The following is a 71,579-nucleotide window of genomic DNA, read 5'->3' as shown; positions in this document are numbered from 1 at the left end:
ATGAGGCTTGGTATTCAGGCCAAAGAGTTCAATCTTGTTTTCATCAGACCAGAGAATCTTGTTTCTCAGGGTCTGAGGGTCCTTTAGGTGCCGTTTTGCAAACACCAGCAGGCTACCATGTGCCTTTTACTGAGGAATGGCTTGTTTTGGTACCTTTCCCCAGATCTGTGCCTCAACACAACCCTGTATCTGAGCTCTACGGAGAATTCCTTCGACCTCATGGTTTGGTTTTGGCTCTGACATACACTGTCAACTGTGGCACCTTATATTGACAGGTGTGTGCCTTTCCAAATCATGTCCAGTCAATATAATTTACAACAGGTGGACTCCAATTAAGTTGTAGAAACATCTCAAGGATGAGCAATGTAAACAGGATGAATCTGAGCTCAATTTTGAGTCTCATTGCAAAATGATCGGAATACTTATGCAACTAAGGTATTTCTGTTTTATCTCTCATCGTTTTGCAAACATTTCCTACATTGTGACCTCTCCAGGAACCTAACCTCCACAGTCACTGTGACCAGTATATATGTCCTGTATTGTGACTTCTCCAGGAACCTAACCTCTACAGTCAACGTGACCAGTATGTATGGGGCTGGAGGGTTCTTCCCGTACGGTTTCGAAGGGACAATCTCTGGAGCCGCTACCTGTTTCTACGCCTTCGTAGGCTTCGACTGCATCGCCACAACAAGTAGGCCTACCTGCTTTGATCTTTGAACATGCACAGAGACACTAACCTATATACATCAGAAACATTAATAAAGCCAGGCGCTTCTCCAAGCTTTATCCATACAGTATCTTTGGTAATGTCTACTCTACTCAGAATACTTTTTTGGGGTGAATGTTTAGGCATATTGTAACAGTCGATATTCTTCATGATTAAACTTTGCTTGCTTAATTGATCGATATTGGCTGATTGATCGACTGATTGACCATTCTACTGACGTCGCTGATAAGAGGACATTGTCACAGGCTATACAAACATCGCTGATTCACAAATATTATCAACCATTATCAGATGCAGCCTAACAGATCGTAATATCAATCAACCCCAATCGACTTATGGACTGATTGATTGACAGCGCGTCATTCATTCATCCATTCATTGTCTCTCTCCAGGTGAGGAGGTGAAGAACCCTCAGAAGTCCATCCCGCTGGGCATTGTGGCGTCTCTCCTCATTTGTTTCCTGGCCTACTTCGCCGTGTCGGCAGCCCTCACTCTGATGATGCCCTACTACATGCTGAATGTTAACAGCCCGCTGCCCGTGGCCTTCATGTACATCGGCTGGGGGCCCGCCAAGTATGTGGTGGCTGTCGGCTAGCTCTGCGCCCTCTCCACCAGGTAGGTAGGAGAACGCGGGAAGTCCCTGGTCAGGCATCATTTCAGTTAGTATGTCTGTGTGTGTGTGTGTGTCTGTCTGTCTGTCTGTCTGTGTGTCTGTCTGTCTGTCTGTGTGTCTGTCTGTCTGTCTGTCTGTCTGTCTGTCTGTCTGTCTGTCTGTCTGTCTGTCTGTCTGTCTGTCTGTCTGTCTGTCTGTCTGTCTGTCTGTCTGTCTGTCTGTCTGTCTGTCTGTCTGTCTGTCTGTCTGTCTGTCTGTCTGTCTGTCTGTCTGTCTGTCTGTCTGTCTGTCTGTCTGTCTGTCTCCTTTCTAAAACGAGATAAACCATAGTTACCAGGTTGCAAATGATTTGTAAATCTAGCCTCGTGTTCTGTTGTTATAGCTGTTTTTCTGAGATTGTAACGTGGTCCTGTGCTGAGTCTGCATGCCAAATGGCACCCTTATCTCTTTATAGTGCACTACCCTATTGGCCCTGGTCAAAAGTAGTGGTGCCATTTGGGGCATAAACCTGAGACTGTAACATGTCTGATTGCTCTTTGTGTCTGTCTGTCTGTCTCCTGTACAGTCTGTTGGGTTCCATGTTCCCTATGCCCCGCGTACTGTTTGCTATGGCCAGAGACGGCCTCCTCTTCAAGCCCCTCAGTAAGGTCAGCGCCAGACAAAGTCCTGTCATCGCTACCCTCTCCTCCGGGGTTGTAGCAGGTAACACCCCAACCCTCTCTATCTCTCTCTCTCTACCCTCTCCTCCGGGTCGTAGCAGGTATCACCCCAACCCTCTCTATCTCTCTCTCTCTCTACCCTCTCCTCCGGGTTGTAGCAGGTATCACCCCAACCCTCTCTATCTCTCTCTCTCTACCCTCTCCTCCGGGTCGTAGCAGGTATCACCACAACCCTCTCTATCTCTCTCTCTCTACCCTCTCCTCCGGGTCGTAGCAGGTATCACCCCAACCCTCTCTATCTCTCTCTCTCTACCCTCTCCTCCGGGTCGTAGCAGGTATCACCACAACCCTCTCTAATCTCTCTCTCTCTACCCTCTCCTCCGGGTCGTAGCAGGTATCACCCCAACCCTCTCTATCTCTCTCTCTACCCTCTCCTCCGGGTCGTAGCAGGTAACACCACAACCCTCTCGATCTCTCTCTCTACCCTCTCCTCCGGGTCGTAGCAGGTAACACCACAACCCTCTCGATCTCTCTCTCTACCCTCTCCTCCGGGTCGTAGCAGGTAACACCACAACCCTCTCTATCTCTCTCTCTACCCTCTCCTCCGGGTCGTAGCAGGTAACACCACAACCCTCTCTATCTCTCTCTCTACCTTCTTCTCCGGGTCATAGCAGGCAACACCCCATCCCTCTCTATCTCTCTCTCTACCCTCTTCTCCGGGTCATAGCAGGCAACACCCCATCCCTCTCTATCTCTCTCTCTACCCTCTTCTCCGGGTCGTAGCAGGTAACACCACAACCCTCTCTATCTCTCTCTCTACCCTCTCCTCCGGGTCGTAGCAGGTAACACCACAACCCTCTGGATCTCTCTCTCTACCCTCTCCTCCGGGTCGTAGCAGGTAACACCACAACCCTCTCGATCTCTCTCTCTACCCTCTCCTCCGGGTCGTAGCAGGTAACACCACAACCCTCTCTATCTCTCTCTCTCTACCCTCTCCTCCGGGTCGTAGCAGGTATCACCCCAACCCTCTCGATCTCTCTCTCTACCCTCTCCTCCGGGTCATAGCAGGTATCACCCCAACCCTCTCTATCTCTCTCTCTACCCTCTCCTCCGGGTCATAGCAGGTATCACCCCAACCCTCTCTATCTCTCTCTCTACCCTCTCCTCCGGGTCATAGCAGGTATCACCCCAACCCTCTCTATCTCTCTCTCTACCCTCTCCTCCGGGTCGTAGCAGGTATCACCCCAACCCTCTCTATCTCTCTCTCTCTCGTTCTCTTTCTCTCGTAGAGATATGAAGAGTTTGTTGTGTTTGGCTTATGATATATTTTGTGTGATGATTTATCTACGGTAAATACTTGAATGCTTGTTTGTTTTCCTTTCCAGCGATAATGGCCCTGGTGTTTGACCTGAAAGCTTTGGTTGACATGATGTCAATTGGGACACTCTTTGCCTACACACTTGTGGCTATATGCATTCTTATACTTAGGTGAGTATTTCCCAAATATCCAAACTTAGATAAACAGCCATTGTCTATTTAGCTAAATAAAAGGTACTAAGTTGACTTTGTAACATCTAGGTACCAAGAGACCCAATCAGAAGACTCAGATCTACAGATCCTTGAATTAAGCACCAAGTTTGGTTGTCTCAAACCGCCATCATTCCCAACATCGGGCACCTCAAAAACAGTCACAAGTTTGACTGTCTTTTCTGGTAGGCATAACGCTTTGACAAGAAATCTCCAATCAATCTGTCTTTAAAGTTGACGAGTAATATTATTCAAAGATTGTATACATTTTAAAGGTGCTGTAGTATCTGCAGTGGGACATTATGTAGCCTTCCACCCTTTCTTTCAGACATTCTTCCATCGGCCTCCTCTCTCTCTGTTCAGTTGTTCTTCTCTCACCCCTTCCTCTCTATCTGTTCAGTTGTTCTTCTCTCACCCCTTCCTCTCTATCTGTTCAGTTGTTCTTCTCTCACCCCTTCCTCTCTCTCTGTTCAGTTGTTCTTCTCTCACCCCGTTCCTCTCTCTCTGTTCAGTTGTTCTTCTCTCACCCCCTTCCTCTCTCTCTGTTCAGTTGTTCTTCTCTCATCCCCTTCCTCTCTTTCTGTTCAGTTGTTCTTCTCTCACCCCTTCCTCTCTCTCTGTTCAGTTGTTCTTCTCTCACCCCGTTCCTCTCTCTCTGTTCAGTTGTTCTTCTCTCACCCCCTTCTCTCTCTCTCTGTTCAGTTGTTCTTTCTCTCTCTCTCTCTCTCTGTTCAGTTGTTCTTCTCTCACCCCTTCCTCTCTCTCTGTTCAGTTGTTCTTCTCTCACCCCTTCTCTCTCTCTCTGTTCAGTTGTTCTTCTCTCTTCCCCCTTCTCTCTCTCTCTGTTCAGTTGTTCTTCTCTCACCCCCTTTCTCTCTCTCCTGTTCAGTTGTTCTTCTCTCACCCCTTCCTCTCTCTCTCTCTGTTCAGTTGTTCTTCTCTCACCCCTTCTCTCTCTCTCTCTGTTCAGTTGTTCTTCTCTCACCCCCCCTTCTCTGTTCAGTTGTTCTTCTCTCTCTCTCTGTTCAGTTGTTCTTCTCTCACCCCCTTCCTCTCTCTCTGTTCAGTTGTTCTTCTCTCACCCCTTCCTCTCTCTCTGTTCAGTTGTTCTTCTCTCACCCCCTTCCTCTCTCTGTTCAGTTGTTCTTCTCTCACCCCCTTCCTCTCTCTCTGTTCAGTTGTTCTTCTCTCACCCCCTTCCTCTCTCTCTGTTCAGTTGTTCTTCTCTCACCCCTTCCTCTCTCTCTCTGTTCAGTTGTTCTTCTCTCACCCCTTCCTCTCTCTCTGTTCAGTTGTTCTTCTCTCACCCCCTGTTCAGTTGTTCTTCTCTCTCTCTGTTCAGTTGTTCTTCTCTCACCCCTTCCTCTCTCTCTGTTCAGTTGTTCTTCTCTCACCCCTTCCTCTCTCTCTCTGTTCAGTTGTTCTTCTCTCACCCCTTCCTCTCTCTCTCTGTTCAGTTGTTCTTCTCTCACCCCTTTCTCTCTCTCTGTTCAGTTGTTCTTCTCTCACCCCTTCCTCTCTCTCTCTGTTCAGTTGTTCTTCTCTCACCCCTTCCTCTCTCTCTGTTCAGTTGTTCTTCTCTCACCCCTTCCTCTCTCTCTGTTCAGTTGTTCTTCTCTCACCCCTTCCTCTCTCTGTTCAGTTGTTCTTCTCTCACCCCCTTCTCTCTCTCTGTTCAGTTGTTCTTCTCTCACCCCTTCTCTCTCTCTCTGTTCAGTTGTTCTTCTCTCACCCCTTCTCTCTCTCTGTTCAGTTGTTCTTCTCTCACCCCTTCCTCTCTCTCTGTTCAGTTGTTCTTCTCTCACCCCTTTCTCTCTCTCTGTTCAGTTGTTCTTCTCTCACCCCTTCCTCTCTCTGTTCAGTTGTTCTTCTCTCACCCCTTCCCTCTCTCTGTTCAGTTGTTCTTCTCTCACCCCTTCCTCTCTCTGTTCAGTTGTTCTTCTCTCACCCCTTCCTCCTCCTTGTTCTTCTCTCTCTCTCTGTTCAGTTGTTCTTCTCTCACCCCTTCCTCTCTCTCTGTTCAGTTGTTCTTCTCTCACCCCCTTCTCTCTCTCTGTTCAGTTGTTCTTCTCTCACCCCTTCCTCTCTCTCTGTTCAGTTGTTCTTCTCTCACCCCTTCCTCTCTCTCTGTTCAGTTGTTCTTCTCTCACCCCTTCCTCTCTCTGTTCAGTTGTTCTTCTCTCACCCCTTCTCTCTCTCTGTTCAGTTGTTCTTCTCTCACCCCCTTCCTCTCTCTGTTCAGTTGTTCTTCTCTCACCCCCTTCCTCTCTCTGTTCAGTTGTTCTTCTCTCACCCCCCTTCCTCTCTCTGTTCAGTTGTTCTTCTCTCACCCCCTTCCTCTCTCTGTTCAGTTGTTCTTCTCTCACCCCTTCCTCTCTCTGTTCAGTTGTTCTTCTCTCACCCCTTCCCTCTCTCTGTTCAGTTGTTCTTCTCTCACCCCTCTCTCTCTGTTCAGTTGTTCTTCTCTCACCCCTTCCTCTCTCTGTTCCTTCTCACCCCCTCTCTCTGTTCAGTTGTTCTTCTCTCACCCCCTTCCTCTCTCTGTTCAGTTGTTCTTCTCTCACCCCTTCCTCTCTCTCTGTTCAGTTGTTCTTCTCTCACCCCCTTCCTCTCCCTGTTCAGTTGTTCTTCTCTCTCTCTGTTCAGTTGTTCTTCTCTCACCCCTTCCTCTCTCTCTGTTCAGTTGTTCTTCTCTCACCCCCTTCCTCTCTCTGTTCAGTTGCTCTTCTCTCACCCCTTCCTATCTCTCTGTTCAGTTGTTCTTCTCTCACCCCCTTCCTCTCTCTGTTCAGTTGTTCTTCTCTCACCCCCTTCCTCTCTCTGTTCAGTTGTTCTTCTCTCACCCCCTTCCTCTCTCTGTTCAGTTGTTCTTCTCTCACCCCCTTCCTCCTCTGTTCAGTTGTTCTTCTCTCTTCTCTCTCTCTGTTCAGTTGTTCTTCTCTCACACCCTTCCTCTCTCTGTTCAGTTGTTCTTCTCTCACCCCTTCTCTCTCTCTGTTCAGTTGTTCTTCTCTCACCCCTTCCTCTCTCTCTGTTCAGTTGTTCTTCTCTCACTCTCTGTTCAGTTGTTCTTCTCTCTCCCTTCCTCTCTCTCTGTTCAGTTGTTCTTCTCTCACCCCTTCCTCTCTCTCTCTGTTCAGTCTGTTCTTCTCTCACCCCTTCCTCTCTCTCTCTGTTCAGTTGTTCTTCTCTCACCCCTTCCTCTCTCTCTGTTCAGTTGTTCTTCTCTCACCCCTTCCTCTCTCTGTTCAGTTGTTCTTCTCTCACCCCCTTCCTCTCTCTCTGTTCAGTTGTTCTTCTCTCACCCCTTCCCTCTCTCTCTGTTCAGTTGTTCTTCTCTCACCCCTTCTCTCTCTCTGTTCAGTTGTTCTTCTCTCACCCCTTCCTCTCTCTCTGTTCAGTTGTTCTTCTCTCACCCCTTCCTCTCTCTCTGTTCAGTTGTTCTTCTCTCACCCCTTCCTCTCTCTCTGTTCAGTTGTTCTTCTCTCACCCTGTTCTTCTTCTCTCACCCCTTCCTCTCTCTGTTCAGTTGTTCTTCTCTCACCCCTTCCTCTCTCTCTGTTCAGTTGTTCTTCTCTCACCCCCTTCCTCTCTCTCTGTTCAGTTGTTCTTCTCTCACCCCTTCCTCTCTCTCTGTTCAGTTGTTCTTCTCTCACCCCCTTCAGTTGTTCTCTCTCTCTGTTCAGTTGTTCTTCTCTCACCCCCTTTCTCTCTCTCTGTTCAGTTGTTCTTCTCTCACCCCCTTCTCTCTCTCTGTTCAGTTGTTCTTCTCTCACCCCTTCCTCTCTCTCTGTTCAGTTGTTCTTCTCTCACCCCCTTCCTCTCTCTGTTCAGTTGTTCTTCTCTCACCCCTTCCTCTCTCTGTTCAGTTGTTCTTCTCTCACCCCTTCCTCTCTCTCTGTTCAGTTGTTCTTCTCTCACCCCTTCCCTCTCTCTGTTCAGTTGTTCTTCTCTCACCCCTTCCTCTCTCTGTTCAGTTGTTCTTCTCTCACCCCTTCCTCTCTCTGTTCAGTTGTTCTTCTCTCACCCCCTTCCTCTCTCTGTTCAGTTGTTCTTCTCTCACCCCCTTCCTCTCTCCCCTTCCTTCTCTCTCTGTTCAGTTGTTCTTCTCTCACACCCTTCCTCTCTCTGTTCAGTTGTTTTTCTCTCACCCCTCTCTCTCTCTGTTCAGTTGTTCTTCTCTCACCCCCTTCCTCTCTCTGTTCAGTTGTTCTTCTCTCACCCCTTCTCTCTCTGTTCAGTTGTTCTTCTCTCACCCCTTCTCTCTCTCTCTGTTCAGTTGTTCTTCTCTCACCCCTTCCTCTCTCTCTGTTCAGTTGTTCTTCTCTCACCCCTTCCTCTCTCTCTCTGTTCAGTTGTTCTTCTCTCACCCCTTCCTCTCTCTCTGTTCAGTTGTTCTTCTCTCACCCCCTTTCCTCTCTCTCTGTTCAGTTGTTCTTCTCTCACCCCCTTCTCTCTCTCTGTTCAGTTGTTCTTCTCTCACCCCTTTCTCTCTCTCTGTTCAGTTGTTCTTCTCTCACCCCTTCCTCTCTCTGTTCAGTTGTTCTTCTCTCACCCCTTCCCTCTCTCTGTTCAGTTGTTCTTCTCTCACCCCTTCCTCTCTCTGTTCAGTTGTTCTTCTCTCACCCTTCCTTCTCTCTGTTCAGTTGTTCTTCTCTCACCCCTTCTCTCTGTTCAGTTGTTCTTCTCTCACCCCCTTCCTCTCTCTCTGTTCAGTTGTTCTTCTCTCACCCCCTTCCTCTCTCTCTGTTCAGTTGTTCTTCTCTCACCCCCTTCCTCTCTCTCTGTTCAGTTGTTCTTCTCTCACCCCTTCCTCTCTCTCTGTTCAGTTGTTCTTCTCTCACCCCCTTCCTCTCTCTGTTCAGTTGCTCTTCTCTCTTTCTCTCAGTTGTTCTTCTCCCCTTCCTCTCTCTGTTCAGTTGTTCTTCTCTCACCCCTTCCTCTCTCTGTTCAGTTGTTCTTCTCTCACCCCTTCCTCTCTCTCTGTTCAGTTGTTCTTCTCTCACCCCCCCTTCTCTCTCTCTGTTCAGTTGTTCTTCTCTCACCCCTTCCTCTCTCTGTTCAGTTGTTCTTCTCTCACCCCCTTCCTCTCTCTGTTCAGTTGTTCTTCTCTCACCCCTTCCCCCTTCCTCTCTCTGTTCAGTTGTTCTTCTCTCACACCCTTCCTCTCTCTGTTCAGTTGTTCTTCTCTCACCCTCCTCTCTCTCTGTTCAGTTGTTCTTCTCTCACCCCCTTCCTCTCTCTGTTCAGTTGTTCTTATCTCACCCCTTCCTCTCTCTCTCTGTTCAGTTGTTCTTCTCTCACCCCTTCCTCTCTCTCTCTGTTCAGTTGTTCTTCTCTCACCTCCTTCCTCTCTCTCTGTTCAGTTGTTCTTCTCTCACCCCCTTCCTCTCTCTCTGTTCAGTTGTTCTTCTCTCACCCCTTCCTCTCTCTCTCTGTTCAGTTGTTCTTCTCTCACCCCTTCCTCTCTCTCTCTGTTCAGTTGTTCTTCTCTCACCCCTTCCTCTCTCTCTGTTTAGTTGTTCTTCTCTCACCCCCTTCCTCTCTCTGTTCAGTTGCTCTTCTCTCACCCCTTCCTCTCTCTCTGTTCAGTTGGTCTTCTCTCACCCCTTCCTCTCTCTGTTCAGTTGTTCTTCTCTCACCCCTTCCTCTCTCTGTTCAGTTGCTCTTCTCTCACCCCTTCCTCTCTCTCTGTTCAGTTGTTCTTCTCTCACCCCCTTCCTCTCTCTCTGTTCAGTTGTTCTTCTCTCACCCCCTTCCTCTCTCTCTCTCTGTTCAGTTGTTATTCTCTCACCCCCTTCCTCTCTCTCTCTCCGTTCAGTTGTTCTTCTCTCACCCCCTTCCTCTCTCTCTGTTCAGTTGTTCTTCTCTCACCCCCTTCCTCTCTCTGTTCAGTTGCTCTTCTCTCACCCCTTCCTATCTCTCTGTTCAGTTGTTCTTCTCTCACCCCTTCTTATCTCTCTGTTCAGTTGTTCTTCTCTCACCCCCTTCCTCTCTCTGTTCAGTTGTTCTTCTCTCACCCCCTTCCTCTCTCTCTGTTCAGTTGTTCTTCTCTCACCCCCTTCCTGTTCAGTTGTTCTCTCTCTCTCTCTCTGTTCAGTTGTTCTTCTCTCACCCCCTTCCTCTCTCTGTTCAGTTGTTCTTCTCTCACCCCCTTCCTCTCTCTGTTCAGTTGTTCTTCTCTCACACCCTTCCTCTCTCTGTTCAGTTGTTCTTCTCTCACCCTCCTCTCTCCCTGTTCAGTTGTTCTTCTCTCACCCCCTTCCTCTCTCTGTTCAGTTGTTCTTATCTCACCCCTTCCTCTCTCTCTCTGTTCAGTTGTTCTTCTCTCACCCCTTCCTCTCTCTCTCTGTTCAGCTGTTCTTCTCTCACCCCCTTCCTCTCTCTCTGTTCAGTTGTTCTTCTCTCACCCCTTCCTCTCTCTCTGTTCAGTTGTTCTTCTCTCACCCCTTCCTCTCTCTCTCTGTTCAGTTGTTCTTCTCTCACCCCTTCCTCTCTCTCTGTTCAGTTGTTCTTCTCTCACCCCCTTCCTCTCTCTGTTCAGTTGCTCTTCTCTCACCCCTTCCTCTCTCTCTGTTCAGTTGGTCTTCTCTCACCCCTTCCTCTCTCTGTTCAGTTGTTCTTCTCTCACCCCTTCCTCTCTCTGTTCAGTTGCTCTTCTCTAACCCCTTCCTCTCTCTCTGTTCAGTTGTTCTTCTCTCACCCCCTCTCTCTCTCTCTGTTCAGTTGTTATTCTCTCACCCCCTTCCTCTCTCTCTGTTCAGTTGTTCTTCTCTCACCCCCTTCCTCTCTCTCTCTCTGTTCAGTTGTTATTCTCTCACCCCCTTCCTCTCTCTCTCTCTCCGTTCAGTTGTTCTTCTCTCACCCCTTCCTCTCTCTCTGTTCAGTTGTTCTTCTCTCACCCCCTTCCTCTCTCTGTTCAGTTGCTCTTCTCTCACCCCTTCCTATCTCTCTGTTCAGTTGTTCTTCTCTCACCCCTTCTTATCTCTCTGTTCAGTTGTTCTTCTCTCACCCCTTCCTCTCTCTGTTCAGTTGTTCTTCTCTCACCCCTTCCTCTCTCTCTGTTCAGTTGTTCTTCTCTCACCCCTTCCTCTCTCTCTCTCTCTGTTCAGTTGTTCTTCTCTCACCCCCTTCCTCTCTCTGTTCAGTTGTTCTTCTCTCACCCCCTTCCTCTCTCTGTTCAGTTGTTCTTCTCTCACCCCTTCCTCTCTCTGTTCAGTTGTTCTTCTCTCACACCCTTCCTCTCTCTGTTCAATTGTTCTTCTCTCACCCTCCTCTCTCTCTGTTCAGTTGTTCTTCTCTCACCCCCTTACTCTCTCTGTTCAGTTGTTCTTCTCTCACCCCCTTCCTCTCTCTGTTCAGTTGTTCTTCTCTCACCCCCTTCCTCTCTCTGTTCAGTTGTTCTTCTCTCACACCCTTCCTCTCTCTGTTCAGTTGTTCTTCTCTCACCCTCCTCTCTCCCTGTTCAGTTGTTCTTCTCTCACCCCCTTCCTCTCTCTGTTCAGTTGTTCTTATCTCACCCCTTCCTCTCTCTCTCTGTTCAGTTGTTCTTCTCTCACCCCTTCCTCTCTCTCTCTGTTCAGCTGTTCTTCTCTCACCTCCTTCCTCTCTCTCTGTTCAGTTGTTCTTCTCTCACCCCCTTCCTCTCTCTCTGTTCAGTTGTTCTTCTCTCACCCCTTCCTCTCTCTCTCTGTTCAGTTGTTCTTCTCTCACCCCTTCCTCTCTCTCTCTGTTCAGTTGTTCTTCTCTCACCCCTTCCTCTCTCTGTTCAGTTGTTCTTCTCTCACCCCTTCCTCTCTCTGTTCAGTTGCTCTTCTCTCACCCCTTCCTCTCTCTCTGTTCAGTTGTTCTTCTCTCACCCCTTCCTCTCTCTGTTCAGTTGCTCTTCTCTCACCCCTTCCTCTCTCTGTTCAGTTGTTCTTCTCTCACCCCCTTCCTCTCTCTCTCTCTGTTCAGTTGTTCTTCTCTCACCCCCTTCCTCTCTCTCTCTCTCTGTTCAGTTGTTCTTCTCTCACCCCCTTCCTCTCTCTCTGTTCAGTTGTTCTTCTCTCACCCCCTTCCTCTCTCTGTTCAGTTGCTCTTTCTCACCCCTCATCCCCAGTTGTTTCCTCTCTCTCTGTTCAGTTGTTCTTCTCTCACCCCTTCCTCTCTCTGTTCAGTTGTTCTTCTCTCACCCCTTCTCTCTCTGTTCAGTTGTTCTTCTCTCACCCCCCCTTCTCTCTCTCTGTTCAGTTGTTCTTCTCTCACCCCCTTTCCTCTCTCTGTTCAGTTGTTCTTCTCTCACCCCCTTCCTCTCTCTGTTCAGTTGTTCTTCTCTCACCCCTTCCTCTCTCTGTTCAGTTGTTCTTCTCTCACCCCTTCCTCTCTCTGTTCAGTTGTTCTTCTCTCACCCTTCCTCTCTCTGTTCAGTTGTTCTTCTCTCACCCCTTACTCTCTCTGTTCAGTTGTTCTTCTCTCACCCCTTCCTCTCTCTGTTCAGTTGTTCTTCTCTCACCCCTTCCTCTCTCTGTTCAGTTGTTCTTCTCTCACCCCCCCTCTCTGTTCAGTTGTTCTTCTCTCACACCCTTCTCTCTCTCTGTTCAGTTGTTCTTCTCTCACCCCTCCCTGTTCAGTTGTTCTTCTCTCACCCCTTCCTCTGTCTGTTCAGTTGTTCTTATCTCACCCCTTCCTCTCTCTCTCTGTTCAGTTGTTCTTCTCTCACCCCTTCTCTCTCTCTCTGTTCAGTTGTTCTTCTCTCACCTCCTTCCTCTCTCTCTGTTCAGTTGTTCTTCTCTCACCCCCTTCCTCTCTCTCTGTTCAGTTGTTCTTCTCTCACCCCCCTTCCTCTCTCTCTGTTCAGTTGTTCTTCTCTCACCCCTTCCTCTCTCTCTGTTCAGTTGTTCTTCTCTCACCCCTTCCTCTCTCTGTTCAGTTGTTCTTCTCTCACCCCCTTCCTCCCCAGTTGCTCTTCCTCTCTCTGTTCAGTTGTTCTTCTCTCTCTCCAGTTGTTCTTCTCACCCCTTCCTCTCTCTGTTCAGTTGTTCTTCTCTCACCCCTTCCTCTCTCTCTGTTCAGTTGTTCTTCTCTCACCCCCTTCTCTCTCTCTGTTCAGTTGTTCTTCTCTCACCCCTTCCTCTCTCTCTCTCTGTTCAGTTGTTCTTCTCTCACCCCTTCTTCTCTCTCTGTTCAGTTGTTCTTCTCTCTGTTCTCACCCCCTTCCCTCTCTCTGTTCAGTTGTTCTTCTCTCACCCCCTTCCTCTCTCTCTGTTCAGTTGTTCTTCTCTCACCCCCTTCCTCTCTCTCTCTCTCTGTTCAGTTGTTCTTCTCTCACCCCCTTCCTCTCTCTGTTCAGTTGTTCTTCTCTCACCCCCTTCCTCTCTCTGTTCAGTTGTTCTTCTCTCACACCCTTCCTCTCTCTGTTCAGTTGTTCTTCTCTCACCCTCCTCTCTCTCTGTTCAGTTGTTCTTCTCTCACCCCCTTCCTCTCTCTGTTCAGTTGTTCTTCTCTCACCCCTTCCTCTCTCTCTGTTCAGTTGTTCTTCTCTCACCCCTTCCTCTCTCTCTCTGTTCAGTTGTTCTTCTCTCACCCCCTTTCTCTCTCTCTGTTCAGTTGTTCTTCTCTCACCCCCTTCCTCTCTCTCTGTTCAGTTGTTCTTCTCTCACCCCTTCCTCTCTCTCTCTGTTCAGTTGTTCTTCTCTCACCCCTTCCTCTCTCTCTGTTCAGTTGTTCTTCTCTCACCCCTTCCTCTCTCTGTTCAGTTGTTCTTCTCTCACCCCTTCTCTCTCTGTTCAGTTGTTCTTCTCTCACCCCTTCCTCTCTCTGTTCAGTTGTTCTTCTCTCACCCCTTCCTCTCTCTGTTCAGTTGCTCTTCTCTCACCCCTTCCTCTCTCTCTGTTCAGTTGTTCTTCTCTCACCCCCCTCTCTCTCTCTCTGTTCAGTTGTTATTCTCTCACCCCTTCCTCTCTCTCTGTTCAGTTGTTCTTCTCTCACCCCTTCCTCTCTCTCTCTCTGTTCAGTTGTTATTCTCTCACCCCTTCCTCTCTCTCTCTCTGTTCAGTTGTTCTTCTCTCACCCCCTTCCTCTCTCTCTGTTCAGTTGTTCTTCTCTCACCCCCTTCCTCTCTCTGTTCAGTTGCTCTTCTCTCACCCCTTCCTATCTCTCTGTTCAGTTGTTCTTCTCTCACCCCTTCTTATCTCTCTGTTCAGTTGTTCTTCTCTCACCCCCTTCCTCTCTCTGTTCAGTTGTTCTTCTCTCACCCCTTCCTCTCTCTCTGTTCAGTTGTTCTTCTCTCACCCCCTTCCCCTCTCTCTCTCTCTGTTCAGTTGTTCTTCTCTCACCCCCTTACTCTCTCTGTTCAGTTGTTCTTCTCTCACCCCTTCCTCTCTCTGTTCAGTTGTTCTTCTCTCACACCCTTCCTCTCTCTGTTCAATTGTTCTTCTCTCACCCTCCTCTCTCTCTGTTCAGTTGTTCTTCTCTCACCCCCTTCCTCTCTCTCTGTTCAGTTGTTCTTCTCTCACCCCCTTCCTCTCTCTCTCTCTCTCTCTCTCTCTCTCTCTCTCTCTCTCTCTCTCTCTCTCTCTCTCTCTCTCTCTCCAGTGGTGTGTGTATGTGGTTTGTGCGTCCTGCTGTCCCAAGCGATAGACGCTATACAGCGGCAGGAGATCTGGAGCATGGTGTGTGTGTCCATCGTAGCCTTCATCCTCCTGGTCCTCGTCATCGTCATCTGGAGGCATCCACAGAACCAAGCCAAGGCTGCTTTCATGGTGAGAAGCACTGTCGGAAGATGGACACCTGCATATAAAGAACGTTAATCACAAGCTGTCCAAACATCGCTGATTAGAGGACATTATCACAGGCTATTGAAACATCGCTGACTAGAGGACATTATCACAGGCTATTGAAACATCGCTGACTAGAGGACATTATCACAGGCTATTCAAACATTGCTGATTATAGGACATTATCACAGGCTATTGAAACATAGCTGATTCGAGGACATTATCACAGGCTGTCCAAACATCGCTGATTAGAGGACATTATCACAGGCTATTGAAACATTGCTGACTAGAGGACATTATCACAGGCTTTTGAAACATCGCTGACTAGAGGACATTATCACAGGCTATTGAAACATTGCTGATTAGAGGACATTATCACAGGCTATACAAACATCGCTGATTAGAGGACATTATCACAGGCTATTGAAACATCGCTGATTAGAGGACATTATCACAGGCTGTCCAAACATCGCTGATTAGAGGACATTATCACAGGCTATACAAACATCGCTGATTAGAGGACATTATCACAGGCTGTCCAAACATCGCTGATTAGAGGACATTATCACAGGTTATACAAACATCGCTGATTAGAGGACATTATCACAGGCTATACAAACATCGCTGATTAGAGGACATTATCACAGGCTGTCCAAACATCGCTGATTAGAGGACATTATCACAGGCTGTCCAAACATCGCTGATTAGAGGACATTATCACAGGCTATACAAACATCGCTGATTCACAAATATTATCAAGATTGATCAGATGCAGCCTAACAGATCGTAATATCAATCATGTTTGAACTCCAGAACGTTTACCTTTGGGCCCGGGACCCTGTGTGGTACATTGTTTGTGTCTTTATGTTGACATTACAGTAGAGTTCTCTTACCCCCTGCCGTCTGCTCTCAGGTGCCCTTCCTGCCCGTGCTGCCGGTAGTTAGTGTGTTCGTCAACGTCTACCTGATGGTGCAGTTAGGACGAGACACCTGGATGAGATACGCCATCTGGATGGCCGTAGGTAAGTTCTCTACCCAACACTTCTCTACCCAATTATACATGCCACAAGCACTAAACTGGGAGGCTGGTGGGGATGGATGAGTCATTTTCTATCTATCTGACCTGATATCAATAGGAGTGTGGGTTGTTTAAAGTTGGTTGGAGGCTATACAGGATGTCAGAGGGTTGAGGCGGGGTTCTCTCGGATCTCTCTCTCTGATCTCTCTCTCTGATCTCTCTCTGATCTCTCTCTCTGATCTCTCTCTCTGATCTCTCTCTCTGTCTCTGTATGTCTGTCTGTAGGGTTCCTCATCTACTTTGGTTATGGGATCCGTAACAGTGTTCAGAAGCAGAGGAACCAGACCCGCCAGGTGGAGATTGAGACCATCAGCGGTGTGATGAAGAAGGAGGCCTTCAAAGAAGACAGATTCTGAGGCTGAGTGGAAAGGACAACACAGGAGTGGAGAGAAGAGGAGAGGAGAAGAGAGGACATAGGAGCGAGAGACAGGACAAGACTGGAGCTGACAGGACAGGACAAGACAGGGACTGCAGCTGACAGGACAGGACGGGAGCTGACAAGACAGAGGAGGTCTGGAGAGAGAGATATTTACTGTCACTTTTTATTGTTTATTTCACTTTTGTTTATCTATTTCACTTGCTTTGGCAATGTAAACATACTGTATGTTTCCCATGCCAATAAAGCCCCTTGAATTGAATCGAGAGATTTAGAGAGAGAGATATTCTGATGTTACATTGTGTATTTAAGAGAATTCCTGTCTATTGTAAAACGAAAGGCTGGTTTATACTGTCTGTACACTAGAATTCAACAAGTGTTGACATTTTTCAGAATAGTCCTGCTCTTCAACTGTTTATGCTAGTCATCAAAAGCAGCAAGGGACCTTCATCAAAAAAAGTTCTTCAACTTTTTACCTTTATTTATTTAACCAGGCAAGTGAGTTAAGAACTAATTCTTATTTTCAATGACAGCCTAGGAACAGTGGGTTAACTGCCTGTTCATGGGCAGAATGACAGATTTGTACCTTGTCAGCTCAGGGCTTTGAACTTGCAACCTTCCGGTCCAACACTATAACCACTTGGCTACCCTGCCGCCCCGCTGTTTTTAACTTATTCTACTACCATAAAAATTAATAGTGGACAGCTGAAGCAAACACCACAATGTTTTCTTCAGGAAAATTGCCCTACTACGTTTATATAGAGTATGTTGGAGTCCATTCAACCAGTTGGAGTTGGAGTTCATTAAACCAGTTGGAGTCCATTCAACCAGTTCGAGTTGGAGTTCATTAAACCAGTTGGAGTTCATTAAACCAGTTGGAGTTCATTAAACCAGTTGGAGTTGGAGTCCATTCAACCAGTTGGAGTTGGAGTCCATTCAACCAGTTGGAGTTGGAGTCCATTCAACCAGTTGGAGTTGGAGTTCATTCAACCAGTTGGAGTCCATTCAACCAGTTGGAGTTGGAGTTCATTCAACCAGTTGGAGTCCATTCAACCAGTTGGAGTTGGAGTCCATTCAACCAGTTGGAGTTGGAGTCCATTCAACCAGTTGGAGTTGGAGTTCATTCAACCAGTTGGACTTCATTAAACCAGTTGGAGTTGGAGTCCATTCAACCAGTTGGAGTCCATTCAACCAGTTGGAGTTGGAGTCCATTCAACCAGTTGGAGTTGGAGTCCATTCAACCAGTTGGAGTTCATTAAACCAGTTGGACTTCATTAAACCAGTTGGAGTTCATTAAACCAGTTGGAGTTGGAGTCCATTCAACCAGTTGGACTTGGAGTCCATTAAACCAGTTGGAGTTGGAGTCCATTCAACCAGTTGGAGTTCATTAAACCAGTTGGAGTTCATTCAACCAGTTGGAGTTGGAGTCCATTCAACCAGTTGGAGTTGGAGTCCATTCAACCAGTTGGAGTTGGAGTCCATTAAACCAGTTGGAGTTGGAGTCCATTCAACCAGTTGGAGTTCATTAAACCAGTTGGAGTTCATTAAACCAGTTGGAGTTCATTAAACCAGTTGGAGTTCATTCAACCAGTTGGAGTTCATTAAACCAGTTGGAGTTCATTAAACCAGTTGGAGTTGGAGTTCAATAAACCAGTTAGAGTTCATTAAACCAGTTGGAGTTCATTGAACCAGTTGGAGTTCATTCAACCAGTTGGAGTTCATTAAACCAGTTGGAGTTCATTAAACCAGTTGGAGTTCATTAAACCAGTTGGAGTTCATTAAACCAGTTGGAGTTCATTAAACCAGTTGGAGTTGGAGTTCATTAAACCAGTTGGACTTCATTAAACCAGTTGGAGTTCATTAAACCAGTTGGAGTTCATTAAACCAGTTGGACTTCATTAAACCAGTTGGACTTCATTAAACCAGTTGGAGTTGGAGTTCATTAAACCAGTTGGACTTCATTAAACCAGTTGGAGTCCATTCAACCAGTTGGAGTTGGAGTTCATTAAACCAGTTGGAGTTGGAGTCCATTCAACCAGTTGGAGTTCATTCAACCAGTTGGAGTTGGAGTCCATTCAACCAGTTGGAGTTGGAGTTCATTCAACCAGTTGGAGTTGGAGTTCATTCAATCAGTTGGAGTTCATTCAACCAGTTGGAGTTCATTCAACCAGTTGGAGTTCATTCAACCAGTTGGAGTTGGAGTTCATTCAACTAGTTGGAGTTCATTAAACCAGTTGGAGTTCATTCAACCAGTTGGAGTTCATTCAACCAGTTGGAGTTGGAGTCCATTCAACCAGTTGGAGTTGGAGTCCATTCAACCAGTTGGAGTTGGAGACCATTCAACCAGTTGGAGTTCATTAAACCAGTTGAACTTCATTAAACCAGTTGGAGTTCATTAAACCAGTTGGAGTCCATTCAACCAGTTGGAGTCCATTCAACCAGTTGGAGTCCATTCAACCAGTTGGAGTTGGAGTCCATTCAACCAGTTGGAGTTGGAGTCCATTCAACCAGTTGGAGTTGGAGTCCATTCAACCAGTTGGAGTCCATTCAACCAGTTGGAGTTGGAGTCCATTCAACCAGTTGGAGTTGGAGTCCATTCAACCAGTTGGAGTTCATTAAACCAGTTGGACTTCATTAAACCAGTTGGAGTTCATTAAACCAGTTGGAGTTGGAGTCCATTCAACCAGTTGGACTTGGAGTCCATTAAACCAGTTGGAGTTGGAGTCCATTCAACCAGTTGGAGTTCATTAAACCAGTTGGAGTTCATTCAACCAGTTGGAGTTGGAGTCCATTCAACCAGTTGGAGTTGGAGTCCATTCAACCAGTTGGAGTTGGAGTCCATTAAACCAGTTGGAGTTGGAGTCCATTCAACCAGTTGGAGTTGGAGTCCATTAAACCAGTTGGAGTTGGAGTCCATTCAACCAGTTGGAGTTCATTAAACCAGTTGGAGTTCATTAAACCAGTTGGAGTTCATTAAACCAGTTGGAGTTCATTCAACCAGTTGGAGTTCATTAAACCAGTTGGAGTTCATTAAACCAGTTGGAGTTGGAGTTCAATAAACCAGTTAGAGTTCATTAAACCAGTTGGAGTTCATTGAACCAGTTGGAGTTCATTCAACCAGTTGGAGTTCATTAAACCAGTTGGAGTTCATTAAACCAGTTGGAGTTCATTAAACCAGTTGGAGTTCATTAAACCAGTTGGAGTTCATTAAACCAGTTGGAGTTGGAGTTCATTAAACCAGTTGGACTTCATTAAACCAGTTGGAGTTCATTAAACCAGTTGGAGTTCATTAAACCAGTTGGAGTTCATTAAACCAGTTGGAGTTCATTAAACCAGTTGGACTTCATTAAACCAGTTGGAGTTGGAGTTCATTAAACCAGTTGGACTTCATTAAACCAGTTGGAGTTCATTCAACCAGTTGGAGTTTGAGTTCATTAAACCAGTTGGACTTCATTAAACCAGTTGGACTTCATTAAACCAGTTGGAGTTCATTCAACCAGTTGGAGTTGGAGTCCATTCAACCAGTTGGAGTTGGAGTCCATTCAACCAGTTGGAGTTGGAGTCCATTCAACCAGTTGGAGTTGGAGTCCATTCAACCAGTTGGAGTTGGAGTTCATTCAACCAGTTGGAGTCCATTCAACCAGTTGGAGTTGGAGTTCATTCAACCAGTTGAGTCCATTCAACCAGTTGGAGTTCATTCAACCAGTTGGAGTTGGAGTCCATTCAACCAGTTGGAGTTGGAGTTCATTCAACCAGTTGGAGTTGGAGTTCATTCAATCAGTTGGAGTTCATTCAACCAGTTGGAGTTCATTCAACCAGTTGGAGTTCATTCAACCAGTTGGAGTTGGAGTTCATTCAACCAGTTGGAGTTCATTAAACCAGTTGGAGTTCATTAAACCAGTTGGAGTTCATTCAACCAGTTGGAGTTCATTCAACCAGTTGGAGTTCATTCAACCAGTTGGAGTTGGAGTCCATTCAACCAGTTGGAGTTGGAGTCCATTCAACCAGTTGGAGTTGGAGACCATTCAACCAGTTGGAGTTCATTAAACCAGTTGAACTTCATTAAACCAGTTGGAGTTCATTAAACCAGTTGGAGTTCATTCAACCAGTTGGAGTTCATTAAACCAGTTGGAGTTCATTAAACCAGTTGGACTTCATTAAACCAGTTGGAGTTGGAGTCCATTCAACCAGTTGGAGTACATTCAACCAGTTGGAGTCCATTCAACCAGTTGGAGTCCATTCAACCAGTTGGAGTTGGAGTCCATTCAACCAGTTGGAGTTGGAGTCCATTCAACCAGTTGGAGTTGGAGTCCATTCAACCAGTTGGAGTCCATTCAACCAGTTGGAGTTGGAGTCCATTCAACCAGTTGGAGTTCATTAAACCAGTTGGACTTCATTAAACCAGTTGGAGTTCATTAAACCAGTTGGAGTTCATTCAACCAGTTGGAGTTGGAGTCCATTCAACCAGTTGGAGTTGGAGTCCATTCAACCAGTTGGAGTTGGAGTTCATTCAACCAGTTGGAGTCCATTCAACCAGTTGGAGTTGGAGTTCATTCAACCAGTTGGAGTCCATTCAACTAGTTGGAGTTCATTCAACCAGTTGGAGTTGGAGTCCATTCAACCAGTTGGAGTTGGAGTTCATTCAACCAGTTGGAGTTGGAGTTCATTCAATCAGTTGGAGTTCATTCAACCAGTTGGAGTTCATTCAACCAGTTGGAGTTCATTCAACCAGTTGGAGTTGGAGTTCATTCAACCAGTTGGAGTTCATTAAACCAGTTGGAGTTCATTCAACCAGTTGGAGTTCATTCAACCAGTTGGAGTTCATTCAACCAGTTGGAGTTGGAGTCCATTCAACCAGTTGGAGTTGGAGTCCATTCAACCAGTTGGAGTTGGAGACCATTCAACCAGTTGGAGTTCATTAAACCAGTTGAACTTCATTAAACCAGTTGGAGTTCATTAAACCAGTTGGAGTTCATTAAACCAGTTGGAGTACATTCAACCAGTTGGAGTTCATTAAACCAGTTGGAGTCCATTCAACCAGTTGGAGTTGGAGTCCATTCAACCAGTTGGAGTTGGAGTCCATTCAACCAGTTGGAGTTGGAGTCCAAACCAGTTGGAGTTGGAGTCCATTAAACCAGTTGGAGTTCATTCAACCAGTTGGAGTTGAACTTCATTAAACCAGTTGGAGTTCATTAAACCAGTTGGAGTTCATTAAACCAGTTGGAGTACATTCAACCAGTTGGAGTTCATTAAACATTTACATTTACATTTAAGTCATTTAGCTAAACCAGTTGGAGTCCATTCAACCAGTTGGAGTTGGAGTCCATTCAACCAGTTGGAGTCCATTCAGTTGGAGTTGGAGTCCATTCAACCAGTTGGAGTCCATTCAACCAGTTGGAGTTGGAGTTCAACCAGTTAAACCAGTTGGACTTCATTAAACCAGTTGGAGTCCATTCAACCAGTTGGATTGGAGACCATTCAACCAGTTGGAGTTCATTAAACCAGTTGGAGTTCATTAAACCAGTTGGACTTCATTAAACCAGTTGGAGTTGGAGTCATTAAACCAGTTGGACTTCATTCAGTTGGAGTCCATTCAACCAGTTGGAGTTGGAGTCCATTCAACCAGTTGGAGTTCATTCAACCAGTTGGAGTTGGAGTTCATTCAACCAGTTGGAGTTCATTCAGTTCAAACCAGTTGGAGTTCATTCAACCAGTTGGAGTTGGAGTTCATTCAACCAGTTGGAGTTCATTAAACCAGTTGGAGTTCATTAAACCATTGGACTTCATTCAACCAGTTGGAGTTCATTCAACCAGTTGGAGTTGGAGCCCATTCAACCAGTTGGAGTTGGAGTCCATTCAACCAGTTGGAGTTGGAGACCATTCAGAGTCCATTCAACCAGTTGGAGTTCATTAAACAAGTTGAACTTCATTAAACCAGTTGAGTTCATTAAACCAGTTGGAGTTCATTCAACCAGTTGGAGTTCATTCAACCAGTTGGAGTTCATTCAACCAGTTGGAGTTCATTAAACCAGTTGGAGTTCATTAAACCAGTTGGAGTTGGAGTTCCATTCAACCAGTTGGAGTCCATTCAACCAGTTGGAGTCCATTCAACCAGTTGGAGTTGGAGTCCATTCAACAGTTGGAGTTGGAGTCCATTGGAGTTGGAGTCCATTCAACCAGTTGGAGTTGGAGTTCATTCAACCAGTTGGAGTTGGAGTCCATTCAACCAGTTGGAGTCCATTCAACCAGTTGAGTTGGAGTTCATTCAACCAGTTGGAGTTGGAGTCCATTCAACCAGTTGGAGTTCATTAAACCAGTTGGACTTCATTAAACCAGTTGAGTTCATTAAGTTGGAGTTCATTCCAGTTGGAGTTGGAGTCCATTCAACCAGTTGGAGTCCATTCAACCAGTTGGAGTTCATTGGAGTTCATTCAACCAGTTGGAGTTCATTAAACCAGTTGGAGTTCATTCAACCAGTTGAGTTCATTAAACCAGTTGGAGTTCATTCAACCAGTTGGAGTTGGAGTCCATTCAACCAGTTGGAGTTCATTCAACCAGTTGGAGTTGGAGTCCATTCAACCAGTTGGATTCCATTCAACCAGTTGGAGTCCATTCAACCAGTTGGAGTTGGAGTCCATTCAACCAGTTGGAGTTCATTCAACCAGTTGGAGTTGTCCATTCAACCAGTTCATTCATTAAACCAGTTGGAGTTGGAGTTCATTCAACCAGTTGGAGTTCATTAAACCAGTTGGAGTTCATTAAACCAGTTGGAGTTGGAGTTCATTCAACCAGTTGGAGTCCATTCAACCAGTTGGAGTTGGATTCATTCAACCAGTTGGAGTTGGAGTCCAGTTGGAGTTCATCCATTCAACCAGTTGGAGTTCATTAAACCAGTTGGAGTTCATCAGTTGGAGTTCATTCAGTTGGAATTCAACCAGTTGGAGTTTCATTCAACCAGTTGGAGTTGGAGGGTTGGAGTTCATTCAACCAGTTGGAGTTCAGTTTCCATTCAACCAGTTGGAGTTCATTCAACCAGTTGGAGTTCATTCAACCAGTTGGAGTTGGAGTCCATTCAACCAGTTGGAGTTGGAGTCCATTCAACCAGTTGGAGTTGAGACCATTCAACCAGTTGGAGTTCATTAAACCAGTTGAATTCATTAAACCAGTTGAGTTCATTAAACCAGTTGGAGTTCATTAAACCAGTTGGAGTTCATTAAACCATTCAACCAGTTGGAGTTCATTAAACCAGTTGGAGTCCATTCAGTTGGAGTCCAAACCAGTTGGAGTTTCATTCAACCAGTTGGAGTTGGAGTCCATTCAACCAGTTGGAGTCCATTCAACCAGTTGGAGTTGGAGTCCATTCAACCAGTTGGAGTTGGAGTTCATTCAACCAGTTGGACTTCATTAAACCAGTTGGAGTTGGAGTCCATTCAACCAGTTGGAGTTGGAGACCATTCAACCAGTTGGAGTTCATTAAACCAGTTGGAGTTCATTAAACCAGTTGGACTTCATTAAACCAGTTGGAGTTGGAGTCCATTCAACCAGTTGGACTTCATTCAACCAGTTGGAGTTGGAGTCCATTCAACCAGTTGGAGTTGGAGTTCATTCAACCAGTTGGAGTTGGAGTTCATTCAATCAGTTGGAGTTCATTCAACCAGTTGGAGTTCATTCAACCAGTTGGAGTTCATTCAACCAGTTGGAGTTGGAGTTCATTCAACCAGTTGGAGTTCATTAAACCAGTTGGAGTTCATTAAACCAGTTGGAGTTCATTCAACCAGTTGGAGTTCATTCAACCAGTTGGAGTTGGAGTCCATTCAACCAGTTGGAGTTGGAGTCCATTCAACCAGTTGGAGTTGGAGACCATTCAACCAGTTGGAGTTCATTAAACCAGTTGAACTTAATTAAACCAGTTGGAGTTCATTAAACCAGTTGGAGTTCATTAAACCAGTTGGAGTTCATTAAACCAGTTGGAGTTCATTAAACCAGTTGGAGTTCATTAAACCAGTTGGACTTCATTAAACCAGTTTTGGAGTCCATTCAACCAGTTGGCATTAAACCAGTTGGAGTCCATTCAACCAGTTGAGTCCATTGAGTTGGAGTCCATTCAACCAGTTGGAGTTGGAGTCCATTCAACCAGTTGGAGTTGGAGTCCATTCAACCAGTTGGAGTCCATTCAACCAGTTGGAGTTGGAGTCCATTCAACCAGTTGGAGTTGGAGTTCATTCAACCAGTTGGACTTCATTAAACCAGTTGGAGTTGCAGTCCATTCAACCAGTTGGAGTTGGAGACCATTCAACCAGTTGGAGTTCATTAAACCAGTTGGAGTTCATTAAACCAGTTGGACTTCATTAAACCAGTTGGAGTTGGAGTCCATTCAACCAGTTGGACTTCATTCAACCAGTTCAACCAGGAGTCCATTCAACCAGTTGGAGTTGGAGTCCATTCAACCAGTTGGTCCATTCAACCAGTTGGAGTTGGAGTCCAGTTGGAGTTCATTCAACCAGTTGGAGTTGGAGTTCATTCAATCAGTTGGAGTTCATTCAATCAGTTGGAGTTCATTCAACCAGTTGGAGTTCATTCAACCAGTTGGAGTTCATTCAACCAGTTGGAGTTGGAGTTCATTCAACCAGTTGGAGTTCATTAAACCAGTTGGAGTTCATTAAACCAGTTGGACTTCATTCAACCAGTTGGAGTTCATTCAACCAGTTGGAGTTGGAGTCCATTCAACCAGTTGGAGTTGGAGTCCATTCAACCAGTTGGAGTTGGAGACCATTCAACCAGTTGGAGTTCATTAAACAAGTTGAACTTCATTAAACCAGTTGGAGTTCATTAAACCAGTTGGAGTTCATTCAACCAGTTGGAGTTCATTAAACCAGTTGGAGTTCATTAAACCAGTTGGAGTTCATTAAACCAGTTGGACTTCATTAAACCAGTTGGAGTTGGAGTCCATTCAACCAGTTGGAGTCCATTCAACCAGTTGGAGTCCATTCAACCAGTTGGAGTCCATTCAACCAGTTGGAGTTGGAGTCCATTCAACCAGTTGGAGTTGGAGTCCATTCAACCAGTTGGAGTTGGAGTCCATTCAACCAGTTGGAGTCCATTCAACCAGTTGGAGTTGGAGTCCATTCAACCAGTTGGAGTTGGAGTCCATTCAACCAGTTGGAGTTCATTAAACCAGTTGGACTTCATTAAACCAGTTGGAGTTCATTAAACCAGTTGGAGTTGGAGTCCATTCAACCAGTTGGACTTGGAGTCCATTAAACCAGTTGGAGTTGGAGTCCATTCAACCAGTTGGAGTTCATTAAACCAGTTGGACTTCATTAAACCAGTTGGAGTTGGAGTCCATTCAACCAGTTGGAGTTCATTCAACCAGTTGGAGTTCATTCAACCAGTTGGAGTTGGAGTCCATTCAACCAGTTGGAGTTGGAGTCCATTCAACCAGTTGGAGTCCATTCAACCAGTTGGAGTTGGAGTCCATTCAACCAGTTGGAGTTGGAGTCCATTCAACCAGTTGGAGTTCATTAAACCAGTTGGACTTCATTAAACCAGTTGGAGTTCATTAAACCAGTTGGAGTTGGAGTCCATTCAACCAGTTGGACTTGGAGTCCATTAAACCAGTTGGAGTTGGAGTCCATTCAACCAGTTGGAGTTCATTAAACAAGTTGGACTTCATTAAACCAGTTGGAGTTGGAGTCCATTCAACCAGTTGGAGTTCATTCAACCAGTTGGAGTTCATTCAACCAGTTGGAGTTGGAGTTTATTCAACCAGTTGGAGTTGGAGTCCATTCAACCAGTTGGAGTTGGAGTCCATTAAACCAGTTGGAGTTGGAGTCCATTCAACCAGTTGGAGTTGGAGTCCATTAAACCAGTTGGAGTTGGAGTCCATTCAACCAGTTGGAGTTCATTAAACCAGTTGGAGTTGGAGTCCATTCAACCAGTTGGAGTTGGAGTCCATTCAACCAGTTGGAGTTGGAGTCCATTCAACCAGTTGGAGTTCATTAAACCAGTTGGAGTTCATTCAACCAGTTGGAGTTCATTAAACCAGTTGGAGTTCATTCAACCAGTTGGAGTTGGAGTTCATTCAACCAGTTGGAGTTGGAGTCCATTCAACCAGTTGGAGTCCATTAAACCAGTTGGAGTTGGAGTCCATTCAACCAGTTGGAGTTCATTAAACCAGTTGGAGTTCATTCAACCAGTTGGAGTTCATTCAACCAGTTGGAGTTCATTCAACCAGTTGGATTCCATTCAACCAGTTGGAGTTCATTAAACCAGTTGGAGTTGGAGTCCATTCAACCAGTTGGAGTTGGAGTCCATTCAACCAGTTGGAGTTCATTAAACCAGTTGGAGTTGGAGTCCATTCAACCAGTTGGAGTTGGAGTCCATTCAACCAGTTGGAGTTGGAGACCATTCAACCAGTTGGAGTTGAGCTTTCTGTTTTTTCTAACATGTGACTGATGGTGTGACTGTGACTGACATTGTGTTAAAGTTCACATACTCACTGCTTTTCCCTAATTGTCATGGTCCTGCCAATAATAGATGAAGCAAGTGAGTTTTGAATCAGAGAAAGATGTCTTTCTCCATTTCTTAGGATGCAGTTTTTATACATGTATTATAACGTTAACACGTGTACATATAGAATGTCCATATGATGAAGAATCGTATGTTGAATTAAAATAAATGTCTAGTACATAGCTTATTTTAAGATTTTAACAAGATATTTTAATGTTTCATAATGTAAATAGAAGAATGTATACAATGACATAATGCAAATGTCTCCAAAATAAACTTTCAAAGTCTCCTCAATGGTCAACTTCTTCTCATTGGTCATAGTCTTCTCATTGGTCAAAGTCTTCTCATTGGTCAAAGTCTTCTCATTGGTCAAAGTCTTCTCATTGGTCAATTTCTTCTCATTGGTCATAGTCTTCTCACTGGTCAAACCCTTCTCACTGGTCAGAGCCTTCTCATTGGTCAAACACTTCTTATTGGTCAAAGCCTTCTCATTGGTCAAACCCTTCTCACTGGTCAGACCCTTCTCATTGGTCAAACCCTTCTCACTGGTCAGAGCCTTCTCATTGGTCAAACCCTTCTCATTGGTCAAAGCCTTCTCATTGGTCAAACCCTTCTCACTGGCCAGAGCCTTCTCATTGGTCAAACACTTCTCACTGGTCAGAGCCTTCTCATTGGTCAAACACTTCTCACTGGTCAAAGCCTTCTCATTGGTCAAACCCTTCTCACTGGTCAGAGCCTTCTCATTGGTCAAACCCTTCTCACTGGTCAGAGCCTACTCATTGGTCAAACACTTCTCACTGGTCAGAGCCTTCTCATTGGTCAAACACTTCTCACTGGTCAAAGCCTTCTCACTGGTCAGATCCTTCTCACGGGTCAGAGCCTTCTCATTGGTCAGAGCCTTCTCATTGGTCTAGGCCTTCTCATTGGTCAGAGCCTTCTCATTGGTCAAAGCCTTTTCACTGGTCAAAGCCTTCTCACTGGTCAGATCCTTCTCACTGGTCAGATCCTTCTCATTGGTCAAAGCCTTCTCACAAGGGTCATTAATAAACTGTAACACACATTTTTTCCATTGACCAAGCCGGTGATGAAGGCAGTGCTAAGCTGGGATAAAGAGCTTGTATACTTGCATCCCAAATTGTACCCTATTCCCTATATAGTGCACTACTTTTGACTGGGGCCTATAGGGCTCTGGTCAAAAGTAGTGCACTATATAGGGAATAGGGTGCAGTTTGGGACATGATCATAGCGTGCCACTTACCACTCTGTGTTCATGGGGAACAATAGAACCATTGACATGTTGTTACCTAGGCCATGCCATAATCATGGCTGAGCAAGTCATTCCTTAAGCAAGGTTTAGCGCACTCACACAGCACACAGACCTCTAGACCTGAGGTACAGTAGAGTTAATTAAGCACCATATAAGATACAGTACATTCCAATACTCTACTCTTTAACTACACCATACAGGATACGTTTGTTACGCCACCTGGCCATAGAGAGGCTTTTATTCTCTATTTTGGTTAGGCCAGGGTGTGACTAGGGTGGGCATTCTAGTTTCTTTATTTCTATATTTTCTATTTCTTTGGTTTTGGCTGAGTGTGGTTCCCAATCAGAGGCAGCTGTCTATCATTGTGTCTGATTGGGAATCATACTTAGGCAGCCTTTTCCCCACCTGTGTTTGGCGGCTAGTAGTTTTCCGTATAGTTTGTTTGCATTACAGAACAGTTTTTTTTCTTCTTTTCACTTTGTTAATTTGTTCGAGTAATAAAGAATCATGAACACTTTCCACGCTGCTTTTGGTCCGTGCCTTCCGACGAGAGACGTAACAACGTTCCAATGCTCTACTGTTTAATTACACCAGGATACATTCAAATGTCCTACTCTTTAATTTACATATTTGATTAAATGTCAGCAATTGTGAGAAACTGAGTTTAAATGTATTTGACTAAAGTATATGTAAACTTCCCGACATCAACTGTATGTGCTTTCATAAACAGACATAAACATGGGGGGTCAGATGTTTCATTAAGCCTTCCATACAGTACCATTCATAAAAACGCATGTTAAACATGTGTTGGGGAGTAGTTATATACATGTAGTTGATCTAGTAATTTAACTACATTTTGCAGTAGCTTGGTGGTAGTTGAACTACAGTCAGATCTTGGTAGTGTAGTGTTGCCATGTAGCGGTGTAGCTAACTACTGGAACTACACACTACTGTTTTACCATGTAGCGGTGTAGCTAACTACTGGAACTACACACTACTGTTTTACCATGTAGCGGTGTAGCTAACTACTGGAACTACACACTACTGTTTAACCATGTAGCGGTGTAGCTAACTACTGGAATTACACACTACTGTTTTACCATGTAGCGGTGTAGCTAACTACTGGAACTACACACTACTGTTTTACCATGTAGCGGTGTAGCTAACTACTGGAATTACACACGACTTCTTTTGCAAAAATATGGGTGAAGTAGGCAATCATTTCCTTTCTTTTTCAGAATCAGACTTGCTTAATTTGTGTTTAATAGGATTTCAATTTGTAGTCTATGACATTTCAGATTTAGATATGATAATTTTTCACAAAGTCGTTTTTTAAAGTAACTTCAGTAAACTATACTTTTCTTAAGGGTAGCTTTAGTGTAGCTTAACTACTGCTAGTGTAAATAATTGGTAGCTTGGTAAACAATCTTTTCACAGTAGCTGCAGTAGTTTGCAGCACGGTAGTTCTGAGGGCCATGCTCCTCGCCCTCTATTCCATTTCTCCAGCTAAACAAACTAAATCTAATGAAAAGAGTAGTATTAGAAATGACCCTGTTGTTAACTTTTAAAAGATATCGCTTTTGTACTTCAGAGGGCCACTGCCAACCTGCCATGCCCCTCTTTCTTGACTGCTCCAGCTAAACAAATAGTCTCAGCCTCCCTCAAACTTCTGTCCCTTTGAAGGTAGTACCTAACTAAAACACGCCAACGTCAACACTAGGGCATTGTTGTTATTTACGTCTTCAAGGTAGTTCAGAGGGCCACTGCTCTCTCTCTCACTCTACTACCTAAATAAACAGTCTCAGCAGTCCCAGAAGTAGTTGGGCGGAGGGGCCTCCATTCCCGGCTGCTGATTGGACCACAGGCCCCTGAATGTCTCCATTGAGAATTGTTGATCTCTCGCAGAAACCTTCACTCTTGCGCCGATATTTAGAAACGAAACATGACAATTTAAAAAATAAGCCACAGGAGCTTTTTGAGCGAGAATAAAGACAACATTCGATATTTCTGTAGCTCAGAAACATGACAAGTGGGTTTTAAAAATAATGCACACATGACTGGAGCTTTTGAGCGAGAATAAAGATATATTATTATTATTAGTAAGACGTGTATAAAAGCAACAGATACCATTAATAAGAAGGGGTTAGAAGCGTCTTATATGGTGAGCTACCGAGTGGCTAGGACAGGCAAGCCCCATACTATAGTGGAGGACTTCATTAATTCCTCCTCCTGCCGTGGATGTGGCTGGGACAATGCTGGGGGGAAAAGGCCCCCAAAAAACTATACAGACAATCAAACAACACTGTTTCACGTCGCATCAGTGACATGGCAGGAGATGTTTTGAAACAGTTTAAAGTTTTCTTTACTGACCATAATTTTCACTTGTCTGACCGCTTGCATACATTTTTTTGAGCAAATGAACTCAAGATTACAGACAATGTCAAATGTGATATAGTGAAGCTCCTGAGTGAGTTGGGTGCGCAATTACGAAGGTACTTTCCCGAAACGGATGACAGAATGATTGATTATTATTATTATATTATTATTTGTGTCCTGGTCCTATAAAAGCTCTTTGTCACTTCCCACGAGCCGGTTGTGACAAAAACTCACTCTCCTTCTTCTGTTTAATAAATGTATCGTATAGTGTGTGTGTGTGGCAGGCTTACAATGATGGTCAAAAAACAACATTTGAGAGTGCGCTGACCCTGGTGCTAGAGGGGGTACAGCTGACCCTGGTGCTAGAGGGGGTACAGCTGACCCTGGTGATAGAGGGGGTACAGCTGACCCTGGTGCTAGAGGGGGTACAGCTGACCCTGGTGCTAGAGGGGTTACAGCTGACCCTGGTGATAGAGGGGGTACAGCTGACCCTGGTGCTAGAGGGGGTACAGCTGACCCTGGTGCTAGAGGGGGTACAGCTGACCCTGGTGCTAGAGGGGGTACAGCTGACCCTGGTGCTAGAGGGGGTACTCAGTTGGAGGTTGAATGTTTGAAGGGGTACGGGACTATAAAATGTTTGGGAACAACTGAACTAGATAATAAACAAAAGTGAAATAAACAATTTAAAAAATAACAGTAAACATTACACTCACAAAAGTTTCAAAAGAATAAAGACAGTTTAAATGTCATATTATGTGCAAATAGTTAAAGTACAAAAGGAAAAATAAATCAACATAAATATGGGTTGTAATTACAATGGTGTTTGTTCTTCACTGGTTGACCTTTTCTTGTGGCAACAGGTCACACGGTGGCATTTCACCCAATTGTTTTCTAATTCTTTGTAGGTCTGTGTGTCTCTCTCCCAATATATATTTATCTTTGCCTCTCTCTCTACCACCACTCTCTCTGCCTCTCTCTCTACCCCCTCTCTCTCTGCCTTTCTCTCTCTCCCTCTCTCTTTCTACCCCTCTCTCTCTACCCCCTCTCTCTGCCTCTCTGCCCTCTCTCTGCTCTCTCTCTCTCCCGTCCTCTCCCCTCTCTCTCCTTCTCTCTCCCTCCCTCTCAATTTCTCCAACCTCTCCTCCCTCTCTCAACCTCTCCCTCTCTCCTTCTCTCTCCCTCCCACTCCCTCTCTCCTTGTCTCTCCCTCCCTCTCCCTCTCTCCTTGTCTCTCCCTCCCCTCTCAACCTCTCCCCCCCCCCCCTCTCCCAACCTCTCCTTCTCTCTCTACCCCCTTCTTTCTCTCCTTGTTGCGTTCCCTGTGGTTCTGCGGTTGTGAACCTTGTGAACTGTTAATCCTGTGGTCAGTCAGTCGGTGGGTTCATTGGTCTGTACAATCACAGGATCCATGGTGGCAGTAAACGGCTCAGGGGAGAAGTGGAGGCTGGTGTTATTGGGGGCTTTCCTCATCTGTGGGTTAATCCTGGAGTTTGGTAAGTGACTTTATTTCCACTCTGTGTGGCTGTGGATAGTGTGCATTCCTGAACGTACACTAGGCTAGTGAGGTGCAGGAAGAGATTAGTAGATGACTTACTGTGAACTTTGATGGCATTTCTTGTGTTAGTTACATTACTTTTCACCTCATGCTGTCTGTCTGTATTGTAAATTCCATGCAGGACATTCCTGTTATTGCCAAAGTATGTTTACCAATAGCAAATCAACATTAGACTCTTCGTGTTTCATTGACCTGGAACATACTGTGCTTGTGACTATGGTTATGTGTATTTCAAAGAATACAAATTCACTATTTGATACTTGCTCTGCAAGACAGTGCCAGCAGGATGAGTAGGAGGGATGGACCAGCCCACCAGGCCGTAAGCCTAAACCCAGTAAGGGTAAACCAGTGAGGGGAGCAGGAGGGACTGACCAGCCCACCAGGCCGTAAGCCTAAACCCAGTAAGGGTAAACCAGTGAGGGGAGCAGGAGGGACCGACCAGCCCACCAGGCCATAAGCCTAAACCCAGTAAGGGTAAGCCAATGAGGGGAGCAGGAGGGACGGACCAGCCCACCAGGCCGTAAGCCTAATCCCAGTAAGGGTAAACCAATGAGGGGAGCAGGTCAACCCAAAGCTAAAGCAACACCGGCCCTGTTCCTCTGACACAGGTAGGGTTCAAAACATTTCAAATGATCAAATTATTCATAAAAGTAAGCCTTGTTTTGCATTTTCATAATCGGGAGGCTGCCATGACAGATTGGGATCTTCGTCTATTCTGTACATATAAGTAGTATGCATTGAAGGTAAACATTATGTGCGCAAATTTAAAAAAAGCACTCACACGTCTCACACGGCGATACCATGAAGCTGATGTAGAAAGGAAACCCCTGATGCGTGAGGCGTTCCTGCTTACCTAGAGGAGGACAACGAGGTGGGACTCCGGTCCTGACGATGTGATGGGACAGGGTGCCATGGAAACAGGCCTCCACGGCAAGAAGGGCTCACTAGAAAAAGTGACCTCAGTCTCAATGTTGTTTTCTGTGTATAGAACTTAAATATAAAAAAAGACTCACTTAATTACTCATCTCTCTGTTTGTACAGAGATGCTGTAGGACTCTGGTCAGATAGATCCTATTCCCTATAGGACTCTGGTCAGATAGATCCTATTCCCTATAGGACTCTGGTCAGATAGATCCTATTCCTTATAGGACTCTGGTCAGATAGATCCTATTCCTTATAGGACTCTGGTCAGAGGGAATCTATTCCCTATGGGACTCTGGTCAGATAGATCCTATTCCCTATAGGTCTCTGGTCAGATAGATCCTATTCCTTATAGGACTCTGGTCAGAGGGAATCTATTCCCTATGGGACTCTGGTCAGATAGATCCTATTCCCTATGGGACTCTGGTCAGATAGATCCTATTCCCTATAGGACTCTGGTCAGATAGATCCTATTCCCTATAGGCCTCTGGTCAGAGGGAATCTATTCCCTATGGGACTCTGGTCAGATAGATCCTATTCCTTATAGGACTCTGGTCAGAGGGAATCTATTCCCTATGGGACTCTGGTCAGATAGATCCTATTCCCTATGGGACTCTGGTCAGATAGATCCTATTCCCTATAGGCCTCTGGTCAGAGGGATCCTATTCCCTATAGGACTCTGGTCAGATAGATCCTATTCCCTATAGGCCTCTGGTCAGAGGGAATCTATTCCCTATGGGACTCTGGTCAGATAGATCCTATTCCCTATAGGACTCTGGTCAGATAGATCCTATTCCCTATAGGACTCTGGTCAGAGGGATCCTATTCCCTATAGGACTCTGGTCAGAGGAATCTATTCCCTCTAGGACTCTGGTCAGATGGATCCTATTCCCTATAGGACTCTGGTCAGAGGGATCCTATTCCCTATAGGACTCTGGTCAGAGGGAATCTATTCCCTATAGGACTCTGGTCAGAGGGATCCTATTCCCTATAGGACTCTGGTCAGAGGGATCTATTCCCTATAGGACTCTGGTCAGAGGGATCCTATTCCCTATAGGACTCTGGTCAGACTCTGGGAGGATCCTATTCCCTATAGGACTCTGGTCAGAGGGATCCTATTCCCTATAGGACTCTGGTCAGAGGGATCCTATTCCCTATAGGACTCTGGTCAGAGGGATCCTATTCCCTATAGGACTCTGGTCAGAGGGATCCTATTCCCTATAGGACTCTGGTCAGAGGGATCCTATTCCCTATAGGACTCTGGTCAGAGGTAGTGTACTTCATAGGCAGGGTTGGGTAGGGGGGCCATTTGATGAATTGTTCAGCAGTCTTATGGCTTGGGGGAAGGAGCTGTTAAGGAGCCCTTTGTTCGTCCCAAAATATGTTGCATGTCAGCAATCAAAATCAAGTTTTCAAGACTTTTTCAATGGTGGACATTGAAAAACACCTGAAACCCCACCTCTTTAAGGAATACCTAGGATAGGATAAGTAATCCCTCTCACCCTCACCCCCCCTTTAAGATTTAGATGCACTATTGTAAAGTGACTGTTCCACTGGATGTCATAAGGTGAATGTACCAATTTGTAAGTCACTCTGGATAAGAGCGTCTGCTAAATGACTTAAATGTAAATGTAATGTAATGTCATAATGGTGATAATGGTGACCCTGGTGATAATGGTGACATAGCGATAATGGTGACATAGCGATAATGGTGGACATGGTCACAATGGTGATAATGGTGACCGTGGTGATAATGGTAACCATGGTGATAATGGTGACTATGGGGATAATGGTGACCGTGGTGATAATGGTGACTATGGTGATTATGGTGATACTTTTAGAAGTTGGGAACACAATGTAACGTAACAGGCTTAATAATTCACAATAGAATCCTGCTATTAAATATCCTGCATATTAGATTTGAATCTTAGCCTACCTCTTTTACTTCTGCCCAGAGGCAGACCTAGTAAATACAAGTAAATACAGAAGTGTTTCTGCCATGAAGACAGAACAATGAGGCAGCAACAAGGACAGACAGAAACTAATTCAAGCCAGGGCAACAGAGTGTTTTCAACATTTTATTTGTAAAAGTTATCAAACTATGGTATGTTGATAGTACAGACTAGGAAATGATGCACATTCACATTTGATAACAAAAAAATAGTCGGGTCAAATTTACACAAAGTTCAAATGTCTAATAAAATTTACTTTGGTAAAAAGATAATTTTAGCCTTTCAAACCAAAGACACCAGTTAGACTGGTACCTGGATAACGACCATTTTTCAAATACTTCACAATCTGTACGTGCCACAAGATCATCTCCGACTAGATGATGTCTAGTAAGCACCTCTAGTTGATCTGGTAGCAGTGGAGCTGGGACCAGGCACTGAACCCTCCCTCCTGAAGGGATACTTCTCTCTCTCTCTCTCTCTCTCTCTCTCTCTCTCTCTCTCTCTCTCTCTCTCTCTCTCTCTCTCTCTCTCTCTCTCTCTCTCTCTCTCTCTCTCTCTCTCTCTCTCTCTCTCCATCTCTCTCAGTTCCTTGTTGCATGGAATAGACCCCAGCGTTGGTCCCCAGTGTTGCAGCGTTTTAGTTTGTCTCTCCAGCCGTTCACTATGGCCAGGTAGTCTTCCTCTGAGAACTCCTGGGAAAGACCCAAGATACAGGATAACATGGGTTTAACAGTCCAACGAAGTATCAAAATCAAATCAAATTGTATTTGTCACCTGCGCCGAATACAACAGGTGTAGTAGACCTGGGAGAAGACTAACTACCAATTGGATATCACGAAATTGGGGAGAGAAAAGGGGTAAAAAGTCAACAATAGCGAGGCAATATACAGGGGGTACCGGTACAGAGTCAATGTGGAGGCTATATACAGGGGGTACCGGTACAGAGTCAATGTGGAGGCTATATACAGGGTGTACCGGTACTGAGTCAATGTGGACACTATATACAGGGGGTACCAGTACAGAGTCAATGTGGAGGCTATATACAGGGGGTACCGGTACAGAGTCAATGTGGAGGCTATATACAGGGTGTACCGGTACTGAGTCAATGTGGACACTATATACAGGGAGAACCGGTACAGAGTCAATGTGGAGACTATATACAGGGGGTACCGGTACAGAGTCAATGTGGAGGCTATATACAAGGGGGACAGGTACAAAGTCAATGTGGAGGCTATATACAGGGGGTACCGGTACAGAGTCAATGTGGAGGCTATATACAGGGGGTACCGGTACAGAGTCAATGTGGAGGCTATATACAGCGGGTACCGGTACAGAGTCAATGTGGAGGCTATATACAGGGGGTACCAGTACAGAGTCAATGTGGAGGCTATATACAGGGGGTACCGGTACAGAGTCAATGTGGAGGCTATATACAGGGGGTACCGGTACAGAGGCAATGTGGAGGCTTTATACAGGGGGTACCAGTACAGAGTCAATGTGGAGGCTATATACAGGGTGTACCGGTACTGAGTCAATGTGGACACTATATACAGGGTGTACCGGTTCAGAGTCAATGTGGAGGCTATATACAGGGGGTACCAGTACATAGTCAATGTGGTGGCTATATACAGGGTGTTACGACACTATATACAGGGTGTACCGGTTCAGAGTCAATGTGGTGGCTATATAGTCAAGTGGTGTTACAGGGTGGTACAGAGTCAATGTGGAGGCTATATACAGGGGGTACGGTACAGAGTCAATGTGGAGGCTATATACAGGGTGTTACGGTACAGAGTCAATGTGGAGGCTATATATAGGGGGTACCGGTACAGAGTCAATGTGGAGGCTATATACAGGGGGTACTAGAGAGGCAGAGGCAGTAGGGATTTTCACACCTACAGTAGCCGGGCTATTAAACAACCATTTTGTAAATAAATGGAGGTATGAAGAGTCTATTGTCCTGCTAATAGTCCATCATGGAAACATTGTCTGCAGAGTTCACGACCTGCTACACCTGTGGAAAAACATGTTTTCAAAATGCCTCCAGCTGTCATCATTAACATCATCATTACATCGTCACCACTGTAAATAAAACAGCATCTAAAGTGGTACAAATATATGTGTACTACTCAATGCCATCGGAATAGTCCCAGAACATATTCCAGTCTGTGCAATCAAAACAGTCCTGTAGCTTAGCATCTGCGTTATCTGACCACTCCCATATTGATCGAGTCTACTGGTACTTGCTTGTAAGCAGGAATCAGGAGGATAGAGTTATGGTCAGTTTTGCCAAATGGAGGGTTGAGGGAGAGCTTTGTACGCATCTCTGTGTGTGGAGTAAAGGGGGTCCAGAGTTTTTTTCCCCCTCTGGTTGCACATGTGACATGCTGGTAGAAAAAAACAGATTTAAGTTTCCCTGCATTAAAGTCCCCGGCCACTAGGAGCGCTGCCTCTGGATGAGCATGTTCCTGTTTGCTTATGTCCCTATACAGCTTGTTGATTGCGGTCTTAGTGCCAGCATCGGCTTGTGGTGGGAAATAGACAACTACGAAAAATATATATGAAAACTCTGTTGGTAAATAGTGTGGTCTACAGCTTATCATGAGACACTCTACCTCAGGTGTGCGAAACCTCAAGACTTCCTTAATATTTGATTTTGTGCACCAGCTGACAAATAGACACAGACCACCACCCTTTGTCTTACCAGACGTAGCTATTCTGTCTAGCCGATGCATGGAAGCCATCCAGCTTTATATTATTCATGTCCTCGTTCAGCCACGACTAGGTGAAACACAAGATATTACTGTTTTGAATGTCCCGTTGGTAGGATAGTCTTGATCGGAGCTCATCCCGTTTCTTATCCAATGATTGCACGTTGGCTAATAGTACGGAAGGTAGAGGCGGGTTACTCACTCGCCGTTGGATTCTTACAAGGTACCCTGACCTACGACCCCGATATGTCCGTCTCTTCTTCATGAGAATTAACGGGGGATTTGTTCCTTGTCCGGTATCTGAAGTGAATCCTTTGCGTTCGACGCGTTAAAGAATTCCTATACTATTACAACGGTTTGTGTGAGAGAGGGAGAGAGAGGGAGGGAGGGAGGGAGGGAGGGAGGGAGGGAGAGAGAATGAAAGAGAGTATACGATTTACCTTAATGAACTCGTCTTTCATGGCTGCTGCTCTCTCCAGCTCAGTCTGGATCACCTGCGTGAACTGAGCTGTCCTGTCCTCAGCACGTACGTTAGAGAAACCTGCCTGCTGGAGGAACTGCAGACAGACAGTACATGGAGTTAGACAGGATAATTCTAAGATATTATAACGTATGTGGTAAAAGTCAGGTCAGGGTGATATTATCAGGGTATTATCAGGTTTATGATTGGGCCCTACCTTGCCGTAGTCTGGTGGGGTGTAGAGAATGTAACCTCTCTGTTTGACATACTCCTGGAACTGAGGAGTCCAGGGCTTCTCTCCACAGCAGTAGTCAGTGATCAGAACCTGGCCAGTGGGCTTCAACCACGACTGAAGATGAAGATACACAGCGTTTTGGATTGGTAAAAACAGACAGCAAAATATAATACAGTCTGGAATTGATGTTAAGGTGTGTGTGGTTGTGCGGTTGTGTGTGTGTGTGTATACACACACACACTCACATGGAAGCGTTTTAACAGTGCCAGTTTGTCGTCGATGTGCAGGATGGTGTCTCGACTGTAGACCACATCAAACGACCCTTCTGGGAACTCTCTCTTAGTGGCGTCGGCCACCTCGAAATGGACCTGCAGGAATAGGCAGGCAGAACCTGTTACTAAAACACCTTGAACTAAGACTGCTAATGCATTTCAATATATTTCAATTAACTTGACCATATAAAAAGACACTTAGAACGTAACATTTTCACGACAACAGAAACCTAGTATGTTTCTCATTGTAAACCCAGTAACTCTATAACCTAGTATGTTTCTCATTGTAGACCCAGTAACTCTATAACCTAGTATGTTTCTCATTGTAAACCCAGTAACTCTATAACCTAGTATGTTTCTCATTGTTGACCCAGTAACTCTATAACCTAGTATGTTTCTCATTGTTGACCCAGTAACTCTATAACCTAGTATGTTTCTCATTGTAGACCCAGTAACTCTATAACCTAGTATGTTTCTCATTGTTGACCCAGTAACCCTATAACCTAGTATGTTTCTCATTGTTGACCTAGTAACTCTATAACCTAGTATGTTTCTCATTGTAGACCCAGTAACTCTATAACCTAGTATGTTTCTCATTGTTGACCCAGTAACTCTATAACCTAGTATGTTTCTCATTGTAGACCCAGTAACTCTATAACCTAGTATGTTTCTCATTGTTGACCCAGTAACTCTATAACCTAGTATGTTTCTCATTGTTGACCCAGTAACTCTATAACCTAGTATGTTTCTCATTGTTGACCCAGTAACTCTATAACCTAGTATGTTTCTCATTGTTGACCCAGTAACTCTATAACCTAGTATGTTTCTCATTGTAGACCCAGTAACTCTATAACCTAGTATGTTTCTCATTGTTGACCCAGTAACTCTATAACCTAGTATGTTTCTCATTGTAGACCCAGTAACTCTATAACCTAGTATGTTTCTCATTGTTGACCCAGTAACTCTATAACCTAGTATGTTTCTCATTGTTGACCCAGTAACTCTATAACCTAGTATGTTTCTCATTGTTGACCCAGTAACTCTATAACCTAGTATGTTTCTCATTGTTGACCTAGTAGCTCTATAACCTAGTATGTTTCTCATTGTAAACCCAGTAACTCTATAACCTAGTATGTTTCTCATTGTTGACCCAGTAACTCTATAACCTAGTATGTTTCTCATTGTTGACCCAGTAACTCTATAACCTAGTATGTTTCTCATTGTTGACCTAGTAGCTCTATAACCTAGTATGTTTCTCATTGTAAACCCAGTAACTCTATAACCTAGTATGTTTCTCATTGTTGACCCAGTACCTCTATAACCTAGTATGTTTCTCATTGTTGACCCAGTACCTCTATAACCTAGTATGTTTCTCATTGTTGACCCAGTAACTCTATAACCTAGTATGTTTCTCATTGTTGACCCAGTACCTCTATAACCTAGTATGTTTCTCATTGTTGACCCAGTAACTCTATAACCTAGTATGTTTCTCATTGTTGACCCAGTAACTCTATAACCTAGTATGTTTCTCATTGTTGACCCAGTAACTCTATAACCTAGTATGTTTCTCATTGTTGACCCAGTACCTCTATAACCTAGTATGCTTCTCATTGTTGACCCAGTACCTCTATAACCTAGTATGTTTCTCATTGTTGACCCAGTAACTCTATAACCTAGTATGTTTCTCATTGTAAACCCAGTAACTCTATAACCTAGTATGTTTCTCATTGTAAACCCAGTAACTCTATAACCTAGTATGTTTCTCATTGTTGACCTATCAACTCTAACCTAGTATGTTTCTCATTGTTGACCCAGTAACTCTATAACCTAGTATGTTTCTCATTGTTGACCCAGTAACTCTATAACCTAGTATGTTTCTCATTGTTGACCCAGTAACTCTATAACCTAGTATGTTTCTCATTATAAACCCAGTAACTCTTTTACCTTAGGTTCGAGTTCCAGATGAGAGCAACAACATGACCTCATTCATCTGACGACCAATCAGACTCACCGATGGAAGCTTCTCCTCCATGGCCCTCTCCATGGCGATATCCACCATGTTGGCTGACAGGTCCAGGCCCAGCACCTCCACGCCGAAGTCCTGCAGAACATCATCGTCATCATCATAATCATCATTGGGATATATGACCTAACCCGATCCTATTGTTTCTAAATGTGAATGTGTTTATAGTGTACTGGACCATTTCTCCTATATACTAAAAGTCACTGGGGGCTGACCTTTGCCATGTAGAAGTTTCCACCACCAATGCCACACCCCACATCCAGCACCTTCATCCCAGGCTTCAAGTTCAGCAGGTCAACAAACTCCTTTTTTAACCACAAAGATTTTAAAAAACAAAACAGAAAGTGTCAAGTCCAACTGGGGTTAAATAACACGTTTGGTATTTGGATATAGAGAAGGCTAAAAGAGCACAGTACCGTGGCAGTCTATGTTTCAGCAGTCTGTGTAAACCCAGTCTAAACAGTAACTATGTTTCAGTAGTCTGTGTAAACCCAGTCTAAACAGTAACTATGTTTCAGCAGTCTGTGTAAACCCAGTCTAAACAGTAACTATGTTTCAGCAGTCTGTGTAAACCCAGTCTAAACAGTAACTATGTTTCAGCAGTCTGTGTAAACCCAGTCTAAACAGTAACTATGTTTCAGCAGTCTGTGTAAACCCGGTCTAAACAGTAACTATGTTTCAGCAGTCTGTGTAAACCCAGTCTAAACAGTAACTATGTTTCAGCAGTCTGTGTAAACCCAGTCTAAACAGTAACTATGTTTCAGCAGTCTGTGTAAACCCAGTCTAAACAGTAACTATGTTTCAGCAGTCTGTGTAAACCCAGTCTAAACAGTAACTATGTTTAGGCAGTCTGTGTAAACCCAGTCTAAACAGTAACTATGTTTCAGCAGTCTGTGTAAACCCAGTCTAAACAGTAACTATGTTTCAGCAGTCTGTGTAAACCCAGTCTAAACAGTAACTATGTTTCAGCAGTCTGTGTAAACCCAGTCTAAACAGTAACTACACAACCTCTCCAGTGTGTTGTCTTTTCATGGTTCAGTGATTTTTATTCAACTTTGTCGTGGTTCACATATCCGTCTGTCCATAGGAAAAACACAAACCTTTCTACTCTGGGTCTTGATGTCCCAAACCTATGTTGGCTATGTGTGTGTGTGCATGCGTGAGTGTGTGTATGCCCGTGTGAGTGTGTGCAGGACTCCCTACCTTGGTAGTGCTGTGTCCCCCAGTGCTGACGTATCCTGCCCCAAACATCTTCTCGTATCGCAGGATGCCTTTGCGTGTGTACTGCTGGTTGTCCAGGAACTGCTGGAAGGTTCTGAAGCCTTCTTGACAGGCGGTGTCCCGACCCACCTTCTCCAACAGCCAACACACCTGGTTCTGGTTGTTCTTCATCTGAAGAGGGGAAGATATGAGGAGAGTAATATCGCATGCACGCACGCACGCACGCACGCACGCACGCACGCACGCACGCACGCACACACACACACACACACACACACACACACACACACACACACACACACACACACACACACACACACACACACACACACACACACACAGAGAGAGAGAGAGAGAGAGAGAGAGAGAGAGAGAGAGAGAGAGAGAGAGAGAGAGAGAGACAGCAGGCTACAGCAAACAGCCTGACATTACATTAGTTGAGACACAACACAATCAGTAGCAATAGAGCAACCTACCTTGATGTATGTCTGCACGATTTTACTGAGCACGATGTCAAAGCCAAACACCTGCTTCTCCGCCCCCTCTGACTCCTCCCGCAGTGTTGTTGTCATCAAGTGACTGTAGTGGGCCGATGATCTGTAGTGGGTGGGGTTAAAGGTCCTCTTATAGTCACCTGGAGAGAGAGACAGAGAGAGAGACAGAGAGAGAGACAGAGAGAGAGAGAGAGAGAGAGACAGAGAGAGAGACAGAGAGAGAGAGAGAGAGAGAGAGAGAGAGAGAGAGAGAGAGAGAGAGAGAGAGAGAGAGAGAGAGAGAGAGAGACAGAGAGAGAGAGAGACAGAGAGAGAAAGAGAGAGAGAGAGAGACAGAGAGAGAGACAGAGAGAGAGAGAGAGAGACAGAGAGAGAGAGAGAGAGAGAGAGAGAGAGAGAGAGAGAGAGAGAGAGAGAGAGAAAGAGAGAGAGAGAGAGAGATAAAGGAGATGGACCCACTGGTTGCCCTCTAGGTTACAGAGAGCTGGTTGTCCCATCCACCAAACTACCAGCTGTAAAGGGGGTATGCTTATTTGGTATAGAGCAGACATAACCCGCTTTATTAAATAAGTCAAAACTGGAACATTTTACATCTGGCTAGAAATGAATAAGGAAATTATATCAACAGAGAAACATGTCCTCATGTGTGCTACCTATATCCCCCTAATAGAATCCCCATACTTTAACGAAGACAGCTTCTCCATCCTAGAGGGGGAGATCAACAATTTCCAGGCCCACGGACATGTACTAGGTCTGTGGCGACCTAAATGACAGAACCTGACAGCCTCAGCACACAGGGGGACAAACACCTGCCTGGAGGTGACAGCGTTCCCTCCCCCATATTCCCCCCCAGACACAACTACAACAACATAACCAACAGAAACGGGTCACAACTCCTGCAGCTCTGTTGCATGCTGGATATGTACAGCTCTGTCGTGTTGTTAGACGCTGGGTGTGTATATAGCCAATGGTAGGTGTCGAGGGGACTCCAATGTTATTCCTGGACAAAATGTTTCACTGTAATAGTGAAGGTGTAAACTTGACAGTAGAAAACCTAAACACTATATCTGACCTCTCTGCTTCCCCATCAAATCAACAAATGTCAAGCAGACAACCTAAGAAAATGAACAACAATGACAAATGGTTTGATGAAGAATGCAAAAACCTAAGAAAGAAATTGAGAAACCTGAACAACCAAAAACATAGAGACCCGGAAAACCTGAGCCGACGCCTTCACTATGGTGAATCACTAAAACAATACAGAAATACACTACGGAAAACCTGAGCCGACGCCTTCACTATGGTGAATCACTAAAACAATACAGAAATACACTACGGAAAACCTGAGTCTACGCCTTCACTATGGTGAATCACTAAAACAATACAGAAATACACTACGGAAAACCTGAGTCTACGCCTTCACTATGGTGAATCACTAAAACAATACAGAAATACACTACGGAAAACCTGAGCCGACGCCTTCACTATGGTGAATCACTAAACCAATACAGAAATACACTACGGAAAACCTGAGTCTACGCCTTCACTATGGTGAATCACTAAACCAATACAGAAATACACTACGGAAAACCTGAGCCGACGCCTTCACTATGGTGAATCACTAAACCAATACAGAAATACCCTACGGAAAACCTGAGCCGACGCCTTCACTATGGTGAATCACTAAACCAATACAGAAATACACTACGGAAAACCTGAGTCTACGCCTTCACTATGGTGAATCACTAAACCAATACAGAAATACACTACGGAAAACCTGAGCCGACGCCTTCACTATGGTAAATCACTAAACCAATACACCTTCACTATGGTGAATCACTAAACCAATACACCTTCACTATGGTGAATCACTAAACCAATACACCTTCACTATGGTGAATCACTAAACCAATACACCTTCACTATGGTGAATCACTAAAACAATACACCTTCACTATGGTGAATCACTAAAACAATACACCTTCACTATGGTGAATCACTAAAACAATACACCTTCACTATGGTGAATCACTAAAACAATACACCTTCACTATGGTGAATCACTAAAACAATACACCTTCACTATGGTGAATCACTCGATGATTTCCTCCGTTCGGGATTCCTCCTCGAGTGCGTCGGTGAAAACAATACACCTTCACTATGGTGAATCACTAAAACAATACACCTTCACTATGGTGAATCACTAAAACAATACACCTTCACTATGGTGAATCACTAAAACAATACACCTTCACTATGGTGAATCACTAAAACAATACACCTTCACTATGGTGAATCACTAAAACAATACACCTTCACTATGGTGAATCACTAAAACAAAAATAAACTAAAACAATACAGAAATACACTACGGAGAAACAAGGAACAGCACATCAGAAATCTGCTCAATGTAATTGAAGAATCCATAGACTTCTGGGAAAATTGGAAAACACTAAACCAACAACAACACGAAGTTATCGATCCAAAACGGAGATGTATGGATAAACCACTTCTCCAATCATTTAGTCTCTATAACAAAGAACAAACAACAAACAATAAACACATATACATGATCAAATACACATCTTAGAATCAACTATTAAAGTCTACCAGAACCCACTGGAATCTCCAATTACATTGAATGAACTACAGGACAATATACAAACCCTCCAACCCAAAAAGGCCTGTGGTGTTGATGGTATCCTCAATGAAATGATCAAATATACAGACAACAAATTCCAATTGGCTATACTAAAACTCTTTAACATCATCCTCAGCTCTGGCATATTTCCCAATACTTGGAACCAAGGACTGATCAGCCCAATGATCAGTCCTTGGGCAAATTTGACCCCAATAACTACAGCGGGATATGCGTCAACACCAACGTTGGTAAAGTCCTCTGCAAAGTCATCTCATGCTTTATTGATTTAAAAAAAGCTTTAGACTCAATTTGGCATGAGGGTCTGCTATACAAACTGATGGAAAGTGGTGTTGGGGGAAAAACATACAACATTATAAAATCCATATACACAAACAACAAGTGTGCGGTTAAAATTGGCAAAAAAACACATTTATTTCCACAGGGCAGTGGGGTGGGACAGGGATACAGCTTAAGCCCCACCCTCTTCAACATATATATCAACGAATTGGCGCGGGCACTAGAATAGTCTGCAGCACCCGGCCTCACCCGACTAGAATCTGAAGTCAAATGTCTACTGTTTGCTGATGATCTGGTGCTTCTGTCACCAACCAAGTAGGGCCTAGATATTCTCCACAGATTCTGACAGACCTGGACCCTGACAGTAGATCACAGTAAGACAAAAAATAAAGAAAGGTCGCCGTTGTCAGACCTGGCTCTCAAGAGAAGACAGGCTATGTGCAAACTTCCCACATAACCTCATGCCAAACGTATGACCGTATTAGAGACACATATTTTCCTCAGATTACACAGACCTACAAATACTTCGAAAAACAAATCCAATTTTGATAAACTCCCATATCTATTGAGTGAAATAACCCGTGGTAGAAAAGTAACCAATTGTCAAACTTGAGTAAAAGTATAGATACCTTAATAGAAAGTTACTCAAGTAAAAGTGGAAGTCACCCAGTACAATCCTACTTGAGTAAATGTCTAAAAGTATTTGGTTTTAAATATACTTAATTATCAAAAGTAAAGTATAAATAATTAAAAATTCCTTATACTAAGCAAAGCAGACGGCACCATTTTCTTGCTATTAAAGGGGCTCCAACACTCAGACATTATCTACACAACATGCATTTGTGTTTAGTGAGTCCGCCAGCCCAGAGGCAGTAGGGATGATTACATGTTCTCTGTTTAGTGAGTCCTCCAGGCCAGAGGCAGTAGGGATGACTACTTGTTCTCTGTTTAGTGAGTCCGCCAGCCCAGAGGCAGTAGGGATGATTACATGTTCTCTGTTTAGTGAGTCCTCCATGCCAGAGGCAGTAGGGATGACTACTTGTTCTCTGTTTAGTGAGTCCTCCATGCCAGAGGCAGTAGGAAGGACTACTTGTTCTCTGTTTAGTGAGTCCTCCAGGCCAGAGGCAGTAGGGATGACTACTTGTTCTCTGTTTAGTGAGTCCTCCATGCCAGAGGCAGTAGGAAGGACTACTTGTTCTCTGTTTAGTGAGTCCTCCAGGCCAGAGGCAGTAGGGATGACTACTTGTTCTCTGTTTAGTGAGTCCTCCAGGCCAGAGGCAGTAGGGATGACTACTTGTTCTCTGTTTAGTGAGTCCTCCATGCCAGAGGCAGTAGGAAGGACTACTTGTTCTCTGTTTAGTGAGTCCTCCAGGCCAGAGGCAGTAGGGATGACTACTTGTTCTCTGTTTAGTGAGTCCTCAAGTCCAGAGGCAGTAGGGATGACTTCTTGTTCTCTGTTTAGTGAGTCCTCCAGGCCAGAGGCAGTAGGGATGACTACTTGTTCTCTGTTTAGTGAGTCCTCCAGGCCAGAGGCAGTAGGGATGACTACTTGTTCTCTGTTTAGTGAGTCCTCCAGGCCAGAGGCAGTAGGGATGACTACTTGTTCTCTGTTTAGTGAGTCCTCCAGACCAGAGGCAGTAGGGATGACTACTTGTTCTCTGTTTAGTGAGTCCTCCATGCCAGAGGCAGTAGGGATGACTACTTGATCTCTGTTTAGTGAGTCCTCCAGGCCAGAGGCAGTAGGGATGACTACTTGTTCTCTGTTTAGTGAGTCCTCCAGGCCAGAGGCAGTAGGGATGACTACTTGTTCTCTGTTTAGTGACTCCTCCAGGCCAGAGGCAGTAGGGATGACTACTTGTTCTCTGTTTAGTGTCCTCCAGGCCAGAGGCAGTAGGGATGACTACTTGTTCTCTGTTTAGTGAGTCCTCCAGGCCAGAGGCAGTAGGGATGACTACTTGTTCTCTGTTTAGTGAGTCCTCCAGGCCAGAGGCAGTAGGGATGACTACTTGTTCTCTGTTTAGTGAGTCCTCCAGGCCAGAGGCAGTAGGGATGATTGATTACATGTTCTCTGTTTAGTGAGTCCGCCAGGCCAGAGGCAGTAGGGATGACTACTTGTTTTCTGTTTAGTGAGTCCTCCATGCCAGAGGCAGTAGGAAGGACTACTTGTTCTCACTTTAGTGTGTCCTCCAGGCCAGAGGCAGTAGGGATGACTACTTGTTCTCTGTTTAGTGTCCTCCAGGCCAGAGGCAGTAGGGATGACTACTTGTTCTCTGTTTAGTGAGTCCTCCAGGCCAGAGGCAGTAGGGATGACTAATTGTTCTCTGTTTAGTGAGTCCTCCAGGCCAGAGGCAGTAGGGATGACTACTTGTTCTCTGTTTAGTGAGTCCTCCAGGCCAGAGGCAGTAGGGATGATTGATTACATGTTCTATGTTTAGTGAGTCCTCCAGGCCAGAGGCAGTAGGGATGACTACTTGTTCTCTGTTTAGTGAGTCCTCCATGCCAGAGGCAGTAGGGATGACTACTTGTTCTCTGTTTAGTGAGTCCTCCAGGCCAGAGGCAGTAGGGATGACTACTTGTTCTCTGTTTAGTGAGTCCTCCAGGCCAGAGGCAGTAGGAAGGACTACTTGTTCTCTGTTTAGTGAGTCCTCCATGCCAGAGGCAGTAGGAAGGACTACTTGTTCTCTGTTTAGTGAGTCGTCCAGGCCAGAGGCAGTAGGGATGACTACTTGTTCTCTGTTTAGTGAGTCCTCCAGGCCAGAGGCAGTAGGGATGACTACTTGTTCTCTGTTTAGTGAGTCCTCCAGACCAGAGGCAGTAGGGATGACTACTTGTTCTCTGTTTAGTGAGTCCTCCATGCCAGAGGCAGTAGGGATGACTACTTGATCTCTGTTTAGTGAGTCCTCCAGGCCAGAGGCAGTAGGGATGACTACTTGTTCTCTGTTTAGTGAGTCCTCCAGGCCAGAGGCAGTAGGGATGACTACTTGTTCTCTGTTTAGTGAGTCCGCCAGGCCAGAGGCAGTAGGGATGACTACTTGTTCTCTGTTTAGTGTGTCCTCCAGGCCAGAGGCAGTAGGGATGACTACTTGTCCTCTGTTTAGTGAGTCCGCCAGGCCAGAGGCAGTAGGGATGACTACTTGATCTCTGTTTAGTGAGTCCTCCAGGCCAGAGGCAGTAGGGGTGACTACTTGTTCTCTGTTTAGTGAGTCCTCCAGGCCAGATGCAGTAGGGATGACTACTTGTTCTCTGTTTAGTGTGTCCTCTAGGCCAGAGGCAGTAGGGATGACTACTTGTTCTCTGTTTAGTGAGTCCCCCAGGCCAGAGGCAGTAGGGATGACTACTTGTTCTCTGTTTAGTGAGTCCTCCAGGCCAGAGGCAGTAGGGATGACTACTTGTTTTCTGTTTAGTGACTCCTCCAGGCCAGAGGCAGTAGGGATGACTACTTGTTCTCTGTTTAGTGTCCTCCAGGCCAGAGGCAGTAGGGATGACTACTTGTTCTCTGTTTAGTGAGTCCTCCAGGCCAGAGGCAGTAGGGATGACTACTTGTTCTCTTGATAAGTGCTTGAATTGAACAATTTTCCTGCCCTGCTAAGCATTCAAAATGTAGCAAGTACTTTTGGTTGTCAAGGAAAATGTAAGTAAACAGTACAGATACCCCACCTATGTATGGAGGTATGACAATACCTCCACCTCTACCTACTCTGTCTGCTCTGTAGACAATATACCCAGCTAACAGAACATCTGAGTCTTCCTCTACCTACTCTGTCATTATACCCAGCTAACAGAACATCTGAGTCTACCCCTACCCACTCTGTCTGCTCTGTGGACAATATACCCAGCTAACAGAACATCTGAGTCTTCCTCTACCTACTCTGTCATTATACCCAGCTAACAGAACATCTGAGTCTTCCTCTACCCACTCTGTCTGCTCTGTAGACATTAGACCCAGCTAACAGAACATCTGAGTCTTCCTCTACCTACTCTGTCTGCTCTGTAGACAATATACCCAGCTAACAGAACATCTGAGTCTTCCTCTACCTACTCTGTCTGGTCTGTAGACAATATACCCAGCTAACAGAACATCTGAGTCTTCCTCTACCTACTCTGTCTGGTTTGTAGACAATATACCCAGCTAACAGAACATCTGAGTCTTCCTCTACCTACTCTGTCTGCTCTGTAGACAATATACCCAGCTAACAGAACATCTGAGTCTTCCTCTACCTACTCTGTCTGCTCTGTAGACAATATACCCAGCTAACAGAACATCTGAGTCTACCCCTACCCACTCTGTCTGGTCTGTAGACATTAGACCCAGCTAACAGAACATCTGAGTCTTCCTCTACCTACTCTGTCTGGTCTGTAGACATTAGACCCAGCTAACAGAACATCTGAGTCTTCCTCTACCCACTCTGTCTGGTCTGTAGACATTAGACCCAGCTAACAGAACATCTGAGTCTTCCTCTACCCACTCTGTCTGGTCTGTAGACATTAGACCCAGCTAACAGAACATCTGAGTCTACCTCTACCTACTCTGTCTGGTCTGTAGACATTAGACCCAGCTAACAGAACATCTGAGTCTTCCTCTACCTACTCTGTCATTATACCCAGCTAACAGAACATCTGAGTCTACCTCTACCTACTCTGTCTGCTCTGTAGACATTATACCCAGCTAACAGAACATCAGAGTCTTCCTCTACCTACTCTGTCTGCTCTGTAGACAATATACCCAGCTAACAGAACATCTGAGTCTACCTCTACCTACTCTGTCATTATACCCAGCTAACAGAACATCTGAGTCTACCTCTACCTACTCTGTCTGCTCTGTAGACATTATACCCAGCTAACAGAACATCAGAGTCTTCCTCTACCTACTCTGTCTGCTCTGTAGACAATATACCCAGCTAACAGAACATCTGAGTCTTCCTCTACCCACTCTGTCTGCTCTGTAGACAATATACCCAGCTAACAGAACATCTGAGTCTTCCTCTACCTACTCTGTCTGCTCTGTAGACAATATACCCAGCTAACAGAACATCTGAGTCTTCCTCTACCCACTCTGTCTGGTCTGTAGACAATATACCCAGCTAACAGAACATCTGAGTCTGGAACAGAGACACACAGACAGGATTCAGATGTAATCATGTCAGCATGTGATTGTGTGACCAGTATTTCAAACAAATCTAACTTTTGGATCAAGCTTCTAGCATTCAAATGAATAAATCCAAGGCCACTAATTTCGAGAGCTCATATCAGAAGGAGCATTCAAGGTAATATCAGATGATCGACGCTTCCTCGTGTAGCTACTGACAGGCCTGAGATGGATGGAGATGAGATTACTTCAATCAAAAGTTTCATCCATGTTAGCAGCACCTGTAGAGCTATTTAAAGCTGTGGGGGGAGCAGTCAGTATAGTCTGATGGGGAAACGACCAATTCCAAGTATCAACCCCCATGGCTATATATTGTCAATTGTCACATGCCCTGTATGAGGCTATAGTGAGAGCCAGGTTTGAGGCGAGGATGCTCGTACCTATTCAGATGTAATACATCCCGGAGAAATACATTTGGTCGATGTAGAAAAGCTGTAAAAAACAAACTTTAAGCCAGATATGTAGCTGGCGTATACGACTGAAATGATTATCAGTAGAGCGTGGAGACGGGAGTGGACCTGAAACAATGCATTGTTTACCTCATTTAAGTAGACTATGAATCAGGGATTTAAAGTCATTTTTAAGTTACTCAGTTTCCTGTTGTTGAATATCATTTGTAAGTCGCTCTGGATAAGAGCGTCTGCTAAATTACTTAAATGTAAATGTAAATGATACCTGAAGCAGTCGGTTCTTCACTAATGAGTATCGGGATCATACAGTCAATGTCCTGGATCTGGGCACCTGGGTAACAGATGGTCTCTGAAGCAGTCGGTTGTTCACTAATGAGTATCGGGATCATACAGTCAATGTCCTGGATCTGGGCAACTGGGTAACAGACGATCTCTGAAGCAGTCGGTTGTTTACTAATGAGTATCGGGATCATACAGTCAATGTCCTGGATCTGGGCACCTGGGTAACAGATTGTCTCTGAAGCAGTCGGTTCTTCACTAATGAGTATCGGGATCATACAGTCAATGTCCTGGATCTGGGCACCTGGGTAACAGATGGTCTCTGAAGCAGTCGGTTCTTCACTAATGAGTATCGGGATCATACAGTCAATGTCCTGGATCTGGGCACCTGGGTAACAGACGGTCTCTGCTTTCCTAATAACATGTTGGATCATAGATGAGCCCACAATAAGGACTGCTTGGTCAATTTTTTAAGTTGTGTCTCTCTTGAGTTATCTTCCTCCTATAAAGTTGTTTGGGGCTAATTGTAGAGCTGTTTCATGGGTAAATGGTTTAAATGATCACTTAATGTATCACTTGCTTCCGGACAAAGTTGTTTGTTCTTTTGTGGCCAGAGCCAGAAATCTCAGACTCTTCCGATACCCGGTATCTGTTTCCCAAATCCAAGGCATCACTTTGCCTTGGCGTTTTCCTGCCAAGGTTTTTTGGTTTCCGTACAGTGATCCATGGCTCCTGAGGTGGAGCAGAGGGAGTGGAGCAGACCGGGTGCTTGAGTGTAACTCCCGGTAATGACCAGGGCTCTTCTAGCGGGATCAAAGCACGTCTCACAGCTGAAGACTCCTCCGAGGCCGAGGCCGCGGTGACAAGCCATGGGCAAGTGGCTTCGTTCTCCACATTTTTGGCAGACTCAAGAAAAGAGTCGATCAGCTGTTCATCTCTTTTAATCTGATGAAGAATAGACACTCTACCCTCCAATTCAGCGATTTTATGGGTCAGTTGTTAGCTAGCAACGCTAACTAGCTTTGTTGTGGTGGTAGGCCCAAATTGAGCTAATACGCTTCCGTGAATCCAAAAAGATTTTCATTGCAAATAGTCTGTTAGTAACTCCACTCACTACTCATATAGTCTGTTCGTAACTCCACTCACTACTCATATAGTCTGTTAGTAACTCCACTCACTACTCATATAGTCTGTTAGTAACTCCACTCACTACTCATATAGTCTGTTAGTAACTCCACTCACTACTCATATAGTCTGTTAGTAACTCCACTCACTACTCATATAGTCTGTTAGTAACTCCACTCACTACTCATATAGTCTGTTAGTAACTCCACTCACTACTCATATAGTCTGTTAGTAACTCCACTCACTACTCATATAGTCTGTTAGTAACTCCACTCACTACTCATATAGTCTGTTAGTAACTCCACTCACTACTCATATAGTCTGTTAGTAACTCCACTCACTACTCATATAGTCTGTTCGTAACTCCACTCACTACTCATATAGTCTGTTCGTAACTCCACTCACTACTCATATAGTCTGTTAGTAACTCCACTCACTACTCATATAGTCTGTTAGTAACTCCACTCACTACTCATATAGTCTGTTCGTAACTCCACTCACTACTCATATAGTCTGTTCGTAACTACACTCACTACTCATATAGTCTGTTTGTAACTCCACTCACTACTCATATAGTCTGTTCGTAATCATAAAAGTGACCATGTAAGAAACTACCACGATTCCAATACGATTTTCTTTGCAATTTTCTATGAATGTGTGTGATGTGAATGACTGAGTGCACACGCTCTCTAGTAGGCTTAATTTCACGGCAGATAGTCTGACCTGAATTTATGTAACTCATGAAGGTGAAAGTGGACTGAATAGGGATCTGTTTAGTAAGGTATTAAATTATGAGAGGACGACAGGATGAGAGGAGTATCTGGGTAGATACACTGCTCAAAAAAATAAAGGGAACACTTAAACAACACAATGTAACTCCAAGTCAATCACACTTCTGTGAAATCAAACTGTCCACTTAGGAAGCAACACTGATTGACAATTCATTCCACATGCTGTTGTGCAAATGGTAAAGACAACAGGTGGAAATTATAGGCAATTAGCAAGACACCCCCAATAAATGAGTGGTTCTGCAGGGGGTGACCACAGACCACTTCTCAGTTCCTATGCTTCCTGGCTGATGTTTTGGTCACTTTTGAATGCTGGCGGTGCTTTCACTCTAGTGGTAGCATGAGACGGAGTCTACAACCCACACAAGTGGCTCAGGTTTTGCAGCTCATCCAGGATGGGACATCAATGCGAGCTGTGGAAAGAAGGTTTGCTGTGTCTGTCAGCGTAGTGTCCAGAGCATGGAGCCGGTACCAGGAGACAGGCCAGTACATCAGGAGACGGGGAGGAGGCCGTAGGAGGGCAACAACCCAGCAGCAGGACCGCTACCTCCGCCTTTGTGCAAGGAGGAGCAGGAGGAGCACTGCCAGAACCCTGCAAAATGACCTCCAGCAGGCCACAAATGTGCATGTGTCTGCTCAAACGGTCAGAAACAGACTCCATGAGGGTGGTATGAGGGCCCGACGTGCTTACAGCCCAACACCGTGCAGGACATTTGGCATTTGCCAGAGAACACCAAGATTGGCAAATTCGCCACTGGCACCCTGTACTCTTCACAGATGAAAGCAGGTTCACATTGAGCACATGTGACAGACGTGGCAGAGTCTGGAGATGCTGTGGAGAATGTTCTGCTGCCTGCAACATCCTCCAGCATGACCGGTTTGGCGGTGGGTCAGTCATGGTGTGGGGTGGCATTTCTTTGGGGGGCCGCACAGCCCTCCATGTGCTCGCCAGAGGTAGCCTGACTGCCATTAGGTACTGAGATGAGATCCTCAGACCCCTTGTGAGACCATATGCTGGTTCCTCCTAATGCAAGACAATGCTGGACCTCATGTGTCTGGAGTGAGTCAGCAGTTCCTGCAAGACGAAGGCATTGATGCTATGGACTGGCCCGCCCGTTCCCCAGACCTGAATCCAATTGAGCACATCTGGGACATCATGTCTCGCTCCATCCACCAACGCCACATTGCACCACAGACTGTCCAGGAGTTGGCGGATGCTTTAGTCCAGGTCTGGGAGGAGGTCCCTCAGGAGACCATCCGCCACCTCATCAGGATCATGCCCAGGTGTTGTAGGGAGGTCATACAGGCACGTGGAAGCCACACACACTACTGAGCCTCATTTTAACTTGTTTTAAGGACATTACATCAAAGTTGAATCAGCCTGTAGTGTGGTTTTCCACTTTAATTTTGAGTGTGACTCCAAATCCAGATCTCTATGGGTTGATAAATTTGATTTCCATTGATAATTTTTGTGTGATTTTGTTGTCAGCACATTCAACTATGTAAAGGAAAAATGATTTAATAAGAATATTTCATTCATTCAGATCTAGGATGTGTTATTTTAGTGTTCCCTTTATTTTTTTGAGCAGTGTATATTACCATGTTGCTTCCACCTATCAACCTCTCAGCTCTACAGGAGGGTCTAGGGATTCATTAGACAGTAACCTCTCAGCTCTACAGGAGGGTCTAGGGATTCATTAGACAGTAACCTCTCAGCTCTACAGGAGGGTCTAGGGATTCATTAGATAGTAACCTCTCAGCTCTACAGGAGGGTCTAGGGATTCATTAGACAATAACCTCTCAGCTCTACAGGAGGGTCTAGGGATTCATTAGACAGTAACCTCTCAGCACTACAGGAAGGTCTAGGGATTCATTAGACAATAACCTCTCAGCTCTACAGGAGGGTCTAGGGATTCATTAGACAGTAACCTCTCAGCACTATAGGAAGGTCTAGGGATTCATCAGACAGTAACCTCTCAGCTCTTACAGGAGGGTCTAGGGATTCATTAGACAGTAACCTCTCAGCACTACAGGAAGGTCTAGGGATTCATCAGACAGTAACCTCTCAGCTCTTACAGGAGGGTCTAGGGATTCATTAGACAGTAACCTCTCAGCTCTACAGGAGGGTCTAGGGATTCATTAGACAGTAACCTCTCAGCTCTACAGGAGGGTCATTACTGTAAGACTCACAATAGAAATTCAGGTGATATTAAAGCTCGTACCTGATTGGTGGTTGCAGGACTCCCTGAAAAACAGGTATCCTCCGAGGCGGAGCCATCCCAGCATCCTCTCTGTTAGTGACCTCAGCTCCTCGTCACTCAGATACATCAGTAGCCAGTTGGAGAAGATGATGTCAAAACTGATGGGGAGGTACACATCAGAATAACACAACTGATGGGGGTGGGGTACACATCAGAATAACACAACTGATGGGGGTGGGGTACACATCAGAATAACACAACTGATGGGGGTGGGGTACACATCAGAATAACACAACTGATGGGGTGGGGTACACATCAGAATAACACAACTGATGGGGGTGGGGTACACATCAGAATAACACAACTGATGGGGGTGGGGTACACATCAGAATAACACAACTGATGGGGGTGGGGTACACATCAGAATAACACAACTGATGGGGGTGGGGTACACATCAGAATAACACAACTGATGGGGGTGGGGTACACATCAGAATAACACAACTGATGGGGTGGGGTACACATCAGAATAACACAACTGATGGGGGTGGGGTACACATCAGAATAACACAACTGATGGGGATGGGGTACACATCAGAATAACACAACTGATGGGGGATGGGGTACACATCAGAATAACACAACTGATGGGGGTGGGGGAATAACACAACTGATGGGGGGTACACATCAGAATAACACAACTGATGGGGGTGGGGTACACATCAGAATAACACAACTGATGGGGGTGGGGTACACATCAGAATAACACAACACACATCAGAATAACACAACTGATGGGGGTGGGGTACACATCAGAATAACACAACTGATGGGGTGGGGTACACATCAGAATAACACAACTGATGGGGGTGGGGTACACATCAGAATAACACAACTGATGGGGGTGGGGTACACATCAGAATAACACAACTGATGGGGGTGGGGTACACATCAGAATAACACAACTGATGGGGGTGGGGTACACATCAGAATAACACAACTGATGGGGTACACATCAGAATAACACAACTGGGTGGGGTACACATCAGAATAACACAACTGATGGGGGTGGGGTACACATCAGAATAACACAACTGATGGGGGTGGGGTACACATCAGAATAACACAACTGATGGGGGTGGGGTACACATCAGAATAACACAACTGATGGGGGTGGGGTACACATCAGAATAACACAACTGATGGGGGTGGGGTACACATCAGAATAACACAACTGATGGGGGTGGGGTACACATCAGAATAACACAACTGATGGGGTGGGGTACACATCAGAATAACACAACTGATGGGGGTGGGGTACACATCAGAATAACACAACTGATGGGGGTGGGGTACACATCAGAATAACACAACTGATGGGGGTGGGGTACACATCAGAATAACACAACTGATGGGGGTGGGGTACACATCAGAATAACACAACTGATGGGGGTGGGGTACACATCAGAATAACACAACTGATGGGGGGTGGGGTACACATCAGAATAACACAACTGATGGGGGTGGGGTACACATCAGAATAACACAACTGATGGGGGTGGGGTACACATCAGAATAACACAACTGATGGGGGTGGGGTACACATCAGAATAACACAACTGATGGGGGTGGGGTACACATCAGAATAACACAACTGATGGGGGTGGGGTACACATCAGAATAACACAACTGATGGGGGTGGGGTACACATCAGAATAACACAACTGATGGGGGTGGGGTACACATCAGAATAACACAACTGATGGGGGTGGGGTACACATCAGAATAACACAACTGATGGGGGTGGGGTACACATCAGAATAACACAACTGATGGGGGTGGGGTACACATCAGAATAACACAACTGATGGGGGTGGGGTACACATCAGAATAACACAACTGATGGGGGTGGGGTACACATCAGAATAACACAACTGATGGGGGTGGGGTACACATCAGAATAACACAACTGATGGGGGTGGGGTACACATCAGAATAACACAACTGATGGGGGTGGGGTACACATCAGAATAACACCAAAACAATAACCTTAGTTTAATCAATCCAAAGTCACAATGTCACAATGGCAACAGATTTATGTATTTTCTTATTTAACCTTTATTTAACAAGGCAAGTCAGTTCCTATTCTTATTTACATTTACATTTACATTTAAGTCATTTAGCAGACGCTCTTATCCAGAGCGACTTACACGGTCAAACCCTGATGACGCTGGGCCAATTGTGCACCGCCCTACGGGACTCCGAATCACGGCCAGATGTGATACAGCCTGGATTCAAACCAGGTCGTATAGTGACACCTTTTGTACTGAGATGCAGTGCCTTAGACCGCTGCGTCACTCAGGAGCCAACAAAACAGACAAAAATCCCAACAGATAATTTAAACTGAGACGCAGACCTAGAGGTGCAAAGAGAGGAAAGTTTACCAGTAACTTTCGACGTTTACCAATAAACTGACAGAATTTTAGTATCTTTCGATAAATAAATGGAATCTTAGAAGATTAAATCTAGTGTCCTTTTTGGGTGCTACAGATTATCACAGGTGTCTGTAATGATCTCAGGTCCTCTGTGTGGCCTTATCACATGGAAATATATAAAATGATTTAAAAATAATCAATAGTTTGGCAAAGCTGTAAAACATTATCTAAAATATATATACCATCAACTTAGCGAATACAATTTTTGTTTAATATGAGGGTTTCAGCATGAAATATCCTTGACATATTTTTTTCACACTCTTGTATTTATTTTACTATGTCACTATGTATATTTTACTATGTCACTATGTATATTTTACTATGTCACTATGCCACTATGTATATTTTACTATGTCACTATGTATATTTTACTATGTCACTATGCCACTATGTATATTTTACTATGTCACTATGTATATTTTACTATGTCACTATGTCACTATGTATATTTTACTATGTCACTATGTATATTTTACTATGTCACTATGCCACTATGTATATTTTACTATGTCACTATGTATATTTTACTATGTCACTATGTATATTTTACTATGTCACTATGTATATTTTACTATGTCACTATGTATATTTTACTATGTCACTATGTATATTTTACTATGTCACTATGTATATTTTACTACGTCACTATGTATATTTTACTATGTCACTATGTATATTTTACTATGTCACTATGTATATTTTACTATGTCACTATGTCACTATGTATATTTTACTATGTCACTATGTATATTTTACTATGCCACTATGTCACTATGTATATTTTACTATGTCACTATGTATATTTTACTATGTCACTATGTATATTTTACTATGTCACTATGTATATTTTACTATGTCACTATGTATATTTTACTATGTCACTATGTCACTATGTATATTTTACTATGCCACTATGTATATTTTACTATGTCACTACATATATTTTACTATGTCACTATGTATATTTTACTATGTCACTATGTATATTTTACTATGTCACTATGTATATTTTACTATGCCACTATGTATATTTTACTATGTCACTATGTCACTATGTATATTTTACTAGGTCACTATCTATATTTTACTATGTCACTATGTATATTTTACTATGTCACTATGTATATTTTACTATGTCACTATGTATATTTTACTATGTCATTATGTATATTTTACTATGTCACTATGTATATATTTTACTATGTCACTATGTATATTTTACTATGTCACTATGTATATTTTACTATGTCACTATGTATATTTTACTATGTCACTATGTGTTTGTTGTCGATGTTTTGGGGGTCAAACTGGTGGCAGAAACAGGTCAACAGTAGGAAGAGTTGCAGAGTTGTTTCATTATCTTCTCTTGAACCATTTGGTCTATCCACTAGAAACGCATTCACAATATGGCCACAGATTATATATATATTAATAATTTTTTTCCAAATTGCCATAGATTTACCTGTTAATTACCAAAATTGCAGAAGATTTTGGTAACTGTGGTAAACTATGTACACCACTTTTATAATATATTGTTATAATAGTATTATATCATACACATCCTATCAAACAGCAGACCTGTTTTTGGGGAAGTCCAGTTTGGTGACGTCTGCCTGGAGGAAGGAGGCGTTGCCATGGTGACTGTTGTCCTGTCTGTTCTTCTCCACGAAGCTCTCCATGAAGTCGACCGCTGTCACGTGACTGGCCTGGGTCAACAGGTGGCTGGTGTACCTACTGGAAGAGACCAAACACACAAACACAAAGGGTCAAACACCTCCACATCAGACAGCGAGGGTCAAACTGCCAACAAGAGTCAATGTCACCTGACCAGGAAAAACACAGGTCCCCATCATAACCCAGGGCCAGGGAGTTTTACCTATCAGGTCACATGGTCAGTTAAACCTCATGTCTCTACAGAGATCATGACACAGTATATGCTTGTTGTTATTAACGGTCTATCGGGTCACATGGTCAGTTAAACCTCATGTCTCTACAGAGATCATGACACAGTACATGCTTGTTGTTATTAACGGTCTATCGGGTCAGTTGTTTTATAGATACAGTTGAATAGACCCACTGACCCGATGCCGGCGCCCAGCTCCAGGACCCTCTGGCCGGAAAGGCTGGGCAGCAGTGAGAGGATCTCAGGCAGTTCTTGCTGGGTCAGCTCCTGGGCATGAGAGTCCAACATCATTTCCTCAACCGTGGCCTGGCGGCTGTGCTCCTTCCAGAACTCTGTCATCGTACTCCTCTTTACTCAGAGTGGAGAGAAGAACTAAAGCAAACTGCTTGACAAGTACACAATAACAATAACACCAACAACAACATACTGTATTTGTATATTTGTTTTATGTACAAAGTCTGTGTGTTATTGCCATTCTATTCTATGTTATGTTATTCTATGCTATTCTATTCTGTCATTCTATGATACATTTTTCTATTCAATGCTATTCTATTATATTCAATGCTATAATATTATATGCTATGTTATTCTATTCTATTCCATGTCATTCTATGCTATGTTATTCTATGCTATTCTATGTTATGTTTTCCATGCTATGATATTCTATGCTATGTTATTATGTTCTATGCTATTCTATGTTATTCTATGCTATGTGATTCTATTCTATGCATTCTATGCTATATTATTCTATGCTATGTCATTCTATTTTATGCTATACTTTGCTATTCTATTCTATGTTATTCTATTCTATGATATGTAATTATTTTCTATGCTATGTTATTCTATGATATGTTATTCTATTATATTCTATGCTATTCTTTGCTATTCTATTCTATGCTATGTTATTCTATTCTATGTTATTCTATGGTATGTTATTACATTCTATGATATGTAATTATTTTCTATGCTATGTTATTCTATGCTATGTTATTGTATTATATTATATGCTATGCTATTCTATGTTATTATATGCTATGTTATTATACTCTATACTATTCTATTTTATTCTTTTATATTCTATTCTATTCTATTATATTCCATGTTATTATATGTTATTATATTATATTCTATTCTTGTATATTCTATTCTATTCTATTCTATTATATTCTATTCTATTCTATTCTATTCCATGTTATTATATGTTATTATATTCTATTCTATGCCATCTTATATTATATTATATGTTATTATATGCAATGTTATTATATTCTATGCTATTCTATTCTATGCTATGTTATTATATGCTCTGCTATGTTATTCTATGCTATTCTATTTTAAAGCTATTGTAGACTACAGGGTGTGGTAAAGTGAGTTTGATACTGTAGAGTTACTATAGAATGAGAGCAGCAACAAGAGGTACTTTTCTCCAGAACTCAATCAAAAACTATTGTAGAAATCAACCGCTGTTTTGTAAAGAATGCCAACTCAATGAAAATGTTTGTCACGTCAACTACTGTCATATACTTCCACCACAACCTCAAAGACCTAAAAGCAATAGGAACCTGACATAACAGGTTATATATAACGGTCACATAACAGGTCATAATCATTCATCAATCACCATAACTGCCTGACGACTCAAACAGGATTATTCCGAGGCTCTATCGTTCCGGTTCATAGCGTTTGTCCGGAGAAAGGAGTTTGGGGTAACCAGGCAATAAAAGTGCAGCAGCAATCTCGATTAGTAGCCAACTAGCCCTACAATCAATGTTTCATCCAGGAGTAAACAAGAATATACAGTAGAAACCTTCAAGAACTCCACAGCAGTTAGCATTACTTCAATCATTTGCGTGAATATACTAAACCCAGAACACATGGTGGGCCAAAATAACCTTGTAAGTATTATTAACATCTGACAAGAAAACGTCAACCACATTGAATAAACCCACACTGTTATTTACAGTCGATAGAGGATGGAAACCATGTAATTCTTACCTTTGGGGTCCATGTTTGTTGGTTAAAAAAAAAAATATATATATATATTGGGGGGAAAAGGGCTAACTATTACTGTTAGTAGTTAGTGATACTAACAGCATCAATTATCAGCCGATGGTATGTTGAGTGTTATCACTGGAAGACTAATGGAAACTTGTTGAGTGCTCGTGTTTAAATAAGGGTTGACCATAATGCGCGTGGAAGAGTTGGCTTTCCACATCCATAAGGTACAGAACTGACAATACTGATGCGCGGAATAAGGGAGGGGTGGAGAACAATAACGCACGAATAATCATCTGGGTAACAATGGGGGTCTTCGGTGTCTGCTATCTGACGCGTTATGTTAGGATTTCCCTTACCGTATAACCAGACCTTGACTGTCGATGAACCGATCTGGTGATATGTCAATCATTCAGAGGAGGCGATAAGGCGACATTGAGTCATCCATCCATGTGGAAGAAAAAATAAGAGTCTGTTGTATGTACACAAAGGCCTATTAAAGATATAGCCTGTGGTCTGAGCAAAGTGCATCTGCGTGCTTTATTTTACACCGCGGTAGAAACGAGCCCCGTTCGTCCAGAATGTGCTGACAAGGTTCGGATGGAGCCGCTCATGTGTGACATGCATGCGAGGATTGCGCAATATTGCCTCATGCAGCTGTTTTCTGCAAAAACGTGGCCTTTAAAGGGCCAGCCTGAGGCAGGTAGCGCATGGTTCAGATTAATGATGATGAAACACACGAAGCAGATTACAGCATGACCAAAACGACAATTTTAAATGTGAAAAAATGTTTGTTTTTTTAAATGAGGAATTAAACATTTTCTTTCCATAATGTGAGGACAGGTGTTATGGACATAATCACAATACATTAATACAATTAATTAGTTATTGTTTCAAATGGCAAGGGCAAAATAACGTTAAGTGAGAGAGAGAGAGAGAGAGAGAGAGAGAGAGAGAGAGAGAGAGAGAGAGAGAGAGAGAGAGAGAGAGAGAGAGAGAGAGAGAGAGAGAGAGAGAGAGAGAGAGAGAGAGAGAGAGAGAGAGAGAGAGAGACAGAGAGACAGAGAGAGAGAGAGAGAGAGAGAGAGAGAGAGAGAGAGAGAGAGAGACAGAGAGACAGAGAGACAGAGAGAGAGAGAGAGAGACAGAGAGAGACAGAGAGACAGAGAGAGACAGAGAGACAGAGAGAGACAGAGAGAGAGAGAGAGAGAGAGAGAGAGAGAGAGAGAGAGAGAGAGAGAGAGAGAGAGAGAGGATATGGACATGATCCTCTGCCCAGGCGATGCTGATGGCTTCCAAATCTTACAACACCTGGATATGTATTTTACCTATCAGTTAACCACATCATATGTTATAGCAATCTGTCAGTCCATTACACAGTCGATGACGTGGCACGCAAACTTTGAATGATTCATGCAGTCTGAGCAGGGGACCTGTGTGTGTGAAAGACAGAGAGAGAGTAAGAGAGACGGCTAGCCCGCTCGTGGCTGGCCTTGGTGACACACACAATGTCAATATGTAGCCTGCTGTGTGTAGTTGATAACTGGTTTGACATTTAACTCGGTTACAATACAACTTCCAAAGTTCAATGATCGTGGTCAGATGGCCACGGAGATGTTTTTTTTGTTTTTTTGGAAACTTTTACCCTACATAATTACACTATATGCACTATATATATATACACACTATATGCACTATATATATATATATATATATACACTACATAATTACACTATATGCACTATATATATATATATATATATATATATATATATATATATATATATATATATATGTACACACTATATGCACTATATATATATATATATATATATGTACACACTATATGCACTATATATATATATATATATATATACACTACATAATTACACTATATGCACTATATATATATATATACACTACATAATTACACTATATGCACTATATATATATATATATATATACACACACTATATGCACTATATATATATATATAAATATATATACACTACATAATTACACTATATGCACTATATATATATATATATATATATATATATATATATCTATATATATATATATATACACTACATAATTACACTATATGCACTATATATATATATATATACACTACATAATTACACTATATGCACTATATATATACACACACTATATGCACGCAGTGTATATATATATATATATACACTACATAATTACACTATATATTATATATATATATATATATATAATTACACTATATGCATTATATATATATACACTACATAATTACACTATATATGGTATATATATATATATATCCGCATAGAACGACGGGTAGATATATATATATATATATAATTACACTATATGCATTATATATATATACACTACATAATTACACTATATGCACTATATATATATATATATATATATATACACTACATAATTACACTATATGCACTATATATATATATATATACACTACATAATTACACTATATGCACTATATATATACACACACTATATGCACTATATATATATATATATATACACTACATAATTACACTATATATACACCTGTTGTTTTGGGTCACCCCTGGCTTGTATATATCCTTCTATTAATTGGTATATATATATATCCCATTTCTTCTATACTTCTCAGGAGGAACCTATATATATATATATATATAATTACACTATATGCATTATATATATATACTGTCACGCCTTGGTCATTGTATTTTGTGTTTTTGTTATATGTTTGGGTAGGCCAGGGTGTGACATGGGTTTATATGTTGTATTCGTATTGGGGTTTTATTAGCATTGGGATTGTGTATGATTAGGGGTGTGTCTAGTTAGACTTGGCTGCCTGAGGCGGCACTATATATATATATAATTATACGATATGCACTATATATATACTCTATAATTATACTATATGCTCTGTATATATACACTATATAATTACACTATATACTTTTGTTAATGTTTTTATTCCCTTGTGTTAAAGAAAGGTGCAACGTTTATAGTGGCCCTGTGTATGAATGGCAGGTCTGGTCAATAGATCCTTTGGTTGTAATGTCTGACTTGAGGTCTCGACACAATATCAAGTTCTGGGTGAAAGTTCAGGATGTCATCCTGGAGTAAATCAAAGCAGAGTTGTGTTCATAGTTACCATTGTCATTAAAAAATAGTTATATTCTCACATTGTCTCATCTCACGTTCTCTCACAGTGACTTTTGTCAGGTAAGGGGCTTTATACTATAGTATCCTTACTTATCATAGCCTTGCCTTGTTAAATAAAGATGAAATAAAATATATATACACTACTGTTCAAAGGTTTGGGGTCACTTAGAAATGTCCTTGTTCCCCATGAAAACATACATGAAATGAGTTGCAAAATGAATGGCCGGTTCCCCCCAGACAAGGTTATAAATAATGATTTTTAATTGAAATTTGTCCATCAATTTGTTTCATCAAAGAATCCTCCATTTGCAGCAACTACAGCCTTGCAGAACTTTGGCATTCTAGTTGTCAATTTGTTGAGGTAATCTGAAGAGATTTCACCCCATGCTTCCTGAAGCACCTCCCACAAGTTGGATTGGCTTGATGGGCACTTCTTACATACCATACGGTCAAGCTGCTCCCATAGCAGCTCAATAGGGTTGAGATCCGGTGACTGTGCTGGCCACTCCATTATAGACAGAATACCAGCTGACTGCTTCTTCCCTAAATAGTTATTGCATAGTTTGGAGATGTGCTTTGGGTCATTGTCCTGTTGTAGAAGGAAATTGGCTCCGATTAAGTGCCGTCCACAGGGCATGTCATAAAATAAAAAGAAATAAATATGCCATTTAGCAGACGCTTTTATCCAAAGCGACTTACAGTCATGTGTGCATACATTCTACGTATGGGAGGTCCCGGGGATCGAACCCACTACCCTGGCGTTACAAGCGCCATGCTCTACCAACTGAGCTACAGAAGGACCTCATGTCATGGCGTTGCAAAATGGAGTGATAGCCTTCCTTCTTCAAGATCCCTTTTACCCTGTACAAATCTCCCACTTTAACACCACCAAAGCACCCCCAGACCATCACATTCAAACAATCAATCAAATGTATTTATAAAGCCCTTTTTACATCAGCTGATGTTACAAAGTGCTGTACAGAAACCCAGCCTAAAACCCCAAACAGCAAGCAATGCAGGTGTAGAAGCACGGTGGCTAGGAAAAACTCCCTAGAAAGGCCAGAACCTAGGAAGAAACCTAGAGAGGAACCAGGCTCTGAGGGGTGGCCAGTCCTCTTCTGGCTGTGCCGGGTGGATATTATAACAGAACATAGCCAAGATGTTCAAACGTTCATAGATGACCTGCAAGGTCAGACAATAATAATCACAGTGGTTCTAGAGGGTGCAACAGGTCAGCAACTCAGGGGTAAATGTTAGGTCAGGGTTCCATAGCCGCAGGCAGAGCAATTGAAACTGGAGCAACAGTACGACCAGGTGGACTGGAGACAGCAAGGAGTAATCAGGCCAGGTAGTCCTGAGACATGGTCCTAGGGCTCAGATCCTCCGAGAGAAGAGAGAAAGAGAGAGAGAAAGAGAGAGAGAGCATACTTACCCACACCACTAGAGGGATATCTTCAACCACCAACCTAATACACTGAGACAAGGCCGAGGATAGCTCATGAAGATCTGCCCCACTGCAAAAACCAGAGGGGGGCCCCAAACCAGACAGGAAGATCCCGTCAGAGACTCAACCCACTCAAGTGACGCACCCCTCCTAGGGACGGCATGGAAGAGCACCAGTAAGCCAGTGACTCATCCCTCCTAGGGACGGCATGGAAGAGCACCAGTAAGCCAGTGACTCAGACCCTGTAATTAGGGTCAGAGGGTGAGAATCCCAGGGGAGAGAGGGGAACCGACCAGGCGGAGAATCCCAGGGGAGAGAGGGGAACCGACCAGGCAGAGAATCCCAGGGGAGAGAGGGGAGCCGACCAGGCGGAGAATCCCAGGGGAGGGGAGCCGACCAGGCGGAGAATCCCAGTGGAGAGGGGGGAACCGGCCAGGCAGAGAATCCCAGTGGAGGGAGGGAAACCGACCAGGCAGAGAATCCAGGTGGAGAGAGGGGGAACCGACCAGGCAGAGAATCCCAGTGGAGAGAGGGGAACCGGCCAGGCAGAGAATCCCAGGGGAAAGGAGAGGGGAGCCGACCAGGCAGAGAATCCCAGTGGAGAGAGGGGACCCGGCCAGGCAGAGAATCCCAGTGGAGAGAGGAGAACCGGCCAGGCAGAGAATCCCAGGGGAGATAGGGGGAACCGGCCAGGTAGAGAATCTGAGGGGAGAGAGGGGGAACCGGCCAGGCAGAAAATCCCAGGGGAGAGAGGGGAACCGACCAGGCAGAGAATTCCAGTGGAGAGAGGGGGAACCGACCAGGCAGAGAATCCCAGTGGAGAGAGGGGAGCCGGCCAGGCAGAGAATCCCAGGGGAGAGAGGGGAACCGACCAGGCAAAGAATCCCAGTGGAGAGAGGGGAACCGACCAGGCAAAGAATCCCAGTGGAGAGAGGGGAACCGGCCAGGCAGAGAATCCCAGGGGAGAGAGGGGAACCGACCAGGCAGAGAATCCCAGTGGAGAGAGGGGGAACCGACCAGGCAGAGAATCCCAGTGGAGAGAGGGGAACCGGCCAGGCAGAGAATCCCAGGGGAGAGAGGGGAACCGGTCAGGCAGAGAATCCCAGGGGAGAGAGGGGGAACCGACCAGGCAGAGAATCCCAATGGAGAGAGGGGAACCGACCAGGCAGAGAATCCCAGTGGAGAGAGAGGGAACGGACCAGGCAGAGAATCCCAGGGGAGAGGGGGAACCGACCAGGCAGAGAATCCCAGGGGAGAGAGGGGAACCGACTAGGCAGAGAATCCCAGGGGAGAGGGGGAACCGACCAGGCAGAGAATCCCAGTGGAGAGAGAGGGAACGGACCAGGCAGAGAATCCCAGGGGAGAGGGGGAACCGACCAGGCAGAGAATCCCAGGGGAGAGAGGGGAACCGACCAGGCAGAGAATCCCAGGGGAGAGAGGGGAACCGACCAGGCAGAGAATCCCAGGGGAGAGGGGGAACCGACCAGGCAGAGAATCCCAGGGGAGAGAGGGGAACCGACCAGGCAGAGAATCCCAGGGGAGAGAGGGGAACCGACCAGGCAGAGAATCCCAGGGGAGAGGGGAACCGACCAGGCAGAGAATCCCAGGGGGAGAGGGGAACCGACCAGGCAGAGAATCCCAGGGGAGAGAGGGGAACCGACCAGGCAGAGAATCCCAGGGGAGAGAGGGGAACCGACCAGGCAGAGAATCCCAGGGAGAGAGGGGAACCGACCAGGCAGAGAATCCCAGGGGAGAGAGGGGAACCGACCAGGCAGAGAATCCCAGGGGAGAGGGGAACCGACCAGGCAGAGAATCCCAGGGGAGAGAGGGGAACCGACCAGGCAGAGAATCCCAGGGGAGAGAGGGGAACCGACCAGGCAGAGAATCCCAGGGGAGAGAGGGGAACCGACCAGGCAGAGAATCCCAGGGAGAGAGGGGAACCGACCAGGCAGAGAATCCCAGGGGAGAGAGGGGAACCGACCAGGCAGAGAATCCCAGGGGAGAGGGGGAACCGACCAGGCAGAGAATCCCAGGGGAGAGAGGGGAACCGACCAGGCAGAGAATCCCAGGGGAGAGAGGGGAACCGACCAGGCAGAGAATCCCAGGGGAGAGAGGGGAACCGACCAGGCAGAGAATCCCAGGGGAGAGAGGGGAACCGACCAGGCAGAGAATCCCAGGGAGAGAGGGGAACCGACCAGGCAGAGAATCCCAGGGGAGAGAGGGGAACCGACCAGGCAGAGAATCCCAGGGGAGAGAGGGGAACCGACCAGGCAGAGAATCCCAGGGGAGAGAGGGGAACCGACCAGGCAGAGAATCCCAGGGGAGAGAGGGGAACCGACCAGGCAGAGAATCCCAGGGGAGAGCGGGGAACCGACCAGGCAGAGAATCCCAGGGGAGAGAGGGGGAACCGACCAGGCGGAAGTCCAGTGCATCTGACGAATGTTCTTCTTTGTGATCTGAACACCTCAAACTTAGATTCCTCTGTCCATAACACTTTTTTTCCAATCTTCCTCTGTCCAGTGTCTGTGTTCTTTTGCCCATCATAATCTTTTATTTTTATTGGCCAGTCTGAGGTATGGCTTTTCCTTTGCAACTCTGCCTAGAAGACCAGCATCCTGGAGTCGCCTCTTCACTGTTGACGTTGAGACTGATTTTTTGTGGGTACTATTTAATGAAGCTGCCAGTTGAGGACACTCTAATGTACTTGTCCTCTTGCTCAGTTGTGCACCTTGGCCTCCCACTCCTCTTTCTATTCTGGTTAGAGTTGTACGAGATATTCAGTTTCTTGGCAATTTCTCGTGGAATAGCCTTCATTTCTCAGAACAAGAATATACTGACGAGTTTCAGAAGAAAGGTCTTTGTTTCTGGCCATTTTGAGCCTGAAATCGAACCAACAAATGCTGATGCTCCAGATACTCAACTAGTCTAAAGAAGGCCAGTTGTATTGTTTCTTTAATCAGAACAACAGTTTTCAGCTGTGCTAACATAATTGCAAAAGGGTTTTCTAATGATCAATTATCCTTTTAAAATTATAAACTTGGATTAGACAACGTGCCAATGGAACACAGAAGTGTTGGTTGCTGATAATGGGCCTCTGTATGCCTATGTAGATATTCCATTAAAAATCTGTTGTTTCCAGCTACAATAGTCATTTACAACATTAACAATGTCTACACTGTATTTCTGATACATTTTATGTTATTTTAATGGACATTTTTGTTTGTTGCTTTTCTTAAAAAAACAAGGACATTTCTAAGTGACTCCAAACTTTTGAATACTAGTGTATATATATACTGTATATACATGCAGGGTTGTTCAATGTTGTCCCGGAGGGCCAAACCCTTCTGGTTCGTATCCTCTCTGTTACATCCGTCGGTGAATGAGTGAGACCAAAGCGCAGCGTGGAAAGTGTTCATGATAATTTCATAATGAAACACCGACAAAACAATATAAGCGAAAGTTTAAAGTTCTGCAGGGCTCTCAGCTACTGTGCAAAAACAACTTCCCACAAACTCAGGTGGAAAAAACAGTATGATTCCCAATCAGAGACAACGATAGACAGCTGCCTCTGATTGGGAACCATACCCGGCCAACAAAGAAATAGAAAACTAGAATGCCCACCCAAATCACACCCTGACCTAACCAAAATAGAGAAATAAAAAGTCTCTCTAAGGTCAGGGCGTGACACTCTCCTTCTAATCAGGGACTAATTCAGACCTGGGACACCTGGTTAGTACAATTAACTACCAGGGAAAAACAAGAAGTGTATTGGCCCTCCAGGACTGGACTGGAACAGCTCTGGTCTGTAGGCTAAGCTGTTTCTGGCTTTAGCCTCTTTTACAATGTCTACAGGGAGGGGAGGAGCGGATGGGGGGAGGAGCTGGATGTGGGTAGGAGCTGGATGGGGGAGGAGCTGGGTGGGGGGAGGAGCTGGATGGGGGAGGAGCTTGATGGGGAGGAGCTGGATGGGGAGGAACTGGATGGGGGAGGAGATGGATGGGGGAGGAGCTGGATGGGGTGGAGGAGCTGGAGGGGGAGGAGCTGGATGGGGGAGGAGCTGGATGGGGGAAGGAGCTGGATGGGGGGAGAATTCAACCAACCAGTGTGTGACTGAGGCACAACATTCACTGTTTCACTGTGATGGAGGGGACACAGTAATGCCTGTGTATGAGTGAACCACAGAGGATTTTAGGCTGTGTTTGATTGTGTGGTTATAAACGATTAAATAGGAGAAGAGGAAGAAGAGAAGGAGAAGAGGAAGGCCCCACAACAAATATCAGTGGACATGATCAACCCCCCCAAAAAACAAATATAATCTGACCCCTGTTACACTTCCACCAACCGAACCAATCATATCTAACCTTAGCTAGAAGGAGTCAATTATACCTCAGTTGTGGGAGGATGTGTACATTATGTTCTTGGCCTGTTAATCAAGATGTGATGTTGTTCCATACACATACACTAGATGGCGCCAATGCTACTTGAGTGAGTTCCGAATATGATTCCTATCAGAATGTTGGTGAAATACCATCTTTGGAATGCTTTCCATTCATGCTCACTAGATGTCAGTCTATAGTCAAATATGTGATATTGATGCTTGTCAGACACAAGTACAGTATTTAAGATACAGCATAGCGTTCAGAATAAAACGTGGCTTTGTTATAATAATAGCGTTAGCCACCTAGCCACCTTGGTACGCAATGTAATATACAGACGTGCTCCCCACAAACAATGATAAACAATGCTGCCATGCAGCAAGACTAGACATCTTCAAAAGCTGCAGAATATGAGCTGATGAAATGATACCAAACAGCATTTCGAAGCAGGAGGAACCCAACGCATTGCGTTTTTATCCCGAGTAACAGAATAGCAGACTGGAAAAACTCCAGGGGTTGAATGTCATTGGTGTTTCACTAAAGACAGTCTGTTGTGTTATATCCTTCCACTGCTACAGGGGTTTGGCCTTCACTATGACTTCACTACTGACAGGGACACTGCAGCAGGGGTTTGGCCTTCACTATGACTTCACTACTGACAGGGACACTGCTACAGGGGTTTGGCCTTCACTATGACTTCACTACTAACAGGGACACTGCTACAGGGGTTTGGCCTTCACTAATGACTTCACTACTAACAGGGACACTGCTACAGGGGTTCGGCCTTCACTATGACTTCACTACTAACAGGGACACTGCTACAGGGGTTCGGCCTTCACTATGACTTCACTACTGACAGGGACACTGCTACAGGGGTTTGGCCTTCATAATGACTTCACTACTAACAGGGACACTGCTACAGGGGTTTGGACTTCACAATGACTTCACTACTAACAGGGACACTGCTACAGGGGTTGGCCTTCACTATGACTTCACTACTGACAGGGACACTGCTACAGGGGTTTGGCCTTCATAATGACTTCACTACTAACAGGGACACTGCTACAGGGGTTTGGACTTCACAATGACTTCACTACTAACAGGGACACTGCTACAGGGGTTTGGCCTTCACAATGACTTCACTACTAACAGGGACACTGCTACAGGGGTTGGCCTTCACTATGACTTCACTACTAACAGGGACACTGCTACAGGGGTTTGGACTTCACTATGACTTCACTACTAACAGGGACACTGCTACAGGGGTTTGGCCTTCACTATGACTTCACTACTGACAGGGACACTGCTACAGGGTTTGGCCTTCATAATGACTTCACTACTAACAGGGACACTGCTACAGGGGTTTGGCCTTCACAATGACTTCACTACTAACAGGGACACTGCTACAGGGGTTCGGCCTTCACTATGACTTCACTACTGACAGGGACACTGCTACAGGGGTTCGGCCTTCACTATGACTTCACTACTAACAGGGACACTGCTACAGGGGTTCGGACTTCACTATGACTTCACTACTAACAGGGACACTGCTACAGGGGT

At 44.4% G+C, this 71,579-nt stretch overlaps 2 protein-coding genes, 1 long non-coding RNA gene and 1 pseudogene across 7 annotated transcripts; 2 read left to right on the top strand and 2 right to left on the bottom strand.

Moving 5' to 3' along the window:
• The window catches only part of LOC124011269, a 37,362-nt pseudogene extending 20,808 nt beyond the window's left edge, over positions 1-16,554 (top strand).
• A 14,633-nt stretch (positions 16,555-31,187) lies between these two features.
• LOC124010357 lies at positions 31,188-40,651 on the top strand. Its single transcript, XR_006834412.1, has 2 exons — positions 31,188-31,382; positions 39,945-40,651. It is a non-coding gene; the product is annotated as an uncharacterized LOC124010357 (long non-coding RNA).
• LOC124010355 (phosphoethanolamine N-methyltransferase 3-like) lies at positions 34,431-61,654 on the bottom strand. 4 transcript variants are annotated; one of them, XM_046322719.1, is made up of 12 exons: positions 61,373-61,654; positions 59,197-59,371; positions 58,694-58,849; positions 54,642-54,778; positions 41,716-41,873; positions 41,222-41,410; positions 40,234-40,323; positions 40,007-40,096; positions 37,969-38,091; positions 37,706-37,837; positions 37,469-37,585; positions 34,431-35,009 (listed from the first exon to the last, which is right to left on the bottom strand). In XM_046322719.1, exons 2-12 carry the CDS (start codon positions 59,355-59,357, stop codon positions 34,899-34,901), a joined length of 1,464 nt encoding a protein of 487 aa, XP_046178675.1. In that variant the 5' UTR covers positions 59,358-59,371; positions 61,373-61,654; the 3' UTR covers positions 34,431-34,898. The 4 variants fall into 4 exon arrangements, with proteins under 4 accessions (XP_046178675.1, XP_046178674.1, XP_046178673.1 ...); XM_046322718.1 differs by having other exon boundaries at positions 59,197-59,366; positions 61,373-61,653; XM_046322717.1 differs by lacking the exon at positions 61,373-61,654 and adding an exon at positions 61,014-61,356.
• Positions 38,100-39,926, bottom strand: LOC124010354 (hornerin-like). Of its 2 annotated transcripts, none has more exons than XM_046322715.1 (2): positions 39,784-39,926; positions 38,100-39,746 (listed from the first exon to the last, which is right to left on the bottom strand). In XM_046322715.1, exons 1-2 carry the CDS (start codon positions 39,914-39,916, stop codon positions 38,194-38,196), a joined length of 1,686 nt encoding a protein of 561 aa, XP_046178671.1. In that variant the 5' UTR covers positions 39,917-39,926; the 3' UTR covers positions 38,100-38,193. The 2 variants fall into 2 exon arrangements, with proteins under 2 accessions (XP_046178671.1, XP_046178672.1); XM_046322716.1 differs by having other exon boundaries at positions 38,100-39,629.
• Positions 61,655-71,579: the final 9,925 nt, after the last annotated feature.

Source organism: Oncorhynchus gorbuscha, linkage group LG23 (assembly GCF_021184085.1).
Source record: "Oncorhynchus gorbuscha isolate QuinsamMale2020 ecotype Even-year linkage group LG23, OgorEven_v1.0, whole genome shotgun sequence".
Taxonomy (NCBI): Eukaryota; Metazoa; Chordata; class Actinopteri; order Salmoniformes; family Salmonidae; genus Oncorhynchus; species Oncorhynchus gorbuscha.
This window is presented reverse-complemented; position numbering and strand designations above follow the sequence as displayed.

Excerpts from the sequence above, each read along its gene's own strand:
- LOC124010354 (XM_046322715.1), bottom strand. The coding sequence starts at position 39,916 with ATGAGAAACATACTAGGTTATAGAGTTACTGGGTCAACAATGAGAAAC. Across the intron at positions 39,747-39,783 it reads AACAATGAGAAACATACTAG|GTTATAGAGTTACTGGGTTT; the intron begins GTTAGAGTTGAT and ends GAAACATACTAG.
- LOC124010355 (XM_046322717.1), bottom strand. Across the intron at positions 58,850-59,196 it reads GAGCTGGGCGCCGGCATCGG|TAGGTACACCAGCCACCTGT; the intron begins GTCAGTGGGTCT and ends GGTCTCTTCCAG. Across the intron at positions 37,586-37,705 it reads CCCCACCAGACTACGGCAAG|TTCCTCCAGCAGGCAGGTTT; the intron begins GTAGGGCCCAAT and ends GTCTGTCTGCAG.